This window comes from Pseudorca crassidens, chromosome 7 (genome assembly GCF_039906515.1).
Source record: "Pseudorca crassidens isolate mPseCra1 chromosome 7, mPseCra1.hap1, whole genome shotgun sequence".
Taxonomy (NCBI): Eukaryota; Metazoa; Chordata; class Mammalia; order Artiodactyla; family Delphinidae; genus Pseudorca; species Pseudorca crassidens.
Window position 1 is genome coordinate 19242286 of NC_090302.1, and position 71088 is coordinate 19313373.

A 71088-nucleotide genomic window follows, 5' to 3' on the forward strand; every position below is an offset into this window, starting at 1 on the left:
TCCAATAGGACATTTAGAGGAAAAAAACACCATAAATTTCAGTCATTTCAAAGACAGGGGATAATACGTGCCCAGTGAAAATTACTTCTGCAGGGACTCTCCACACATGTGGTCTCTTGGAGAGCATCCTCCAGTTTTGGACAGAGGTCCTACCACCCCACCACACAGAGAGCCCTCATTTCTCAAGGATTGATGGGAAGTGAGCAAAAGCAGCTGACCGCTCAAGCCTTTTATTTGCAGGCGTTAGCTTTGAAAGGTTACTAAAATAACAGAGAAAAAGAAAGAGAGAAAGGGAATTTTCCAGGTATGGTAGGAACATCACTAAACTGGATTCACATAGCTGTGGGTTCAAAAACTTCTCCAAAAAGTGTCTCTATTTTCCAGTGCAAAATGAGGCCTGGATTATCCCCAGAGGCATTTAGCTTCTCCGTGTGTATATTTCTCCACAATCAAGGTCTTCTAAGCAATTAGCATTAGAGAGAGTAGACCAGGCCCCAGGTGTGCAAATGAAATCTGGGAGAGAGGGACATAGCAGACCCAGCTCAGTAGAGGCAGAAGACCACACTCCACCTGGGCACCTTTCAGGTGAGCATCAGAGTCAGGTATGAAAAGGCATCTATCTCCACCCAAAAGCCCAGTTCAGGGTAGCAAAGAGCTTCCAACTCAGTGCAACACAGGGTTAGCTTCAGAGTGGGCTGCAAATTCCATGAGGGCATGGACTGTTCTGCTGCGTTCACATCCACAGGACATGGAGCTTGAACACAGTAGCTGCACAATTAATGTTTATTTATTAAGAAGTCAATTTATAACAGCTGCCTGGACATTACTGGGAAGGACAGTGAGGTCACAACCAGGCCCATTCGAAAAGAAGGGTGCGCTCAATTAATAGACGTTTCATTAATATATTTGTCATTCTTTGAACAGTGCATATTAGACAATCAGGATAGTGGGAAGACGACAATCCCCAGCTCTTTAGAGAGAGAAAAATGGAATAGTAAGCAGGTACATAACCTCTGTCTCAAAATCTCTGAAGGTCTGCCATGGAAAGGAAAGGGCAGACATTCTGTTAGGTGACAGAGGGAAGAACGAGGGTCCAATGGTTAAATCTACACGGCGACAAATGGCACTCAGATAAGAAGAGAAATTGCAGTGACCAAAGCCATCCAGAGAACAGGCAGTCATAGAAGCAGCGAGCCCCTGATGCTGGAGGGACCCCAGGTCTTGGTAGTGGTTAGACATTAAACAGAGCGGTATAAGGTCCCTTCCAGCCTCAAAGCAGACTTACTCTGTACCTCTGGTTCAGTCAGCTGTTTCATACAAGGCGTCCAGAATGTAGTTCTACTCCAGGCTTTCAGGCTCCATCCTGAGTCTCTAATACAACATGAGGAAGGGCTGTCAAGAAAGAGGTAAGACAGTGAAGTAAGTCAGAGAGAAAAACAAATATCGTATACTAATGCATATATGTGGAATCTAGAACAATGGTACAGATGAACTGGTTTGCAAGGCAGAAATAGAGACACAGATGTAGAGAACAAACAAATGGACGCCAAGGGGGGAAAAGCAGCGGGGGGGGGGGTGAATTGGGAGAGTGGAATTGACATATATACACTAATACATATAAAATAGATTACTAATAAGAACCTGCTGTATAAAAACTAAATAAAATTTTAAAAAAGAAAGAAAGAGTTAAGACACTACAAAACCCAGATATTGTTCTTAAGAAGAAAGTGGCCGTCTGGGAAGACAGGAGGGGTGAAGAAAAACCAGAGAGCTGCCTGTCTCTCTGCTCAGACAGAGCCCTTCCTCCGGGGAACACCCTGGGGAGGAGCCATATTTGCAACCTGGCAACACCATGAACCTCCTAAGATTTCTGGGTTTAATTAGTTTCTCCGAAGCAAGCTCCTTACAGAAAAAGAAATATGCAGCCTCAGCCATGACTTATTGCCAGAGAATCTTACTGCCTTGCCTCCCTGGGCCAGGATTTGCTCCAGGAGACTGCTCAAGGCCAAACTGCACTTTCTAAACTTCTCTTAGGAAATTATAGGAGGTTTGCTCAAAGACACAGTCTCCATAAAGGAGATCTTAAGTGTAAAACATATATAATATTATCATTCAGCTCCTTATCTCAGTCACCACTTCATCCTTTCTTCCCCACTTAAGCTAAATACCACAAGCATTCAAATGGAATTTAAATGGCTTCGTGTACAGCATATAATACATGTTTTTAATACTAAGTCTTGAGATCAATCATAACAAGACCACTGGGCAAGGAGCTAGAAGAGTGCCTCTCCAACCAGACTGCAGGTGTGGAGAGGGCAGGAATCATTCCTTGGCAAACTCTGGCAAGGAAGATAGAGATATGCTCAACCAATGAATGATGGCTTCAAGCTCTGGCTCTGCTGCAGAATTAGCCGTGTGACCTTGGTTAAATTACATAACTTCTCTGAGCCACAAATGCTTTCATCTATAAGTAAGAAATAATAATAGCTACCTCGAAGGATTACAACAAATGCAACGATGTCTTTGCAATAATGTGTATGCAATAGCAGAAGCAAGAAGAACTACAATCCTGCAGCCTGTGGAACAAAAACCACATTCACAGACAGAGAGGCAAAATGAAAAGGCAGAGGACTATGTATCAGATGAAGGAACAAAAAAAAACCCAGTAAAACAACTAAATGAAGTGGAGATAGGCAACCTTCCAGAAAAAGAATTCAGAATAATGATAGTGAAGATGATCCAGGACCTCGGAAAAAGAATGGAGGCAAAGATCGAGAAGATGCAAGAAATGTTTAACAAAGACCTAGAAGAATTAAAGAACAAACAAACAGAGATGAACAATACAATAACTGAAATGAAAACTACACTAGAAGGAATCAATAGCAGAATAACTGAGGCAGAAGAACGGATAAGTAACCTGGAAGACAGAATGGTGGAATTCACTGCTGCGGAACAGACTAAAGAAAAAAGAATGAAAAGAAATGAAGACAGCCTAAGAGATTTCTGGGACAACATTAAACGCAACAACATTCGCATTATAGGGGTCCCAGAAGGAGAAGAGAGAGAGAAAGGACCAGAGAAAATATCTGAAGAGATTATAGTCGAAAACTTCCCTAACATGGGAAAGGAAATAGCTACCCAAGTCCAGGAAATGCAGCGAGTCCCATACAGGATAAACCCAAGGAGAAACACGCTGAGACACATAGTAATCAAATGGGCAAAAATTAAAGACAAAGAAAAATTATTGAAAGCAGCAAGGGAAAAACGACAAATAACATACAAGGGAACTCCCATAAGGTTAACAGCTGATTTCTCAGCAGAAACTCTACAAGCCAGAAGGGAGTGGCATGATATACTGAAAGTGATGAAAGGGAAGAACCTACAACCAAGATTACTCTACTTGGCAAGGATTTCATTCAGATTCGATGGAGAAATCAAAAGCTTTACAGACAAGCAAAAGCTAAGAGAATTCCGCACCACTAAACCAGCTCTACAACAAATGCTAAAGGAACTTCTCTAAGTGGGAAACACAAGAGAAGAAAAGTACCTACAAAAACAAACCCAAAACAATTAAGAAGATGGTCATAGGAACATACATATTGATAATTACCTTAAACATGAATGGATTAAATGCTCCAACCAAAAGACGCAGGCTTGCTGAATGGATACAAAAATAAGACCCATATATATGCTGTCTACAAGAGACCCACTTCAGACCTAGGGACACATACAGACTGAAAGTGAGGGGATGGAAAAAGATATTCCATGCAAATGGAAATCAAAAGAAAGCTCGAGTAGCAATACTCACATCAGATAAAATAGACTTTAAAATGAAGAATGTTACAAGAGACAAGGAAGGACACTACATAATGATCACGGGATCAGTCCAAGAAGAAGATAGAACAATTATAAATATATATGCACCCGACATAGGAGCAGTTCAATACATAAGGCAACTGCTAACAGCTATAAAAGAGGAAATCGACAGTAACACAACAATAGTGGGGGACTTTAACACCTCACTTACACCAATGGACAGATCACCCAAACAGAAAATTAATAAGGAAACAGAAGCTTTAAATGACACAAAAGACCAGATAGATTTAATTGATATTTATAGGACATTCCATCCAAAAACAGCAGATTACACTTTCTTCTCAAGTGCACATGGAACATTCCCCAGGATAGATCACATCTTGGGTCACAAATCGAGCCTCAGTAAATTTAAGAAAATTGAAATCATATCAAGCATCTTTCCTGACCACAATGCTATGAGATTAGAAATGAATCACAGGGGAAAAAACCGTAAAAAACACGAACACATGGAGGCTAGACAATACATTACTAAATAACCAAGAGATCACTGAAGAAATCAAAGAGGAAATCAAAAAATAACTAGAGACAAATGACAATGAAAACACGATGATCCAAAACCTATGGGATGCAGCAACAGCAGTTCTAAGAGGGAAGGTTATAGCTATACAAGCCTACCTCAAGAAACAAGAAAAATCTCTAGTAAACAATCTAACATTACACCTAAAGCAACTAGAGAAAGAAGAACAAACAAAACCCAAGTTAGCAGAAGGAAAGAAATCATAAAGATCAGAACAGAAATAAATGAAAGAGAAACAAAGAAAACAATAGCAAAGATCAATAAAATTAAAAGCTGGTTCTTTGAGAAGATAAACAAAATTGATAAACCATCAGCCAGACTCATCAAGAAAAAGAGGGAGAGGACTCAAATCAATAAAATTAGAAATGAAAAAGGAGAAGTTACAACAGACACCACAGAAATACAAAGCATCCTAAGAGACTACTACAAGCAACTCTATGCCAGTAAAATGGACAACCTGGAAGAAATGGACAAATTCTTAGAAAGGCATAACCTTCCAAGACTGAACCAGGAAGAAAGAGAAAATATGAACAGACCAATCACAGGTAATGAAATTGAAACTGTGATTAAAAATCTTCCAAGAGGGCTTCCCTGGTGGCGCAGTGGTTGAGAGTTCGCCTGCCAATGCAGGGGACGTGGGTTTGTGCCCTGGTCCAGGAAGATGCCACATGCCGCGGAGCAGCTGGGCCCGTGAGCCATGGCCGCTGAGCCTGCATGTCCAGAGACTGTGCTCCACAACGGGAGAGGCCACAACAGTAAGAGGCCCACGTACAACAAAAAAAGAAAAAAATCTTCCCAGAAACAAAAGTCCAGGACCAGATGGCTTCACAGGTGAATTCTATCAAACATTTAGAGAAGAGCTAACACCCATCCTTCTCAAACTCTTCCAAAAAACTGCAGAGGGAGGAACACTCCCAAACTCATTCTATGAGGCCACCATCACCCTGATACCAAAACCAGACAAAGATGCTACAAAAAGAGAAAATTACAGACCAATATCACTGATGAATATAGATGCAAAAATCCTCAACAAAACACTAGCAAAGAGAATCCAACAACACATTAAAAGGATCATACACCACAATCAAGTGGGATTTATACCAGGGATGCAAGGATTCTTCAATATATGCAAATCAATCAATGTGATATACCATATTAACAAACTGAAGAATAAAAACCATATGATCATCTCAATAATTGACAAATTGAAGAATAAAAGCCATATGATAATCTCAATAGATGCAGAAAAAGCTTTTGACAAAATTGAACACCAATTTATGATAAAAACTCTCCAGAAAGTGGGCATAGAGGGAACCTACCTCAACATAATAAAGGCCATATATGACAAACCCACAGCAAACATCAGTCTCAATGGTGAAAAACTAAAAGCATTTCCTCTAAGATCAGGAACGAGACAAGGATGTCCACTCTCACCACTATTATTCAACACAGTTTTGGAAGTCATAGCCACAGCAATCAGAGAAGAAATAGAAATAAACGGAATACAAATTGGAAAAGAAGAAGTAAAACTGTCACTGTTTGCAGATGACATGACATTATACATAGAGAATCCTAAAAATGCCACCAGAAAACTACTAGAGCTAATCAATGAATTTGGCAAAGTTGCAGGATACAAAATTAATGCACAGAAATCTCTTGCATTCCTATACACTAATGATGAAAAATCTGAAAGAGAAATTATGGAAACACTCCCATTTACCATTGCAACAAAAAGAATAAAATACCTAGGAATAAACCTACCTAGGGAAACAAAAGACCCATATGCAGAAAACTATAAGACACTGATGAAAGAAATTAAAGATGATACCAACAGATGGAGAGATATACCATGTTCTTGGATTGGAAGAATCAATATTGTGAAAATGACTATACCACCCAAAGCAATCTACAGATTCAATGCAATCCCTATCAAATTAACAATGGCATTTTTTATGGAACTAGAACAAATCATCTTAAAATTTGTATGGAGACACAAAAGACCCTGAATAGCCAAAGCAATCTTGAGGGGAAAAAATGGAGCTGGCGGAATCAGACTCCCTGATTTCAGACTATACTACAAAGCTATAGTAATCAAGGCAATATGGTACTGCCACAAAACAGAAACAAAGATCAATGGAACAAGATAGAAAGCCCAGAGATAAACCCACGCACCTATGGTCAACTACTCTATGACAAAGGAGGCAAAGATATACAACGGAGAAAAGACAGTCTCTTCAGTAAGTGGTGCTGGGAAAACTGGACAGCTACATGTAAAAGAATGAAATTAGAACACTCCCTAATACCATACACAAAATTAAACTCAAAATGAATTCGAGACCTAAATGTAAGACCAGACACTACAAAACTCTTAGAGGAAAACATAGGAAGAACACTCTTTGACATAAATCACAGCAAGATCTTTTTTGACCACCTCCTAGAGTAATGGAAATAAAAACAAAAATAAACAAATGGGACCTAATGAAACTTAAAAGCTTTTGCACAGCAAAGAAAACCATAAACAAGATGAAAAGACAACCCTCAGAATGGGAGAAAATATTTGCAAATGAATCAACGGACAAAGGATTAATCTCCAAAATATATAAACAGTTCATGCAGCTCAATATTAAAGAAACAAAGAACCCAATCCAAAAATGGGCAGAAGACCTAAATAGACATTTCTCCAAAGAAGACATACAGATGGCCAAGAAGCACATGAAGAGCTGCTCAACATCACTAATTATTAGAGAAATACAAATCAAAACTACAATGAGGTATCACCTCACACCAGTTAGAATGGGCATCATCAGAAAATCTACAAACAACAAATGCTGGAGAGGGTGTGGAGAAAAGGGAACCCTCTTGCACTGTTGGTGGGAATGTAAATTGATACAGCCACTATGGAGAACAGTATGGAGGTTCCTTAAAAAACTAAAAATAGATTTACCGTATGATCCAGCATTCCCACTACTGGGCATATACCCAGAGAAAACCATAATTCAAAAAGACACATGCACCCCAATGTTCATTGCAGCACTATTTACAATAGCCAGTTCATGGAAGCAACCTAAATGCCCATCGACAGACAAATGGATAAAGAAGTTGTGGTACATATATACAATGGAATATTACTCAGCCATAAAAAGGAATGAAATTGAGTCATTTGTTGAGACGTGGATGGATCTAGAGACTCTCATACAGTCATATGTCATACAGAGTGAAGTAAGTCAAAAAGAGAAAAACAAATATTGTATATTAACGCATGTATGTGGAACCTAGAAAAATGGTACAGCTGAGCTGGTTTGCAGGGTAGAAGTTGAGACACAGATGTAGAGAACAGACATATGGACACCAAGGGGGAAAAACCACAGTGGGGTGGGGATGGTGTTGTGCTGAGTTGGGCGATTGGGATTGACATGTATACACTGATGTGTGTAAAATTGATGACTATTAAGAACCTGCAGTATAAACAAAGAAACAAAACAACTAATACTAAACTTTCATTGGCTTATTTGTATGGAAATATTTTATATAAATGTTTCAGACATTACATGAAATTTCTAAAAATCTTGTATGTTCTTGAATAATGTTATAAGTCATAATTCTAGGTATTACTTTAAAATGTATATCTCAGAAACAACTAAATTTCCTTGTCAGTTGCATTATTATGAACTTTCATCAAATCTTTAACCGTGGTCATTTTTAAGTCTTTTGTCATTTACAGACAGTTCTGGGTGTACTCTGATGCTTTTGCAAATATGTTCTTATAAGAGGGTTTCATCTTCAAGGAATTCATGGAAAAGACTCTGACAAGTACAGGTTTCTGGTAACTGACTATACTGCTGAACTGAATGAGTAAGCATTTTCAGAACTCTAATGGAAAACTGATGAATTCATAAAAGTGCTAACAGAAGATCAAGATGAAAAAAAGATTAATTACATGGGACTGAGTGAACTGATGAGGATGATTATAATTTTTGTGACTTTCTGTTTGAATTTAAAAAAAATCCCACAAGGACTCAGACGCAAATAATAATAATAATAATAATGTGTATGCCAGAAAGTGTCCCAGAAAGTGTCTCGCACAGACTTAGGGCTCAGCAAATGGTATCCTCTCCCTACTGACTGCACACACTGACTGACCGGTGAATGTCTGCCTGGCTGATGTATAGACGGAGCTGACGTGAATGCTTGCAGTTAATTTAGGAAGAGCAGACAGGTGAGTTCATGTGCCTTGGGTTCAGGTAGCTGCTCCGTGGAAGAGTCTGGGGCAGAAGGAGAGAAGGAAATCTAAAATTTAAGGATACCTCTGCTAACTGTGAGAGGCAGCTAACACTCATGATGTGTTTTTCGTCCACACTATGATTTTTTAATTTAGTGTTTCAGCTCTAAAAGGCAAAGTCCCTGGATCTGCCAGAGGATTCACGTAAGATTCACACATCTGACAGCTTTTCATTAGTAAAACTGGGTACACAGCCACAGGAAATTCCACTCAGAGTCACTTATACTTAAAGGAACCACATAATAAATTCCTATTGTGTCTGGTCCGCCCTCCCTGCCCCCGCTGAGTTTATTTCTGCAAATGAATGTGTATCTGATGCCGTTATGAGGAGGAGAAACATATGTCATCCAGCTCGACCCCTCACCGCCTTAACTGCAAGGAAATTAAGGGCCAATTCATTGGCCACTATTCCAGTCATCACAGCTCAGGTCTGGGGCATAAACTATTCCTTCTAGATCCTTCTAAGGGTTTCTGTTCTCTTTTTCATCCCAGTGATTTGATTTTGCTTCTGTTTAATCCATAAACCATCGCAAATCTTTCTGCAAAAAGGTAAGATAGATCTTTAAAATAAGAAAGTGCACACAGGTTCCCAGTGTGGGTTCCCGTAGTTTGAAAACAATATCTGATTTCTCTCCCTCCGAGTCATCATCTTTAAATGAGTGATGATACTAAAAAATAATAACTTCAAACACTTAAAACAGCACCAGATATATGCCAAGTACTGTTATAAGTGCTTCCCATGTAGAAACTCATGTAATTTTCACAAAAATCCTAGGAGGTAAAAAATGCCATTATGTCCATTATTCAAAGGAGGAAACTGAGGCACAGAAAGGTTAGATAACTTCAAAACTACACTCTTGAGGAGGTGCTTTACTTAATGCAATTAGGATTAAATGGAACACTTTAATTTAGAACCTCATGAACTGGGAACCATGAAGACAGCTGTGGATACAGCCAGGCTGCCCTCCATATCCACGGTTCCACATCTGCAACTCCAGCCAACCACAGATCCAATAGTACATATTTACTGAAAAATATCCATGTATTCATGGACCTGTACAGTTCAAACTCGTGTTGTTCAAGGGCCAACCGGACACTTAATACACTGCAAAGCCTGGCAGTGGAGGCTGCCCACACAGTACAGACACGGGTGATAAGGGTAAGGAATAAGTCTTTCCTCTCCCATTCAAGTTTCACTCTCAGGAACTGCGGAACCTGACTGTACAAACAACAAAAGCCAAGAGGTTGTTTGCTGTAGCTGAGTCAGAAGGGAAGAAGATTCATACACATAAGGGCACACAACCTAATGTTTTCTCTGCCTACAAGGCAGACACATCATTCTGCAGGCTCTTCCTGACTTGATGCTTTTCCCCCAGTGTGGAGAATTGAGATAGGGTGCTCGAGGTCATTGTGAAAGGAACACCTGCCTCCCCAGCTTCTGACCACAGTCTGTGACTCACACTGTATTCAGGCAAGCTGGTCCTGCTGAAGTGGCTGCTCTCACATGCGGCTCGGAAAACTATGGTCAGTGGAAGGCAGTCTCCTGCTGGTCTGCATTCCAGAGCCTCCAGAATTCTAGGGGTCACTTCAGGATGCTTCCCCTTTGGACCAAGACTCAAAAAGAGATTCTTTCCTGGTCTTAAAATTCCATCACCTTCAGGGCTTCAAAATGACCTACAGGATAGAAATGCATCTTCATTGAGGTATGTACACAAGTTGTCACTTCTCCCAACCTTTAGTGACATCATTGGTGTGGCCACACTGAGGGAGAGAAACCCAGTGGCAGGCAGGTGCTGTTTAAATGACAAAGCAGGACCAGGAAGTGCATCTTGTCCACTCCCAAGAGACTCCTGCTAGCCTGACATTGTCTGCAGAAATAACACTGGATCTTCCTTCTGGTCTCCTCCTAAGTCCCCACTTCCTACTGCCTGGTTAGTTTCTGCTGGGTGCTTACCTTGCCTGCTGTGCCTGACTGACATTTTCTACCCCAATATCTGATAATCAACCAAAGTTTTAGCATTCCTTTGGCACCTGCTCCCTGCACCAGCATTGGCATCTGGTCCCTAGTTTTCTGTAATGACCCCAACCCAAGCCTGGTGCAGGTCCTGTTTGAACCTGTCCCAACACCCGGACCCATGTACCGGCTGATAGGTTTTAAGCTACACTGTCCAGGCTGCCAGAGAAGTCCTGGAAAGAAAAATATTGGGATGGAGTAATCACAGGTAGGTGTCTACAGATAGGATGCCAGGCAAGCCCCTTTGGAGAAGGCGACCTCTGAACCTAGACCACTAGTGTGGGCAGGAAGAGCGAAAGGCCACGAGTGAGAAGCAGCTTGCAGCTTGCCGAGCATGGGTCCAGCAGACGCTTCCTGTATCCGACATCGTCTCTGCCATCAGTGTGGCTGCAGTGGACAGGTTGTCCTTCAAGCACGTGCCTCTAAGTCTCTCCATCCTCTGCCTCAGGGCTTTCCTTCAGAGCCTGGGAAGCCCACTCAGATCTAACTCAGGAACGTTTCCAAAGTGGGAGGTGGGACATCCCTGGGATCCCTCAACTAGAGACGGATGGGAGGCCTGGATGAACGCCCAGGCTCCTCTCCTTCCATGGGACAACTCTGAGGCACGTCCCGCAGGCCTTCTCGCAGGAGCTCCAGTGGGATGGAGCCATGGCCGCCCACGGCAAGACCTGAAACCAAAGCACACACTGGTCCTGCCCCGCTCCCTGCCTCACCCTGCCCACGCCCTCACTCCTGCGTCCTAGGACTACCTGCCAAGCTCTTGTCTCAGGCTGTGCTTTAGGCCTGATAAGCTGAGGTGGAAGCTCATCGTGGCTATAGTGAGAAACAGGAGGGCTATGTAAGACCAGGTCCGTGAGGTCAGTCCGAGCCAAACCATGAACGGGCCATGGAGAAACTTTAGATTTTAGACTGCACTGCCCAGTGGCCAAGATGGTGGAGCCCAGCCTGGGAATCCAGCCCACGGGCCTTCAGGTGGCAGTGGTGGCCGGGGATCTGGCCTGACTGGACCTGGCCTGCGTGAAGCCCGCAAAGATTCAGGGAAGTGACTGGGAGAGGCAGGGAGGGGACACTGAGGCAAAAGTCCGCTTATTGAAATGGGGCCACCTGGGAAGCCGCAAGGTAACGTTCTGACTCAACGCTTATACGAGTGCCCAGAATTCATCTCTCTAGCACATTGGACATGGCATGAAAATAACCGCAGCTTTCCTGACTGCTGTCTCTTTTCAATCTGCTCAGCAGTTTTCATAATGAGCCCTTTTGTTCTCAAAACGACCGTGTAAGGCATTCTCCCTATTGTATAGATGAGGAAAGTGAGCCCACTAAGCCCTAGAACCAAGACTCGAACCAGACGTTCTAGGTTCCAAATTCCATGCTCTGGCCAACCAACTACCCTGCCAGGCTCCAATGGTGCTGCAGCCCGGGTTCAATGTCAGCCACTGACCCTGCGGCTACAAGCTTGATAGCTGCAGGTGGCAGGGGTTGGGAGAGGTGGGAACTGTTTCCCAGCGTCAACATGTACACACAGCACGTGTTCACCACACCACCTGGGGAGAGATGCTCCCTGTGCCTTAAATCACAGCGGCAGTGACCGTGTCCTAGGCAGTCACACTGCAGCTGTCTTTCCATCCTTGAGGAATGTTCCTCAGATTTGTCATCTACTTTTAGGGCCTTAAAGAAAAGGATTCCAGGTCGGGGTGGGCAGACTGCTTAGTTCTTTGACACTTAGAAAATAAACCACCGCCATGCTTGTATCTGCAGGGCACACGCCCATTTATAAAACACATTCCAGGGAGTGAAGTCTCAGTGCTGAGCACGGGCAGAACAGGCTGCATGATTCCCACTCCTGAGAGGAGCAAACAGGATCAGAGATGTTGAGAGGCAAGACAGTGTGGTAGGAATGCCAGCCCCCGGCCACAGAGCGAGGAATGTCCACTCTAGCCCAGGCTATGCCCCTGACTGGCTCTGGCTCACAGCTCCCTACTCGCCTTGGACACTGACTTTGCAGGCTGCGGGCTGAAGAGGGAAGAGTCTGCAGACGCAAGGAGGCTGACTCCCCCAGACAACCCCGGAGAGCAGAGATCAAACCCAAGAGCACCGGGCCGTGATGTGAGCAAGAAATCAATTGGTATAGTGCTCTGCCACAGAGCGTATGGGGTTGTCTGCTGCGGCAGTTAGCCAACCCTGGCCAATACAGTCCCAAGAAGCCAGGACGGCTTTCTCCTCTGACCTGAGTCCAGCGGATTCAGCATCTCCATCTGGTATGTACCAAGCTGGACTTCACTGAACGTGCATTCCTTGGCTTCTGGGATATTCGTTCCTGCCCCCAGTCCTTGCCCCCTGCCCTTCTGCATTGCCCCTGAAATCAGTTAGACAGCAAAGCCATACCCCACCCAGCTCTCCTCCCTGTCAGAGAAGAGCCAAAAGCCAGATGAAAGGGCTCCAGGCACAGGAGACCTGGTACTGAACTTAGCTTGGCTTCCAATTCACTATGTCACTTTGAGCACGTTTCCTCGGCTCCTTGGTCTAGCTTTCCCATTATTATGAGAATTACAGGGTCAGCCTCACTGATACCAAAGAATCCTGCTCACATTTTTTTTTTTTTTTTTTTTGCGGTACGCGGGCCTCTCACCGTTGCGGCCCCTCCCATTGCGGAGCACAGGCTCCGGACACGCAGGCTCAGCAGCCATGGCTCACGGGCCCAGCCGCTCCGCGGCATGTGGGATCTTCCCGGACCAGGGCATGAACCCGCGTCCCCTGCATCGGCAGGTGGACTCTCAACCACTGCGCCACCAGGGAAGCCCCTGCTCACATTTTAAAATCCTAAGTAGATCTCTCAAGGCCCAAGAGAGAAGGATGTAGGTTAATTAGTCAAAGCTGCGGGATAATTCACAAAGGTGATTTCCCCAGACTCTGAAGGAAAAAAGATTTCATTGAAGTGGAGAGAACTGTCGAGTTGATGTCATGTTTATGAAGGCAAAAGATCAGACCAGTTCCATAGTAGCAAGTCCCAGTGTTGGAGAGGTAGCGGAAGAGAATGGAGAGGCCCCAGGCTGTGGATCTGGACAGACCTGGGTTCAAATCTTGCCTTCACTCCTAACTGACTGTGATGGCAGGAATTCACTTCACGTTTCTAAGCCTCTGTTTCCTCACCTGTAAACCAGTATATCTCAGAAAGTCGTGGTAATTAAATGAGCTAGTTTGAGTAACACATATTGTTAAGTCGTGGCAGGAACTTCCCTTTACTCTTATGCTAGGGTGAGGGAAGAAGCTAGTTTGGGAAAGCAGGGGGAGCATTTCATTCATTCATGTATCTATTCATTTATCTCAACATCATGTGTCAGGAGCTGGCAATACAGAAATGAATAAAGCACAGCCCCCAGCCTCAAGGAATTCAGCTTCTAGGTGGAAAGACAGACACACACATAGGTTATTGATCCCCTAGTGTGAACTACTGCATACAAGTACAAGAAATACAGCAGTCCACTTCTAGAAGCATGCCATAGAGAGATAAACATGTGTGTCCATGAAAAACACGGACAGCGGTTCCCCCCTTATTTTCGGGGTATACATTCCAAGACCCCCAGTGCATGCCTGAAACCGTGGGTCATACCGAACTCTCTAGACACTACGTCTTGTCCAGCATCATTACTCTTGCACTTTGGGGTCATAAGGGTGACTTGAACACAAGCACTGAGATACCACAACAGTCAATCCGATGACTGAGACAGCTACTAAGTGACTAATGGGTAAGAAGCACTGGACAAATGCCTGATTCACATCCTGGGTGGGACAGAGCAGAACGGCACGAGACTCCATCAGAACAGCAAGCAACTGAAAAAGTACAAATTGTTTATTTCTGGAATTTTTCCATTTAATAGTTTTTGGACTGTCATTGAGCACAGGTAACTGAAAGCGCAGAAAGTGAAACCATGGAGAGCAAGACCACAGATAAAGGGGGACTACCATGCAGAGCTGTCCACTGAAATCTGGCTATAAATCTAAAAATTAGGGAAAAAAACTAAATGCCTATCAACAGGAGAGTACATAAAATGTAGCAGATGAATAACTAGAATCATTAGCATGTAGTCTCATGAAGATTGAATGAAAAATGCAGTTATTGGATTATAGATACAGGTGGGTACCACCTGATTAGATTTTAAAACACACACAAAATATTTTGTATTTTTCACGGATGTGTGCATTTGTATATATAAAGGTATTTTCCAGTGGACTAGAACACATATCAAACTCATGAACCTGGTTGCTTCTGGGGAAGGTAGGAAGAAAACGGGTCTGGGGATAATGGTCAAAGGGGACTGTAATTTCATCTGTAGTGTTTCACTAAAACACGTGTCTAAAAAACTAGAAACAAATACGACAAAGCCTTAGCATTTGTTAATCTGGATAGTGGTAACGTGCATGATATTATTCTTTATACCTTTCTACATTTTTTTTATTTCTCAAAATAAAAGTAATGAAAGCATAGCAATGCATTGTACAAAGAAGAGTGTTAGAAGCGTCCGTCCTTCAGTTAGCCTAAGCTGACCTTGGAGTGAATGTCAGAAGGCCATGGCCAGAGGGCGGGATCAAGGCTGGTAGGGGTCAGTCAGCGGTAATGGAGGACCGTGGAGAGTTCTGGTGCATCATGTTAACACTTTCTAGAAGTCAGCAGAAAACTTTGAAAGATGAAGACCTAGTTTTCACTCCTTACCACTTACTAATATAACAAGGTCACAAATGCAATCCCACATCAACTTTGAAATGTATTACTTTCTCTAATGAATCTAGAGGCCTAATCTTCATGCCAGTTAGCAGATAAAGTGTGGATTTTAAATTTTATATAATTTATACTTAACTTACGCCAATAATTTAAATAAACTCTTTAGAAACTTCTCCGTTTCTCTAGGAGAATAAGGTCCAATCTCGAAAGCGATGGTTTTCACCTGCCCCTCCAGCTTATGGAACCTTAGGATGGAAGGGAAATGCTGGAGCCCTGAGGCACAAAGCCAGTTGGAGGCTGGTGTCAGAAGTAACAACCTTGATCTACCTAATTGCAGACTGACCTGCTAGTGCTTGCAACTGATGTCTGCAACAGGTGAAATTTAAGGTCTGCTGTGTTTCTCTCTCTGCTTGGGCAAAGTCTGGGTGCTCCCTGGCTAACTCAGCCCTGCCACTTCTACACCTTTCTGAGGTCTGGCTGTGAGTCCCTTTGACCTCAGACCAACTGGTTTGTTATGTCTGCAGCCTTCTCCACAGAACTACCTTGGTCTTGCTATGAAAGATCTTCTAACCAGTACCCCACCCCAGCACTCAGCTGTGCACAGCACATGGGAACCAAAGGCAGCTTGAAGGGACTAAGGCTCTTGGCCTCACAGATGCTTCCCTGCCATGTTTACTCTTAGACAGCTGCCCTTACATTTGTATGATAGCCTGTGAAGCAGTTCTGCCTGGCGGCTCCACTACCACAGAGTGGAAATAAGAACCACCTTCTGTTCTAGATGTTTCCTTCATTTATCTAAACGACTTCTCTTTTCTTGGTCAAATGCCCACACAGGATGTTTCAATCCCCTCTGCTTCCCACCCAGTCTCCTTTCCATCAAAGCCTTAGTTGATGTGATGGCCGATTTTATGTGTCAATTTGGCTAGGCCATGGTACCCAGACATTTGATCGAGCATGTCTGGATGTTGCTGTGGAGGTATTTTTTAGATGAGGTTAACATTTAAATCAACAGACTCTGAGTAAAGCAGATTGCTCTCCATAATGTGGGTGGGCCTCATCCAATCATTTGAAGGTCTTAAGGAAAAGACTCACCCCCCTTCAAGGAAGAGGGAGTTCTGCCAACAGTCTGCCTTCAGACCCAAGCTACAACACCAACTGTTCCTTGGGTCTCCAGCCCGCTGATCACCCTTTTTTTTCCTCTAGTTTTCAAGGCTATGGTCTTACTAAGGAAGACAAGTACCTGTAATCTGAGATAATGAACTTGAAGGAGGTAGGAGACTACAAGGAAACCATGGTTAAAGGAGAAACATGTGAATTTGTTCTTACAAGTTTTCATCGCTATTACACTACGTGACCTTGGACAAGTCATTTCACATCTCTGAGCTTCTATTAGTCTCACAAAGTTCCTCAACTAATCAAGATATTATCATCCTTAGGGTTAGTACTTGTTTTTGGAGGTTCTACCAAGCACCAGTCACAGTGCAATATTTAACTGGGATCCTGGGATTGTGAGTGTTGGAGTTTGAGGTTTTGCAGAGGTGGGGATCAGATGATGAAGTTGGCACTCAAGGGTCACAGTTAGGGTTGTAAAGGCCAGATGGACACAAGGTAAGTGTTAGATGACCAAGTCATGGCTGGATTATAAGATCCAGGTGGAGGGTAGAGCTGAGACCAGCACGTGGTCAGCTGTGATAGGACCAGTGATGTGGAAGCAGTGGGAGCACAGTTGAGAGACAGAGAGTAAAAATGGCTATTTCTTCCCACATCTCTTGTCCTAGAAGACGGGATCCTAGTAAGTTTGTCTTTGATCCAAAAAAACCCATCTGTGATAGAGCCAGATTTACCTTCTGCCCTGCCAGGTAAGGAGCGGATGTTCTAGCAAATTCACTCATGGAGTCTGAGGATGGGAAATTCCCCTGGAAGCCCAGAATGAACCTGGGCCAAACTCTGGGCTTTTTCTGAGCAAACATTTTGAGAGAAACCAAAGCAATGATGATGTGGAAGAGCGACCGGGGCTGTCCCCTTTCACAGAAGCAAGGCTGATGAAAACACAGGGATTAGAACAGATGAATCATTGCCAGTCCTCTCCCTGAGACCGTTTGCTAGTGGCAACCCAATAAATACCGGATCTCCGAAAGCGCTGACGAGTCACCCCCCGGGCCTGGGAGTTAGAGAGCTCGCCTCCGAACTTGGTGGGAGGAGGAAGCGGGAGTGGAGACGTGGGGGCGTATCCCCCTTCCCGAATTCATGCTCCTCCTTTTGGTAAGATAATTTCCTACTCTTTCAGAAGTGTGGGTGATTCTAGAATCTAGATGAATGGTGCCTGCAATCCCAACCTTCCGTCCCTCCGGTGTGGGTGGGAATTCATGCTCCTCTATGACTTCTGCCCTTTGATGGCGAGGAGGAGTATGCTTGGAGGCAAGGGGCATCTGCTCTGCTTTGGGTTATTAACAGTGAGGACAAATTAAAGGTCTTTAGAGCACGTCCTCAGACAGAATCTAAGGTGAGTAGAGCTTTAAAAGAGGCAATGTTCAGTTTGGTGTCTTGACTACAGTGGTGGATACACAAAGTGACATTCGTGGTAGAATGTATAGAACAACACACACAGGCACAGAGGCACAGAGACAGAGGGAATGAGAAAAAGAGAGACAGAGAGAGAAGTACAGGTAAATCTGGGGAAATCTAAATAACATAGCGGGTTGTATCAATCTCAACATCCTGGTGTCAATATTCTATCATACCATGGTTTTGCAAAATATTACCATTGGGGGAAATTGGGTAAAGGATACACAGAATCTCTCCATACTATTTCCTTAAGAAAAGACAAGTTTATAGAGGTATGATTCATGTAACATACAATTCACTCATGTAACGTGTACAGTTCAACAGCTTTTAGTATATTCACAGAGTTCTACATCCATCACCACAGTTTCAGAACATTTTAATTATCCCCCCAAAAGAAACCCTGCCTCTGTTATCTATCCATCACCACAGTTTTAGAACATTTTAATTATCTCCCAAAAAGAAACCCTGCCTCTGTTATCTATCATTCCCCAACGCCCCCATACCCCTAAGCCATAGGAAACTGCTAATCTACTTTTTGTCTCTATAGATTTGTCTGTTTTGGATATTTCATATAATATGTGACTGGCTTCTTTCCCTTAGCATTTATTGTAGCATGTATCGATATTTCATTTCTTTTTATTGATGAACAGTATCCCATTGTATGCATACACCACATTTTATCATCTATTCATTAGTTGATGGACATACGGGTGTTTCCACTTTTCGGCTAGTATGGACACTTTTGCTATAAATACTCTCTTAAACGTGTACCTAGCAATGGAATTGCTGAATTATATGTTTACATTTAACCTTCTGACAAACTTCCAGACTGTTTTTCAAACAGCTGCACCATTTTACATTCCCATCAGCAGTGTGGGAAGGTTCAAGTTTCTCCATATCCTCACCAACACTTGTCATTTTCTCTCTTTTTTTATTATGTTCATTCTGGTGGGTGTGAAATGGTATCTCACTGTAATTTTCATTTGTATTTCCCTAATGGCTAACGAGGTTGCCCGTCTTCTCATGTGCTTATTGGCCACTGTATGTTTTCTCTGGAGAAATGTCTTTTCAAATCTTTTGCCCACTTTTTGAGTTCTTCATATTATTATTATTGATCTCTGTATTATTTCTAACAATGGCACATGAAGTTACAACCTACAAAATTAAATTTTTTGAAAGACAGAATATTGGGGAGAATGGAAGGGTATTTAGGGAAAAAAAAAAAGCAGCAAAGGGCTTCCCTGGTGGCGCAGTGGTTGAGAGTCCGCCTGCCGATGCAGGGGACACGGGTTCGTGCCCCGGTCCGGGAAGATCTCACATGCCATGGAGCAGCTGGGCCCGTGAGCCATGGCCGCTGAGCCTGCGCGTCCAGAGCCTGTGCTCTGCAACGGGAGAGGCCACAACAGTGAGAGGCCCGCATAACGCAAAAAAAAAAAATTAAAAAAATAAAAAAATAAAAATAAAATGCATCTCAAGAGTGTTACTCAGACAGCAATTTAAAGACTTTCAGGAATACAGCATGCTTCAGTGGCTCTATGTTCCTATAAAAAAAAAAAAAAAAAAAAAAGCAGCAAAGTTTCAACAAAGAGGATATACAGTTGGTAATCAAGCACATAAAAGACATTCAACATCATTAGCCATTAGGGAAAAGTAAATTAAAACTACAATGAGATATAACTACACACCTGTCAAATTGGCCAAGATAAAAATTAATGACAAAACCAAATGTTAGTGAAGATGCAGAGAAACTGGGTCACATACGTTGCTGGTGAGAGATGTAAACAGCATAGGCACTCTGGAAACCAGTCTGCCAGTTTCTTGTTAAAAAAAACATGCAACTGCCCTAAAACCCAGTAATCACACTCAGGCATTTATTCCAGAGAAAGGAACGCTTATGTTCATGCAAAAACCTGTGCAAGGTTATTCACAGAAGCCTTATTTGTAATAGCTGGAAACTGAAAACAACCCATCCAAAAGCTGAATGGATAAACCGCAGAACACTACTCAGGGGTAAGAGGAACAAACTATTGATGCACTGAACAACTTGACTTGTGTGAATCTCCAGAGGATTAAACTGAGTGAAAAAACCACCTCAAAAGGTTGTACACGGTATAATGATATTTATGTAACACACTTGAAATGGCAAAATTATAGAAATGGAGAACAGATCAGTGGTTGCCAGGAGTCAGGAATGGGATGGGGTGCAGGAGAGCGAGGTGGATGTGACTATAAAAGGGCAACACCAGGGGACAGACCCGTGGAAACGCTCTACATCTTGATTATATCAATGTCTGCACCCTGGTTGTGACATGGTGCTACAATTTTGTGAGATGTTACCAATGGGGAAAAGTGATAAATCCAGTAACACACCAGATCTCTTGGACCGGTCTACCTTATCTCTAATAGTAGTGAATCTACAACTATCTCAAAATAACAGTTTAATTAAAAAAAGAGAGAAAGGCAGTTCCTTCACAGATCTACTTACAGTTCTACCAGTTATTGTGAGATTTTTGGGCAAATTAACATTGTCAGTTTTTCCACCTGTAAAATGGGGATAATATCTACTCAGGATGGTGGTAAGAATCAAATAAAAATAAAAGTGAAAAAAACTCGTAACTAATGAAGCATTACTACCACTACTACTGCTACTACAACTACCTCTGCTATTACTAGAATATTCTCTGTCCTCAATATACATCCCTTAGTGGATATCTCAATATCAGAAACGTCCACTCATCATCATCTGACTTCTCTGTTGATAATGTAGCCATTGTGAGAAAGATACCAGAACACACACTAATTCATACTCAGGCGGGAGTGATTGTGGTTGCTAACATGAAAGCATTCAGGTGCTTTGAAGGGCTCAAGATTGGGAGGACATGGCCAAGATCTAGGCACTCCTCAAGACTTCTCAAAAAGGAGGGGCAGGAGAGAGCCACCCTGGAACCAGGTCACAAGTTTGATGGACTCTTAGTACCTGGAGGCTGGGACTTTTGCCGTATGTGCCTGAATATAAGTTTACTCTTAACCTTGTGGCCTGGGGAAGACCACTTCTCCCTGCCTGCTAAGCAGGAATAACCATGCCTGCCTTACAAAGCTGGTCTGAGGACCACCCACGTGAGATAATTCAGTGTTTCCCAAGCTTCAGTCATTCCGGCACCAGCAATCTCATTTCTACCAAATTCACTTAACTCCAGAATTGTCAATTATTTACTGTTCATTTTTTTTCCATTAAATCAACATTCCTGTTTACCCAACTACCCTTCTTTGTAAAAGAAAACAAAAACAGATGCCTGTTTGTTCACATTTTAACATCTTTGAAAGCAGCATGCTTATACTCAATGGTGTATGATGGTCAATTAGTAGAATGATATTTCTTTCTTAATGGAATATACAATAATGATGTTTGTATAACCAGCAGCATTTAGATTCTATTATATATGGAATGTCACTTCTTTAAAAAACTAGGTTGCTTATTAAAAATAGAAGGAACAATTTAAATGAATAGATTTTATTAAATTACACTTTAATTGAATTTCCAACAGAATTAAATTTCAGCTAAAGCACGCTGCCTGCAAATATGTTAGCCTGAGACCTGCTCCTAATCTATTTAAAAAGAGAAATTTAGTGAGCAAAGAGGGTTAGCAATGACCTACTAGCACTAAACTGATAGGAGCTTCATGATGAAATATAGTATATAAGTCCATGTTGCTGATAGTTATGCTATGCAGCACCTAAAGCTGTCTCCGTTAGCAGCAAGTATCTGCCTTTAAAAAGCACCTGGGAAAAAGCAATGAGTACCCTAGCAGACAAGACTTGCCTCACTGCTTCTGGGAACTGGAGGCAATACACTTAGCACCCCTAGCAGGATAGAAGAGTACAGTGTAGTGGGTCCACAGAGATACTATGTAGCAGTTAGAAAAGTCAACTACAAGTACATCATGGAGGTGGATAGAGTCTTAAAATAAAATATTGAGTGAAGGGAGAAGAAACTGAATAAAATATATATCATGGCACCATATATGTATAAATTAAAAGCTTACACATTCACCGTGACTACTACACAGTTTAAAAAGTATACACATATCCTTATGATGGGGTGGGGGGAGGATAAGGGAGGGGATCAAGGGTACAAGGAAGAAACTAATATTAATAAAATAAAAATGTAACAAGAGGCTGTTGTTCCAATGATGATACTATGCTCTGAGACAGAGTATATAGCTCAACTATCCCTATAAAAATATAACTCTAAATGTAAAACTCATATCAGTATCATATGTGTATACAGTAGGCATGCAATGAATGCTAATTGCTTGACTTTAGGATAATCTACAAAGACTGTCTAGCGTGCCTTCAAGAATTCCAAGTGGTACTGAACTCTCAGTGGCTGTTTCTAGGTTGATGTCACACATCCTCTGAGTAGCCCCCTGGATTGGTCCTGGTCCCCCTACTCCTACACACACGCACACACACACACACACACACACATCCTGAACTCCTCTAGTTCAGGATGACCCACAACCAGCAATCACCCCTCCCCAGCACCATGGGGTATCTGAAGCCAAGCTGACTTCCCTGAAACAGACTTCTAGAGCTAAGAGTTGGGCCAGGTGGACACTGCTTAGGCACTGATTCCCACTATCAAATTTTACAGGTGGGAAACTGAGGCCAGAGAGGGCCAGAGACTTGAGGAAATCGCACAATGAGTAAGAGGCAGTTCCATGACTAGAACCAGGCTGTTTTCCTTCCGTACATGCACACATCCTCCCCCTTCCACACACGGCCTGCAATGCCCTTTATCTGACCTACCAATATAAACCAGTGGCAAGGCTGCTGAGATAGAATTTCCATGTTGATGGGGCAGATATTCACGTCTAGGGTGTTGCTCACCGGCCCCTGGGGAACTCAGACATCAGGAGGCCAGGAAATTGCTATGGGGGCCATGAGTACCCTTGCAGACTAGACAGAAGTGATAACCAACAAGGGTGTAATTTCTTAATGCATAATCACTAAGATGATCACTAAGAGTGATAGAAAGTCAGGCCCGTAGGTTGCCTAGCATCTTTGCCTCAGAGAAAGGGTGGGTGGTAGATGTAATAAAAGTGGTGGTCGGGGGAGAGGCAGGGGCATAAGTCATTTTATGAGAGTTGTCTCATATTCCTGAAGTGTAAACTACTATATCCTTCTTACAGATACTAAGAGACTTCAGAAGGCTAAGTAACTTGCCAAAATTATTCATAAAGCTAGTGAGAGGCTGAAAAGTGACTTCACAGAGTGTGTCTGTCTCCAAAGCCTTAGTTTCCCACTCCCCACCCACTCCTTAGACCCCAAGAAGACAATATGAGGTTCCATGGAGGTTTAGAGAAGGAGGAGCTTGACAAGGGGGGTAGATCCAGGAGAATTTCATGTGCCTCCACCACTTGACACAGGTCTTAAATGAAGAATATGATTGGTACAGGTGGACTGGGGAAGGGCGTTTCAGCTGGAGAGAACACAGGGATGGGAAAGCACAGTGCATGCTTGGTCCACCAAGCGGTGGTAGGATGAGAACCTCACGTGAGGGAAGTGGAGCAGAGACAGATGGGTATGAAGGATGGCTCCCTGCAGATGGAGGCAGACACAGCTAGTTTACCACCCAGTGTCCTCTGATTTGGTTCAATGAGGCAAAGTGCCCAGTTCAAAATCCCCCCGCCCCCTCCCAGACATTCTTGCAACTAGAAGTAGTTGTAAGATCCAGTTCTGGCCCATGAAACATGGGCAGAATCCAATGGCTGGAGCTTGTGGCTAACCTCTTTGGAAGGAAATGCCCCCTTTGGCATTTGGTCTTTCCTTTCCTGGCACCTGAAAACAGCTGTGACGCCTATAGGAGGAGCAGCCATCCTGTCACCTGAAATTGAAAGCAATATTCTAGAGCTGCAGATGCGAGGGCAGAAGGAAGGAGCCTGGGTCCTCGATGACTTTGTAAAACTACTTACTTTATAGTGGAGACAGATGGAAACTCAAGTAGTCTGACTCCAGAACCCACTTTACAGTTAATTTGACCAGTGTCTCTGGCCGGGGGTTGGGGGAGGGTGGTCTCCTTTCATTGGAGCTCAACTCTCAAATGACTCTACGTAGGAAGCCTTGCCTGAGCCCCAGAAGAAATCAAGAGGCCCCCATTTTGTAGGTTTGTGGCTCACAGGTCTTTTCCCCCAGGCAGTTACCACAATTATTGGTGCCACTGTTTGTATAATGCCTGTGTCCATTACCAGATTCTGAGCTTTGCAAGGGTCTAGTCAATATCTCTATCTCCATTTGTCTATATCCACATTCACATCCCTATCTATATCCATATCAATATCCACATATCTATCACCTATCTATCTATCTATCTAAGACTATTGTGTCCCTAGTGCCAGCACAGTGCCATGTATGGCATAAGTCCTCAAGTCTTTGCTAAGTAAGTGAATAAATGAATGAATGCATTGAACGAAAGCCATGAGTAGAAACGATATCTTCAGGCTCCTCCATTTCCTTTATTTCTACTGAGAAGACATGGATAAGCACGTTGGAGAGTCCTTGGTTCTTTATAAGAGCACCGAGAGCTCCGAGGATTCGGGGGCTGATTATTCAATGTGTCGTCTCTCCAGGGACTTCCTCTGAGCACCACCTGGCTTCTTAGGGTGCAAACCGATCCTAAGGGCATGTCTATTTCCCTCTTTAGGAGAGCTCTGGTGGAAAAAGGTTGGTCCCGCCTGAAGTCTGGGGATCTGGTGGGTGTGATTACTGAGAGTCTTGCTCTCTGCCGTTGCCCTGACTGTCCCCCACCACTGTTCGATCCCCGGGGCTGGTGGCAGAAAGCAGCAAGGCTTTCTGCAGCTCTGAATCAGGGCTGCCTTTGCATCATGCCCTGTCAAAGCCACATCAAAGGCTCGAGGTGGGTTGCCGGGTCTACACTGAAAGTCCTCGGGAGCCACAGCTCAGGGAGGCTCGGGGTTCCTGAGGCAGCCGCTGGCTACCTGGGGGACCAGGTACTTTCCTGAAGAGAACACATCATTTAGCTCTTCCTGTGATTTTACTGTAAACTCTTGGTTTATTACGCATCTAAGAGGAAGGACGGGGAAAAGAAAGAGACACAGATACAGGGGACGTTTGATCTGAAAGAAGCGCAGCAAATAACACCAGGTTCTTACATGTTCAGAGCAGTGAGACACAAGCCCCCTTCTGAGAAGTGGAGACCAAGGCCCAGAGAGGGAAAGTGACTGCCCGTGGACCAGGAGGCTGAGAGGCAGGAAGAAAAATCCAAGCCTCATGATGCTTTGCCCACTGCTCTTTCCACACATCTGGACAGCCACTTTTCCTGAGACCCCCCAAAGAAGGAGGGGAGGCAGCTTCATGCACTGAGGGCCACATAGCTCATGGCAAAGTGCACTTAGATGTCCTCCATTCTACCAGGTGCCAGTCACTGCATTGGGCATCTTGAAAACACAGAAATGAAAAAGCCAAGGGCTCTACCCTCACAGAGCTCCCAATCCAGTGGGGGAGACAGCTACACGCACAGCTCAAGCCAACGCCACGCGCACTGGGAGAAGGACTAGAAGGGCACAGAGGAAGCATGGAGGGGGAGGATGGGAGAGATATGGTAGACTGGGAATCAAAAAAGGTCTCCTGGCCTTTGGGGTGACCGTGTGTTCACTGGAGGAAGAAAAGTCCCTGCAAGCAGAGGGATACACACGGCAAAGGCCTCAAGGCGGGGAAGTACGCGGTTACATACTGGTGAGTCAGCGCTCTGATGACTCTTAGCTTGTTTGCGGGTGACAGTTGCAGAGAACTAACTAGGAAGGTAATTCCAACCAGCCCTGAAACCCCCAAAGCCAGGAACCTGGGCTTGTTCATGTCCGAGTGCCCAGTACAGGGCTGGGCACAGAAGAACCAGGCACTGAACGAACAGCATTGGGGCCTGATTGTGGAACCTTTGGGCCTTAATGAAATGTACAAGAGTGTGAACAACGTCATCTACTACTACCTTGGAGTTTGTGTAGAAAACCCCCCACAAAGACCACTTACAAAGCAGTACCTATCAAATACCTTATATTCTGAAGCATGAACATTCTATGTCAAGACTTGAGGGCAGGTGGCCAGACTGACCCCGTCACTCACCTGCAGGCTTTAAGAAAGGGCTTGCAATTCATTCTTCCAGAGGATGAAGAGATCAAAGAACTGGAGCCTTTATAGAGAAAGCATTTGCCGGGGTGCTTTGGTTTCCTTCATCCTCATCCCATCACAGGGGAAGGGAGGGGAACGCACTTCCCCCAACCTCAATCCAAATGAAGGGTCTTTCCAGAGGCTACACAGAACGTTCCACCCGAGGCCCCTGGAGTGTGATGGGTTTGAACTCTGGAAGGGAAGGGAAAACTACCTACTGGATCCTTCAAATCTCAACTTATTTTATACTTCGTATTTCTGAAATTGAACATAAATAGGACATATTTACATTCAGAACGTATTTGCAGCACGGTTTTTTCACTCGTTGGAGTGATTTGTAGATTTGCCCTTGCTGTCGTATTTAGACCTAGTTCATTCAGTTTTAATTGCTATAGGATATGCCATCATGTTTCATTTATGCATTCCTTTATTCTTTTTTTCTAAACTACAAAAGGAATGGATGATCAATACAGAGAACTTGGAATATAAAAGAGGGGATTTTTTAAAGCCTATTACACAGTGGTGATTTAGACGAATCAGTCCTAGAAGCAGTCTGCAGCATGGAGGCTGGATTGGTGAGGCAGAAACAGGAGGCAAGAGAGAGAATCCTGGTTTGAGTTAACAATAACCTCGGCACACAAGTGATGACTGGGAGCCAGGCTTCACAGCCCGATTTTGCTCAGACTGCAAACCCCAAGCTCTTTTTCAGGATGTCATGTAATATATCAGCAACAGGGTGCCTGTCAAGACACCAAACAGGGTGTCTGTTGAAGAGATGGATTTTAAAGTTATGCTAGTCATTCTTCTATTTAGATATGGAAAAAGAAATTGCTTCAAAAAACACCTTCTGGGACCCCTGAGTTACATAAATGTAGGTGACACTCAGGGGCAAGGAGAGTCAGGAACTGCATCTTGTATCATTGCGCCAGAGCTGTTACTTCCGCAGACCAATTGTATACAAGGCAGCTTGCTGAGAAAGAGGGATCAAGTTATATAAGGGGTACAGGGTGGGTCTTCTGGGAGAGAAGTGACAAGAGGACTCCACTGCTGCTCACTGAGATTTGATCAGAGGTCCAGGGAAAGGCAACAGACACCAGGAATAGAATTACCTTTAGGAAAAGGAAACACAAGCTAGCATGCAACACAGGGAAAGCTGGTTCAAGTGCAGTACTCAGGTAGAGTGAAGTGAGGTGGGCACAATTGCCTGGGCTTAAGAATGTAATTAAAAAGAACCATTACTCTGGAGACCAAGTAAGATTTTCAGCCTGGACAAGGACCTGGACCAGCAAGCACATTACTGCAGACAGGAAAACTAGCCACAGGGCTCTGCAGGACTGATCTACAACAGCTTCACTGTGTGGCAGGAAGAAGCAGGTGCTCAGAACCCAGTTTTCTCTCTGGGCTTGCAATTTATTAAAGAACTGATTCTCCTAGAACTGAGTAAGTATCTAAGGTTCCTAGAAAATCTGGAGAAGTGGCAAGAGTATTAAAATGAAAAGGAGGGCTTCCCTGGTGGCGCAGTGGTTGAGAGTCCGCCTGCCGATGCAGGGGACACGGGTTCGTGCCCCGGTCCGGGAAGATCCCACATGCCGCGGAGCGGCTGGGCCCGTGAGCCATGGCCGCTGAGCCTGTGCATCCGGAGCCTGTGCTCCGCAACGGGAGAAGCCACAGCAGTGAGAGGCCCGCGTACAGCAAAAAAAAAAAAAAAAAAAGAAAAAGAAAAGGAAATACTTCCTTTCCTTCTAGTGGGAATGTAGGCTAACAAGCAATAATGAGTGTGACCTTATTCATATCCATCACAGGTTGTAGGGATTTTAGAAAAACCTTTTCTCCAGTCTATCAAACTCTATTTTCACGTACTTTCCCCAGTTCATATTTCGAAAGTCAAAAAAAGTGGGAAGCCATTGCCTAAAGCCATCCTCACCCACCACCCAAAGATAGCCTTAAAAAAGAAAAAAAAAAGAATATCTACCTATTTTTGTGAATTTCATGCATGTCTCATTGAATTAACATTGGATTATGACATTCTTAGATTATTTGATCCTTGGAATCAAAATATGGAAGTGGCAGAGGAAAAAAAGAAGCTGAAAGCATTTAGCTCTAGGAACTGTCTGATATTAACGGAACTCACTTCTAGTACTGATGCTGTCCTACCCGACGGGGCTAATCTACAAATCCCAGAAGGCTCTCCTTGCTCAGATGGAGTAAGGCAGAATGGAATTTATGCAGGTGAATGCGAATTCTTGCTCTGCTATTGATGAGCTCTGTGACCTGGGGCAAAATACGTAAACTCTTGAAGCTTGTCATGGGTACAATCACACAGACTTTCTACTAGTAATATCAGTTCTGGGTATTTTATGAGATAACACTTACTAGAAGGTGGTGGGAACACAGTAAACAGTGGATGCAGGAGATGTGTTATCCATCTTTTCCTCCCTCATTCCTGCATTCCTCTGACTCCACCCTGGAAAATCCAATTTGTGGATTACAGGCTAGGCATGAGGGATGGTGAGTAGCTGTGGCACGCATTCCTACACGTTCCCCCAAGGGATGCTCTCAGCGAGTGTACCTATCACCCACGCAGCCCTGGGGGAACTAGGCTGCAAGTTGGGGTCTCCAGCCAGGTCCCTGGTGCTGTGCGAGGCCATGGTACTCTAAGATAAGGTGGAGATCCCCAAACGCCTATATCTCTGCCGCAGGCAATCCCATCGAGCTGAATAGCTCCAGCATTCTAATTGGGTGTGGGAGTTTATGTTAATAGATGCTAATATCAGTTTGAAAAATTGAGAGGTATTCTCATAATACCATGTATTTGAACTGTCTCCTAAACATGCATATATGCATTATCTCTTTTGGTCTTTCCAAAAACTCATGAGGCTCGCTGGGCAGGTACAGGTATCTCACCTTAGGAGGTAAAGAAACTGTAGCTAAAAAGTGAAGCATTTTGCTCACGGTTACAAAATTAGTAAGTAGTAGAAGTGAAGCCAAACCCAGAGGGTTCATCTTTATAGAGACATATTGGGTCAAGGGTATCCTCAGTTTTTATATCCATCCATGTCTCTGGGTATCAGCAGTATGACTTATTTTAGTGCCTGGTCATTGTGTCCTGTCATATGCCCCACAGGTTACCCATCCCATCTCACTGCTAAGTGCATTTATTAGTAGCCATGAGATTGTTAAAGAAATGCAAAGGGAAAAAAAAGGAGAAGTAATCACAATTCTTTTAATTCATACTTCATGTTAACACTTGCTACAAATGATACACTCCCAGCTCTGTAGTAGTTTTTGAAGCCAAGATCCTGGATATCCCAGTATATGCTAGGAGAGAATTATATTAACTTATTATTTCATCTAAAATTAAAACAGCAAGTATTCTGATGAACAGGAAGACATCTTCATTAAGAAAAACATGTTAAATATGGAAAAGTATAAAAACGAAATATTCCATAATTCCAAAGTATGTATGTGTGTTTGTGTGTATGTGTGTTTCTGTGCTTTCCTTCTTTTCTCTGCTTATGAAACTTGTGACCCTGGGCTTCCCTGGTGGCGCAGTGGTTGAGAGTCCGCCTGCCGATGCAGGGGACACGGGTTCGTGCCCCGGTCCGGGAAGATCCCACATGCCGCGGAGCGGCTGGGCCCATGAGCCATGGCCACTGAGCCTGCGCGTCCGGAGCCTGTGCTCTGCAACGGCAGAGGCCACAACAGTGAGAGGCCCGCGAACCACAAAAAACAAAACAAAACAAAACTTGTGACCCTGACTCTATTCCACTTACACTCACACTCTGTGGGCAGGAGAATCATAAATCCTACTGTTACCTCCTTTCTACTTACAGAGTGCAGTGTGGGGACACCATGACTAGGAATCTTATCTGGCCAAAGATGCCGAAAAGCTGCTGTTTCAAAATTTCCTCCTGGTCTTTTCGTAAGCATCACTGGGTCCATGCTTTATGATGGTACCCCTTTCTTTAAAAGTAGACAGGTTCTGGGGGACTGCCAGTTCCCCCAAAGAGACCTCCATTTATCAGGCAAAGTTGAGTTTTTACTCGTCACATAAGGGACAACATCACCTTGAGAGGGTTCTAGTGTATCTCAGAAAGGGGAGGTCAAGGGTGTAGTCAACAGTGTAGGATAGGAAAGTCCTGAAGGGTGTGTTCATGAGTAAACAGTTGTTTGATGAGCAAGAGTGTTTGCCCTGTTGAGTAATCTACTGTCCTGAGAAAGGTGATATTTGCCCAGGTGAGCATTCAATCATCCTGAGCAGAATAAGCTGCTGAGGTTAAATGAGGTTATTTACTGGTTTGCAGCTTTATCTTTCTGGGGAAAAATTTTCTGGAACAAATTATAAAGTCACGTTGGGCCTCAGCTTCAAGTCCTGATCACTGAGCTCTAGAAGTGCAGGTACCTCCATCCACCCTGGAAACCAGAGGATGAACCAAGAGAGGAAAGACTGCTCTCCATCCTCACCGAGCCCTGCTCCCATGATGGGAATGCTCACACAGTGGGCTGCCTTAGAGAATTAATATCTGTATTAATATGAGAGGATGAAGATGTGTTTGAGTGGTGCGTGTGTGTGTGTGTGTGTGTGTGTGTGTGTGTGTGTGTGTGTGAAAGGAGGGGGGTGGAAATCAGGAAGAATCCTCAATTTCTACTTCTCACTGGCAACAATAATTTAATAATCATCAAACTTGGATATTCACCAAACTGGAGGAGGGAGTGTATGGTTTAGCTCCCAGAGGGACATTTGGCAATGTCTGGAGACATTTTTTGCCATCTCAAGGGGGAGAACAGTGTCATTGGCATCTAATGAGGAGAGGACAAGGACGCCGCTCAGCATCTTGCAAAGCACGGGACAGCCCAGCCCCCGCCTGCAACAAAGCACTGTCCAGCCCACGATATCAAGTGTGCAGAGGTTAAGGAACCCTGAATTATAAAAAAATAAAGGTTCAGGGCTTCCCTGGTGGCGCAGTGGTTGAGAGTCCGCCTGCCGATGCAGGGGACGCGGGTTCGTGCCCCAGTCCGGGAAGATCCCACATGCCGTGGAGCGGCTGGGCCTGTGAGCCATGGCCGCTGAGCCTGCGCGTCCAGAGCCTGTGCTCCGCAAAGGGAGAGGCCGTGGCAGTGAGAGGCCCGCGTACCGCAAAAAAAATAAATAAATAAATAAATAAAGGTTCACTCAGGACATACGAAGAAGGAGGGCAGAAGCAGGGACCAGGAGACAGGAAAGCAAGGACAGGGAACATGAAGACCCTCTGGAAAGCAGTCAACTTAAAAAGTGGCTTAGAACAATATCGTACATACTGTTAGTAATCCTTTATAATGGTCAGCATTGTAGTGAAGCACCATTTCTGTTTAACATTCTAATATTATGGGACAATTATCTATCAGAGAGGACGGGGGGTACCCAAACTCACACAGCAATGTAGCAGGAGAGCTGGGTCTTGAACTTAGGACATCTAATTGTTTACTCTTCCATGCCATGCACTGTGCTCAGTGAGCTCATCCAATTACAGTCTATAAAAATACATTCCAGAAGATCTATTGCATAAATTAACTATTCTCCTTTGAATCCTGGAGATCAGTATCTCCATTTGCCCGTATAATTGGTGTTTTAAACAGCTTCCATAAAACTCCAGTGATCTGTGTAAACTACCCATGATGCAATAGCGGTTTACTTGAGCAAGAGACAGTCAGTCATAAAATAAAAGTATCAATGACATCTTGCTGGTGGCATCAAAACAATAAAATATAATCCTAATGTCACTTGCTTCCTCCAGCCCTTTAAAATCCAGATAAAGTTGACTCAAATCACTAACTTCATGCTCCATGGAAAAGCAAAGCCTGTAAGATTTCTGCAGATTTCCAGGGAGGGATTGCATTCTGACGTCTCCAAATCTGGGTTCCTCATTTTTCAAGTGCTGTTTATTCCACATTGCTACAAACCAGACAAGAAATCCAGCCCTTCCTCAATTCCTACATACACTTTCACACACACGTGTGGCATCTTGCACAAAGAGCTGATAAGTATAGTATACTTACTTGAATATTTACATAGGAGATAGGAAAGGGGTTACATACCAACAACTTCAAATTGAACATTAAAGATCTTCCTTGTGAAGCTTTCCTCTGGCCACCCTGCCACAAGGGAATTCCCATGGGATGTTTTTCCCAGGGTCACCTGGAAGCGGTAGAGGCACTCCCTCCATGTACTCATAGACCAAGGGACGTGGAGAGCAAAGCACTGGTTTCATTGCAGCCCTAACCTGGCCCCTCAGCCAGCCAACCTGAGCAATGGCGACTCTCAGAACCTGCCAGTGGCTCTGCCTTTACCCCATGTAGTCCTCAGTCACAGACCAGCTCTCTAGTCCCTCCTTCCCCCCACCCCCGGCTCCCTTATATGTCCCTGATTTCTCCTTTTCCTCACTGATACAGAGATAGAGACATATCTCTAAATTCCTCTTAGGTTCCCAAGTTGGACAGTTTAGCCCGTTTTTCTTTTGCTTGAGCTCTTACCAACCCTCTTGGAGTCTTACCTGCCACTCAGAGTGACTTGACATGTGAGCTTTCCAAATAAGAAGAATCCCTTGATAGATGAATTCTGGCACCAGCTATTAAGACAATAAAAAGTTTATTGAGTTAGAAAACAAAAATATACAATACCTCCAAGACATTTTTTTCCACAGAGGAAGATACATAAATATACCTCCCTGAAAAGCTGAGGCCAGGAGTGGAAGAGATCATAAAGTCCTGTCAAATGCCCCATTCAGTAGCTGTCACTCTTTGATCCACCTCCAAGAAGGGCCTGACCAGCCTCTGCCTAATGGAGAGTCATTCTTTGCCAAGGCAATTCTGACCCACTGCACCTGCCATCATTGGACCTGGTTCCATCATAGGATGAGGGACAGGTGATACTTTTTAATGGCTCCCACGGCACAGGTGCAAATGTTTTAGCAAAGAATTTGAGAGTCTTCACTCCTTGGAAGCCACCTAAATCTCTAGCCTTCCCTCTTCTCTCCCCTACACACTCTGGTTTTCATGCCTCTGGCCTTTGTATATGTTGTTTTTCCTGCCTGGAATTCTCTTTGTCATGTTTCTAAACCTGGAAAAGTTCTGTTCATCTCTAAAATCCACTGCAACTTCCCCAGGTAGAGTAGTTCAATTGCTCCTTTGTTTTCCTGGAGGTCTCCTACATATCTTTATTATATAGCACATAGCAGACCATACTGGAATGTTTTGTTAAATCCTCAACCTTCCCCTACTACATAAAAGAAACTTCATCATCTATTTCTCCAGCTTTTAGCACAAGGCCTAGGCCACTGTGCATAATATACATTATTACTGAATTACTGTACTGAATTACTGTACAAAAACTGTATCCCCTCTTTGACAGCCTTCAAATGCATGAAGACAATGACCTTGCCCATCCTATTCATCTCTTCGCCACCGAGACTCCTAGAATCTTTGACTAATCCTTCCTTCACATGGACCCTGGCTCCCCCTCCATCTTTGTCCCCCTCCCTTGTATACGCTCCCATTTCCCAAGGTCACTCTGACAACTGGGACACAATGTCATACTTTCAGGAGAGCCCTGCAGGTTCTCAAGAACTGGCACCTGGAGGAAGAAGTGCTCATGTAAATATTCAGGACTGCACTCCCCTACAAGAGCAGGGATAGGGGTCCTCAGATCAGGCAGGGCCAGGCTCCTAGACCTGCCTCAACATTAGACGGGGCCCTTGGGTACATTTGCCACACACCTGGCCAACTCCAGAGTCCTCACAGCTCTGAGCTCTGTCCTGTGCACTCTACTTGCACAACTGCCAACTTCCAGATTTTTTTCTGCATAGCTGGAAGGATATTTACATTTTTTAAATAAAATTTTGTCATCTCACACATGCCATTTTGTAAACTGTTTTTCCATGCAAAAATCATGCTGTACACAAGTACCTTTCCAGGTTATTAAAGACACATCTAACATAGGGATTCTTAACATAATGTTCCATGGACTGACTTTAGGAAAATTGAGATTTCTAAAATTGAAAGTTGACGTTTATGTGTATGTGCATATATGGCTTTTTATGGGGAGAAGATCTACGGTTCTTGGAGACTCAAAAGCGTCCATGAGCCAAAAATTAAGAGCAACCCATCATCACTTTTATTGGACACACAATATTCCACTATACGATTGTGCCACGCTTTATTTTAAAAATCCCCTCTTGTTGGACATCTAGGCTGTTTCCACTGCATTGACACTACAAGGAATTCTTCTCTGGCTCTTCCTGTGGACACAGGTGCTCATTCATTCATTCCTTCAGATGAATCCCAAGAAGAGAATTGTTTGCCTAAAGGACATGAACCTTCTGAAGGCAATTCTCTGGTTCTTATTTGATTCCTATTTGAAGGTTCTAGCCCTTGGTTTTTCAAGTCCAACTCTGGACCATCTCAAGCGCTGCTCTGAAGCTCCCCCCCAGTGCAGCATCATCTCAAGTCTGCCTTCATCCAGTCACCCTTCGCTCCAGTCAAGTGACTTCATGGCGAGCTCCTCTGGTTTCTCTCAGCTACAGGCAGCCTCCCTGAATGGATCTGAGACAGACCATTGGACTCAGTCTCTACAGACTTTTGCTCAAGCTACATCTCTGTCACATACTATCTGTGAAATCTTTGCCAATTCACTCAACTCCTCTGTGTGACTGGAGATGATCATTTTTGCCCTAAGAATAAGTGTCTCATTTTACAAGTGAAAAATGTGACCCTGACATGATGTGACTTATTCAAATAATGACCTTCTTTGCACTCCAGGCTCTAGAAGGACACGTGAGGATTTAGAAACCGAGGCATCCCTTGGAATTTCCTTATGAACTATCTTGGCATTTCCCTACTTTCCACCAGAGGCGTAATGAAAAGCTTCAAATTTCCAAAGAGACATTTAATGATGTGAAATTAACTATGTGAGTCACAAAGCAATTCAATTCTGGATTAACTGATTGAGAGATTATTTCAAACCTTCTCAAAAAGGGGCGGGGGAGGGGAAGACTAATCGTTTTCAAACTGAAACCTGAAACCTTTAGGGAAAAATCTCCATGTGCTCTTTTCCACCTTCTTCTCCACAGTGAGTTATGTCTGCCAAAGCACTAGCTGAAAGCTATGGGGTGAGCCCTGAGCCACAGGAACGCATCTGCAGAGACAGGTAGCTGGGGAGACAGAGGAGAAGTTCTGAGTCTCTAGGCAGAGCTTCACTCGTAATGGCAAAGCTCTAGCCTCACAGCCTGGTGTTCTCTAAACAACCCTACGTGTCCCAACATGACAACGGTATTACCTGCTTTAGGACTGCACTAGATAGAGTATAGGTTTGGCCGGTGTAACATAGACCCAAATTGGCAATGGTACAAGCAGGGTTATGTGTTAGTTCTCTTTCCAGGGCTGAGATGATGCCTCCATGATTATCAGGGCAGCAGATCACAGCATCCACTGGACTCCACTGCCTGTGCTGCTTGGACCCACTTCTTCATATTAGTTCTGGAAACATTCCTTCAGGATTCTAAAAGGTTTATAGGGAAGCTACAGCCCCGACCATCCTGCTATTTGTCTTGGGGCTTTAAGTCAGTCATCAGTCACTGCTCCACTATGCATTCTAGATTTTCCCTCACCCTCAGCTAGAAGTTAACGGCATGACCCATTCACCCATTCATCCTGGAAGAGTCTGAGGCCATGGTCACCTGCCCTCCTTAGACTGTGACTGCTGCATTTGTCCATTTACTATCAAGATGGGGTAGAAGAGGGCTTCCCTGGTGGCGCAGTGGTTGAGAGTCCGCCTGCCGATGCAGGGGATACGGGTTCGTGCCCCAGTCCGGGAGGATCCCACATGCCACGGAGTGGCTGGGCCCATGACCCTGTGTGTCCGGAGCCTGTGCTGCGCAACGGGAGAGGCCACAGCAGTGAGAGGCCCGCGTACCACAAAAAAAAAAAAAAAAAAAAAAAGATGGGGTGTAAGAACACCAGCAGAATGCCGAAGTGGATCACCTGGAGGCCAAACATTACTTCTTACCGTTACTGAGCACTTTCTCCTCCTTATCAAAAATAACTATCTTCATCAGGATGGTGACTCCTCTTCTTGCATGATGTTCCCCTGGGACAAGGAGCCCAAAGCTCCCTGGAAACAGTAATAAACTATATTTCAGTGGTCTCTCTCCATGTTCCCTTAAAAGTATTCCCTTTTGTTAACCAAGACCTCCAAACACTCAGTGTTCAGATTTTCCATAACGCATGCATAAATTCTCCAAGTGAGGATACTCTCACTGCTACCTCCCTTGGTTACCAGTCCATATATTCTGCCTTCTGAGGGCACAGTGACATACAAAGATCATTGATTTAGAATATACACTGCAGCCTGGAAGATGACACATCATTCTAACACTAATGCCTCAACTGTGTCTTCAACAAGCCATTCCATCACTCTATTAGGTTGGCAATTTCTGGATGAGTGGAATGTGATATGATAAGTGAATCTCCAAAGCCTCTTTAACTGTAAAGTGGGTCCCCCCTCCCCCAGTCTGACACACTGTTACATGGGATCCACTGGCAGTGAATGGTACAGTCTTAAAGCTCCCAGATAGTGATACCAGGTGAGGCCCGGCAGGCAAGAAAGGCAAAGCCACACCTGACCTATGTACCTATTCCTGTCAAAAGGAATCACTGCCCCTTCAAAGTGAATCTTCCTAGGGTTTATCTCCTGCCCCCTAGGAAGAGCGTGTATGTGTTGTTAACACCTCTAACGTACTTGACAGTTCTTACATATATGGTCCAATTATCACGACATCATGAATATAAGTGTGATATTCTTCCTAATGTTCAGACAGTTCAGGTTTCCTCGGAATATATTATGACGGAGGGAAAGAGAGCTAAGATAGCCCTGGGGCATGACTAATGTATACTATTGTATGTTCTAAGTGAATACAAACTGTATCTCACTCCCTTTTCTGATAGGGATGGAAAGAACACATTTGTCATACAAGTGGCCACATTCCATGTATCTAAGACCCTGTTAATGACCCTATTAAAGGTACCACATGTTGTATAACAGCTGCAAGTAGAGTTCCATCTAGGCTGAGTTTGCAGTAGACTCGATCATCCTCCAGGAACCATCTGACCTTTGTAGGGGCCACACTGATGAATTAATGGCGATAAGGACAACCAACCCTATGTCCTAGGTCTTTAAGGTGACACTGATCTCTGTCACTTCCCACAGCATGCTATATTTTGTTGACAATACAAGGGAAACTAGAAAACATTTTGAATGGAACGACCATAGTACAACATATGAAAATTTGTAAGAAACAGATGACACAGTGCTTAGAGGTGAAAGATTACACAATTAATTTTAAATCCTTTTAATTTTCTAATGTAAGTATGTAAAGGTAAAATTTCCCTCTATGTTCCAGTTCAAATGCTGTCTAGTTTACTTCGTATTATCTTTTTGGACCTATGGATTATTTAGAAGTATGTTGTTTAATTTCCAAATATTCAGGAATTACCATTTTGTTACTGATTTCTAATTTAGTTCTGCTATTGTCAAATAATATACTCTGCATGATTTCCATACTTTTAAATTTACTGAGAACTGTCTCATGGTTCAGCACACAGTCAAGTCTATCTTGGTGGATGTGCCATGAGTTCTGAACAGAATGAGTATTCTGCTCTCGTGGGTAGAGTGTTTGATAAATGTCATTCAGGTCAATTTTGTTGATGTGTTCAATTCTTCTATACCTTTAGTAATTTTCTGTCTCATTTCATAGGAAGAGCATGAAGAGCTCTTTGTAGGAAGAGCAATGTTAAAGTCTCCAAATATAATTGTGGATTTACCTAATTCTTCTTTCTGTTCTGTCCAATTTTGAATCATGTATTTTAAAGCTCTCTTAATTGGGTAGTTTAGGATTATGTCTTCCTAATGAATTACCCTCATGTTCCTATAAAACGTCCCTCGTTAGTCTTGATAATATTCTTTGTTTTGAATTCTACTTTGTCTGGTATTAATATAGCCAATTCTTCTTTCTTATGATTAGTATGTGCACATTACATCTTTTTTCAATACTTTGAATTCTAACTTATCCGTGTCTTTGTGTTTAAAGTGATTTCCTTATAAGCAGCACACAGTCGGTCTTGCATTTTTATCCAGTCTGGACTGATTTCTGCCTTTTAATGGGAAGTTTACCATTTATATTCAATATAATTAATAATATAATTAGGTAAATTTACCTTCTTGTTATTTGTTTTGGATTTGGCCCAAACGTTCTTTGTTCCCTCTTTTCTTTTTCCCTGTCTTCTTTTGGATTAATTGAATATTTTTTATCTTTCTAGTTTAATTCCACTATTGGGTTACAAGCAATACTTCTTTGTTTATTTGTTTGTTCACTAGGGTTCACAATATGCGTCTCTAACTTATCACAATCTACCTTCAATTAATATTATACTACTTCACATATAAATTAAAAACCTTGTAATAGTATACTTCCATTCACCTCCTCATGTACTTTGATAAATTTTATCATAAAATTTATTCTCACATAGATTAAAATCCACAATATATTGGTTTGATTTTGCTTTCAGTAATCAATCATTTTTACAGAAACGTAATATACTTAAATTTTAAAATTATGTTACATTTACCATTCCTGGAGCTTTTCATTTCTCCCTGTAGATCCAAATTTTCATCATTCATTTTCCTTCCATGTGAAGAACTTCTTTTTTAACATTTCTTGTAATCCAGGTCTGCTAGCCAAAAATTCTGTTTTTTTTTTTTTCTGAAAAAGTCTTTGTTCTGTTTTCAATATTGAAGAATATTTTCGTCAGATATATAAATCTAGTTTTACAGTTTCTTTTTTCTTTCAGCATCTTGAAGACGTTTTTCTATTCTTCTGGCATGCATGGTCTTTTTTTTTTTTTTAATTTATTTTTGGCTGCATTGTGTCTTCGTGGTTTGGTCTTAGTTGCTGCGTGGGCTTTCTCCAGTTGCCGCCAGCGGGGGCTACTCTTCATTGCCATGCGCAGGCTTCTCATTGCGGTGGCTTCTCTTGCTGCAGAGGTTGGGCTCTAGGCGCGCGCGCTTCAGTAGTTGTGGCATGCAGGCTCAGGAGTTGTGGCGCACGGGCTTAGCTGCTCCGCGGGATCTTCCCGGACCAGGGATCAAACCCATGTCCCCTGCATTGGCAGGCAGATTCTTAACCACTGCGCCACCAGGGAAGTCCCTGGCATGCATAGTCTTTGATGAGATATTGGATTAATACATTTATTCCTCTATACATAATTTTTTTCTGGCTGTTTTTAAGATTTTTCTCTTCATCTCTTGTTTTCAGAAATTTAATTAATTTAATTAATACGCGTTTTGTGTGTTTTTCTTTGTGTTTTTCCAGCTTGAGATTTGATGAACATCTTGGATCTGTGGATTTATATTTTTTAATCAAATTTGTAAAATTCCTTGTCATTATCCTTCAAATGTTTCTGTATACATATGAATTTAATATATGACAAATGTGTTTTTTAAGTCAGTGGCAAACATACATCCTATGAAATAAATGGTTTGGAACCTTTATTTTTTTCCTCTACTTCACTCCATTCACAAAATTAACTGCTTTTATATTAACAACCTCACGTAAAGAACAGAAATATAAAAGTTTTCCGTGAAAATAAAAGGATTAGTTTAAGAACTTAGTGTAAAATATTCAAGTTATTGCCCTAGCAAAACCTGTATGTATTTATACAAAAATTACTGGCCCTGATTACACTTAACTATTGGCCAGCTGGGCAGGCACCCCCCCAGCCATCCCCCAAATCAGATCCGCCATATGTGATTGTGTGGTTTATGACAACTGTGTTCCAAATATTTTTTTTATCAGCTGTTCTTTGAAATAAAAATGATGAAAATCATGTGTTTCTTTTAAAAAAATGTTCCCTTGTATCTGGTTCAACTGCAACATATAGTAAAACAATAACAATAATGTTTTAAACAAAATAGAAATCTATTTCTCTCTCATGTTAACATAGCAGTTCAAGGTTTATACAGAGGCTTGAATATCATCAGGTACGCAGACTCCATCCCTCTTACTGCTTTGTGACTTCCAGCTTGTGATCCAAGCTCCATATATCTTACCCATTTATCTATTTTATTTTAGCCAGCCAGGAGGAGAAACAGAGGAGAAAATCACGCCCCTCCCTTTAAAAATATTTCCTGAAAAAATGTCAACACTAATTCCATTTATACCCTACGGACAGAATTTAATAACATGGCCATGTCTAACTACAAGGAAGTCTGGGGAATGAGGTTTTGTCCCGGGCTACGGTTTCCAGGTAATTTTCAGGTGCTGCATTACTGAAGGAGGAGGACAGATATTAGGGGACAAATAGCCTTTCTGTATTGCTCATTCTTTCCTTCAACAAAACCGTCTGGCCACCAATATATAAGGTACTAGTAACAGACTCTAAGAATGAACTTACATACAGTCCCTCCCACATGTAACTAAGAACATGTACCTTTTATTCCCTGCCTACAGCCTATTTTCAACCAGTTTTGTGTGTAATTATATTTTGCTGGTTTAGTTCCTACGAATCACCATTACTAAGCTCCACATAGAACTCAGCACTACATTACGCACCATGAGAGATCCTTGAGTGTTAGAACGAAAGAAAACTTCAGAGATCATTTAATCCTTTGTGGTTAAGAAAACTGAGGTCCAGAGAGAAGGGACTTACCCAAGATGCCTGCTTCAATCTCTCTGCTGGCAGGGACTCAGATATCTATCTCCAATCACCACACAGTTGGTCAGGACTCTGCAATTCAAGAAGTAAAAGCTGAGCTTCCCTCAGGATTCCCCTGCTGTGTGAGTCACAGAGAAAAACCCCTGGGGACAGCCAGCAATTAGCAAAGCTGCTGCTCTAAGAAAGCAGCTTGCTAGGCACTTGAACTTCTCACTATTAAATGGGAATTGATCCCACCTAGACTGCTAAAATATCTTTCATACCAGCATCTGTACCTGGAAAGAAACCAGTTAGCGGAACGTGCTGGATTTAACACCATAATCCAACACCAGCTGTGTGTCCTTGAGCACAGTGCTTAACCCCACTGAGTTTCAAATTTCTTACCTCTAACTTGGAGGTGATCATCCCTATACTATTGTACTAAAAGGATCTAGTGAAATACCATAGATAATACCTTGAGCACAATACCCGGTACTTGATAAATGTAACTTTGATTCAATTACATTCATGTATCATTGCTTCCAGGAAGAACTTCCTTTACCAAAACCATTTTGGATGAGTCACTACCTCAAATCCTTCAATGGCTCCCAATCACTTACAGAAGAAAGTCCAAACCCCCAGCCTGATGTTCAAAGTCTTTTCTTAAAAAAGGGAAGCTTTGATAAATCCAAGATGGAGCTAAAACATAAGTCAACTGACTCTTGTTCTAATAATCCCTGAACAAATAACTATAGTAAGATGTAGAAGGTTCTACAAGAGAGATTAATATACAGCCCTGGGGTGGAAGGGAGGACCATTTGTCAAAATAATGCTTACATCTTCTCAGCCATTCCCGTCCAGGGATTGGAACACATCCTAAAAGAATAACTGTAGTCATTTCTAGGTGGCAGAGTTGTGGGTAGTTTTTAATAATTTTGTTATCAGTTTGAGTATTTTACATCAGCAGCAAAACATTTTTCATCGGTGTAATAAAAGTAATATGATAATGACAGTAATATATGGTGCCTATAACTGAAGGAAGTAATGAAGGGGGAAGTCTGTGAATGAAGTCCGATATTAGGACATTTAACGACAAGATAACCCCAGTAGTCCCTGGGGTCATAAGAAAGTACATGTCACACAAAGGATCACTGCCAGTTTATTCTATCTCAAGTCCCAAGGTCATTTTTCTCTTTCTGAGACTCTATGGCTACATCTTGAGGCTAGACTTGCAATTGAAGGGCACTCCTCAGCTCTAAGATAAGCGGCCAACAAGAGATTCAGATCTAAAATATAACAGAAAATCATGCAAATCAATAAGAAACAGAAAGCCGCCCCAATAGAAATATGGTAACAGGATACAAACAGTCAACTTCAGAAGAGGAAGCCTCAAAAGCTAACAAGCTTTAAAGAGATGTGCAAAATCATCAGCAATTAGAGAAATGCAAATGACGTTTTGAACCTAGGAAAAATTATAAGCATTTTGCACTAGCAAAAACAATAAAAAAAAGGAAAAATACTGTGCCATAAACTTGGTTGGTGAGGTTGTGGAGAAATTGGAACCCTATACATTGTTGGTGGGAATGCAAAATGGTGCAGCCGCTATGGAAAACATGATGGAGGTTCCTCAAAAAATTAAAAATATAGTTACCATAGGATCCAGGAATCCCACTTCTGGGTATATATCCAAAAGAACCGAAATCAGAATCTTGAAGAAATATCTGCACTCCCATGTTCAATACAACACTATTCACAATAACTAAGGTATGGAAACAACCTGAAAGTCCATTGACACATGAATAGATAAAGAAAACATGGTACATACATACAATAGAATATTATTCAGCCTTAAAAAAGAAGGAAATCCTGCCATATATGACAACATGGATGAAGCTGGAGGACATTATGCTAAATGACATAAGCCAGCCACAGAAGAACAAACACTGCATGATCCTACTTATATGAGGTACCTAAAATAGTCAAACTCAGGGAATTCCCTGGTGGCCCAGTGGTTAGGACTCCACGCTTTCACTGTCAAGGGTGTGGGTTCAATACCTGGTCGGTGAACTAAGATCTCACAAGCCACGCAGTGTGGCCAAAAAAAAAAAAAGTCAACTCACAGAAGTAGAGAATAGAATGATGGTTGCCGGAGGCTAGGGAGAGTGGAAAATGGGGAGTTGCTCAATGGGGATAAAGTTCAGTTATACAAGATGAATATGTTCTGGAGCTCTGCTGTACAGCACAGTGCCTGTAATCAACAATACAGTATTGTATATTTAAAGATTTGTTAGGAAGGTAGGACCCATGTTAACTGTTCTTACAAAACAATCAATAATAGTAATAATTACCCAAAGAGGCTCAAGGAAACTTTTGCAGAAAGTTTTGCAGAAAGTTTTGCAGAAAGTTTCTTTCTTTTTGAAAGAAAAACAAAACACAAAACCGAACTAGTAGTGATGTGGGAACTAATGGCCCAGTGGGAGGACATCCTGGAAGGCAAACTAGCAACACTTACCCCCACTCCTTACTCTATGTGTAGATTGTTGGGTATATATCCACACATACCCGACAATCTCCCTCCAGGGTATAAAGGACAAGAAATTCTCACAAAGCTTCATCAGAGGACACACCTGGAGATGTTTATTGGTGTATTTCTTTCTTGGAGCAAATGGGAAGATGGAGTGGAAAATAATTCTGATGCTCATTCCTGGGAAAATGAGTAGGTAAAAGTAGGTAGAGACACAGCATAAAATACCATGAAGGGCTTCCCTGGTGGCGCAGTGGTTGAGAATCTGCCTGCCAATGCAGGGGACACGGGTTCGAGCCCTCGTCTGGGAAGATCCCACATGCCGCAGAGCAACTAGGCCCGTGAGCCACAACTACTGAGCCTGCGCATCTGGAGCCTGTGCCCCGCAACGAGAGGCCACGACAGTGAAAGGCCCGCACGCCGTGATGAAGAGAGGCCCCCACTTGCCGCAACTAGAGAAAGCCCTCGCACAGAAACGAAGACCCAACACAGCCAAAAATAAATAAATAAATAAATAAGTTTATTAAAAAAAAAAAACAACAACCTTCCTTTCAAAAATAAAAACCATGAAATATCAGACAAGAGTTCATAGGAATGGTTTAGGTTATTGTTATAGCAACACTGATGGATCTTAAAAACATTGCCCTTGATGAGAAGAAAGGGAAAACCAGAATGGATACATTTATGAAGATTCAAAATACATGCATATAAAATAATATGCATTTTGAGAGAACTCATGCAAACAGAGAGAGAGACATAAATCCAATAGCATCTCTTTGGCCTCTCCTCCTCCCGCGCTCCCTGTGTGTCTACACTTTCCATGCCAACAATACTGAACTGCCTGTAGTTCCATGAACTCAGCATGCTGTTTCACTATTGTCTGCCTCTATACACGCTGTTCCTTCCCCCAGCCCTCCTGTCTGGTTCACTGACGGATGGGCACACTGAATCTTACTCACTACTGAATCATTGGAGCTTACAGCTTGCTATTTGGCACAGAATAGCTGCTCAGTAAATATTGTTCACTTAAACTCAGTTTAGACAGCTTCAGCAGGCCTCCCCTGCACCACAAGCCCCCTCCTCTCCTTTCCCAATCTTTTTGTATAATAGCTACCTGTTGTTGAGTACCTTCTAAATCCCAACACCATACTAATATGTGGAAGGCACACGCGTGAAGGTCAAGATTCTGGGAGCTCAGTATGGAAAGAAGACTGGGGTATAAAGTTCCATGTGTTCATTCTCATTTAATTCCCACCACCACACATTTTCTGTAAGATAATCCTTACCACTGTACCTGGCATCCACTAGTCCAGAGCCCCTCTGGTTCATTCCCATAAAGAGTAAACTTCCAGCCATATACCAGGGCATAGGAGAAGATGACACCTCATGCAGTTGCTTGGGGCGATCTAAAGGACCCTTTGCTTTTACAGATTTTCAACCAGTCCTCCTCTTGGAAGGCCCAACATTGCCCTGTTCAGAAGTTCCAGAATCCAGAACCTATCTAAGTCTCTAGGCTATAAATTTCTTTGCTCTCTTTGTTCTCCAGAACTTCTCAGGTCTGCTAATACCAATTGGACCAGTTGTCTATCTGCCTTCCAGCTTTCAGTATCTTTGTCATCCCTTCTTCCCTTCTTTTTGTCCTTGAGTTTATGCCATGCATTATGCTAAATTTCAGTTACTGTCATTTTATTGGTGTTTTGGGAGAGAACAGGGATAAATGAGTATGTTCAATTTATCATCTCTAACCGAAGGCTGCCCATTCTCAGACAATTTAAATAGTTAAAAATGTTTTACTTAGTTTGAGGCAAAACAGGCAACTTGGTAAGATCCGTCTCACATTCTTGTTTTGACACAGTAAATCTTCAGATATTAGAGAACACCTTCATTTCCCCTTTACACTTTGATTCCTCTCTTCTCCAGGATAAAGACACCCCCCCCTCCGGTATTCATTAAAATTATTTTATTTGTGTAATAGAAACTACACCCAGCAAACATACAAGAAAGGTTGAGGGGAGATGGGTGCACTGGAAGGAAGAACACCGAGCTAGCTCACAGTTGCCTATGCCATAGATCATTGGTTTTCAGCGTGCGCTCCCAGAGCAGCAGCATACTTGGGAACTTTCTGAATTGCAAATTCTCATGCCCCACCCTAGACCTACTGGACCAAAAAGTCTGGGGCTGGCACCTAGCAATCCATATGTTAACAAGGAGATTCTGATGCACACTCAAATCTGGAAGCAACTGCCTTAGGATCAGCTATGGCCAAGGACACAGGGACCTCAAGAACAAATCTGGCCACTGTGTTACCTGAGAAAGAGCAATTATAAACTGGAGAGCCACTCATTTGATACGAATTACACTCCAACCTCCCAGTAATTAATAGTACTCCTACGGAAGAGACAGTTAACTTCCAGACGGTCGGTGTTGAAAACGACTCCCAGGACTTCCCTGGTGGCGCAGTGGTTAAGAATCTGCCTGCCAATGCAGGGGACACAGGTTCGATCCCTGGTCTGGGAAGATCCCACATGCTGCAGAGTAACTAAGCCCAAGAGCCACAACTACTGAAGGCGGCGCACCTAGAGCCCGTGCTCCGCAACAAAGAGAAGCCACTGCAGTGAGAAGCCCACGCACCGCAACAAACAGTAGCCCCACTCACCATAACTAGAGAAAGCCCACGCGCAGCAACGAAGACCCAACACAGCCACAAATAAATAATTTTTTTTTTAAAAAAAGAAAATGACTCCCATCCATTCACACTTTAGTCTCATGCTTTCACTTGCTCTCGCTATTGTACGTGAGTGTCTATTCTAAGAGAGCTGACCCAGGTCTACGGTATCCTCTCCACTGGGTACTCATGGTGCTACTCATAATACAGGTTTGGAGACAGCTTTGTGCTGAAGGTGTGGCTGATAGCCTTCTGAAGAGCTTTGCTCTCAGGAGCTAATGCTTTAAGGTTTTTCACCGAGAGGTAATCTACAACAAAGACAGTGAACCTCCTATCCTTGGTCTGGTTTCATTCCAGCCTTAGAAGACACAGAGGGAGATGCACCCCAAAGAAAAAATTTGATTTTGATTGATACCTGAGTTATTATGATGCAGAAAAGTTTCTGAGAAGTTTCAAGAAGAGAGTTAAAGAATCATAAATTTAAAACATAATAATAAAAATTTTTAAAAAGAGTCATAAATAAAACAATCTATTTTTTTGTCACAGGGGCATTGTTTCTCATCCCTGACCCAACTTGCTCAGAGGGCCACTAAGATTCTAATACACCAAGGGTCCAATATATTGAAAGGAAAATAATGGTTTCGATTTGACCGTCTATTGTGTGCCCAACAAGGTGCAAAGCTTTTATATGTAGTATGTCAATTCACTTAAAGTTTAAAGCATTCATGAGTTTTATCCTCCTTTTAAGTATGATGAAGCTAGGGCTCAGAAAGGATGAACAGCTTGACCAAAGGCACACAGCTAGTAAATCAAGATTAAACTCCTATCTATCTGCCTGCAGCATCCTTGATCTTAACCACCTGCCACACTGGCTCCATGAACACACAGAGCTATGTTTCAAATAAAGCAGTTCCCAGTTTGGACAGAACTGGGTCAGTCCAAAAGGTATTCAGAGTTTTACTCTGCCCAGAACACATCTTAATCTCCACCACCACCAAACAGTCTTATCTGCCTAACAAATGATTGCATTTCCTTCAAGACCCAGTAATGGAGCACCTCCTTTACGAATCCTTCCTACCACCCCAGAACTGAGTCAGTCACTTATTCTATCCTGCTGCTATTTGTTTACCTGGATGTCTCTGCCACAAAACTGTGAGCTCTTAGAAAACAGGATTGGCTTGATCTCTTGCATCACTACCACAGGGCAGGGCTAAACACATAGGGTGTATTTAGTAGTTGCTTGTTGATTCAAAAAAATAAATTAAAGAATCATGGATAGATAGATGGATGGATGAACGGGTCTCAAAGGGAAATGATAGTAGCAAATACATGACTTTAGTATGGATAGCTCAAGTGTCAATTAGGGCAAAACCAAAGCTATTTATCTAAAAACACTGGTGCTTCCGTCCAGTGACTCTTGCCCTTGGTATTTCTTTCATGTCTCTACCAATATCCTATCTTCCCCCTTTCCCCCTTTCCTTTACTTCCCTTGTCTTCCTTCTCTCTCTCTCCCTCTTTCCCTCTCTCTGTCTCTCTCTCTTAAATGCCTATAATATAGAACTTAAGTCATTCATGTAATATTTTCATTTGTTATAATATATGTTTCAGATATAAATAACGTTCCCCATTCTTAATTTCAAAATACAATGGATGGAACATTTTTATAATGTCTAAAAATAAGACCCAAAACAAAAACACCCACAACTCTCTCCCTTGAGTTAACGGCATACAGTAAATTGATTTTTTCTTTTTTTTTGGTGAGTCAGTGACTATCAATAGGGAAAAAATTATCCAACCCTGTTCAATGGTAAGAATTAACACAGTTTCAGCATCTGCTAAGTGCCAGCAATGCATTAATCATAAATATACAATAATTAATCATATATAATATATATTAATTATTAATCATATATTAATAATTAAGCAAATATCCTCCATCTTATTATCTGCATTTATAGGGAGACAACTGAGGCTCAGAGAGGTTAAGTGACTCTTCCAGTACTACCCAGTAGGGAAGAGGAAGTGAGATTCAAATTCAAGACACATACTTTCTCATTCGATTTAACATTTTCTCACGTGAAATCAAAGAAGCCATATTGGTAGGAGGAAGGAAGAGGAAATTCCCCTAGCTAAAAACAAAAAGGATTAAGGAACACTTTCTCAAGGAGAATACCAAGGTTACTCGGCCATGGTTTTGTAATCACGGGTGTAGAGCTTGCATGCTGACACTTCCTATGATTCAGCTCTGCCGTCTTACTCGGCTCTTTACAAAATTAAACCACATTTTAGGAAAGGAAACAATATCAGACTGATAATAATTTCTGTTTTAAAATCTGATAATTTAAAACAAAGGTGAAAGCCAGTGGAATGACAGAGATTTTTATCTCACCTTCTAGTCACAGAAATGTTGACTGTGAAAAAAGTTTGAATTCCAAATTCCAGAAACAAAGCTTTCTTTGCTAATTCTGGAGGTTTGTCATATTATTTCACAACCTACACTCCCCACGCCCCCACTCTCATGAGTCTGCTTCCCCTTCCTCCCTCAGTCCATGCCATGCACCCAAAGGCAGGCTACAAGAAGGGGGCCATTAGGGAGGGGCCCAGGAGTTCTTCCCTGCATGTGACACTTCTGAGAACTACCACCTCCCCGCGATCCTCTCAAGCAGCTCGGGGCTGAGCAAGAAGGAGCGGGAAACCAGGCAGTATGTTAGCCCCGCTTGGGTTCTGAGAATTGCTACTTGGCCATAGTTTTCTCTGGCTTGAACCATAGCAGCAGGCAAGGTGGAAAGTGTAAGAAAAGGAAGTGTAACTGATGTCCTCGGGGAAGTCATCAGAGTGAAACCAGGTGGGATCTATGGGAGACCTCAGTTCTGGCCAAGGCCAAGGTGGCCTGCCAAGTGTTGTTGCCAGGCTTGCCCCCCGTCCAGACTTGGGGGAGCCTTGTAGCATCAGCGCTCTGCTCTCACACCTCATTAGGTTCCTATTGCACTTTGCACCTTCATTCTTAAGAAGTCACATGTCCCATTAAATGTGAGTCTTTCCCAAGGCCAATCTGAAGCCTCTACTCTTCTGGGCTGCATCTTGACAAGTTAGTACACTATTGTGGTTGAACATGGTCTGTGGATTTAAGCAGATCTGACTTCAAATTCTGGGCCTGTCTATTGCCATCTATGTGCCTTCATGTCATTCGGTCCTTTGACTTCTCTGTGAGAAGAACTCCCTAATCTATGTTTTCATTCCCTACCTCTAACATAGCCAACAGCCTGCTAAACATTTCCACTTAGATGTTCCTTTATTGCCTCAAATATGACAAACAAAAAGCAGTATCTACTCTTCCCCGTCCCCTCACACCCTCTGTACTGCTCTTTCTTTCTGCTAATGGAACCACCAGTCATTGGATTCCGTTTTTAACTCCCCATATTGAGTTAGAACATAAATCTTTTTGATTCTTCCTCCATATAGTTCTGTGTAGTCCAACTCTTCATTTCTCACAGGTTCTGGTCAGTTCATGACATTTTATTCCCCTATACGTGTACTCCTTTTGAAACAGGAGGGAAAGGGGACAGGGCACAACCTTTAAAAGAATGACATAGCCATAGGACATGGCAAAAACTGGTTAGAACCAGCTAGGTCCAAGATGGCAGAAGATTCGACTTCCAGTGGACCTCGAGCCTCATTATATGCTCATTGTAATAAGTTAGCATCTAAGTAACACACCCACCAGCACCATGACAGTTCTGAGGCTAACCATAAAAGGCCAAAAAGCAGGCAGTGGCCCAATTCCTGGAAATCCCCGCCCCTTCTCTGAAATAGTTGGAATAACCCGCCCACTCATTAGCCTATGCAATTACCCAGCCCATAAAAACTAACCATGCTATATGTGGGGGCCTCTCACCTTCTGAGATGGCTCACACTCTGTCTGTGGAGTCTGTTTCTCTGTAAATAAATCCACTTCTTACCTGTCTCTCACTGAATTCTTTCTGCAACGAGATATCAAGAATCTGAGCTTCATTAAGTCCTGAGACCAGGTGTGTGACCTCAATTAAAAGACCATGGGTTTAAGTCCCAATCTGGTTTTGGCCAGGTTCGAGTTCTGGCACGTGGGTTCAAGTCCCAGTCTGAGTTGCACAGTTTCACTTTCAAACTAGCCTTTATTCCACAGCCAGAAAAATTCTTTCTGAAATCATGTTGACCAAAATACCCTTCCATCACCACCTTCACTGCCATTAAAACCATCAACAAACTTCTAACTGGAAAAGTGTACACTCCTTGACCTGGTGCTCAAGGCTCTTCATATCCAGGCTCAGCTTCTTCAAGCATCATCTCCCAGACAGGGCTCCCCACCTAAGGCTTCTGCTTCCATCAAACCATTTCACTCAACATGTACTCATTCCATTCACTAAATATTAGTAGAATGTCCACATTAAGCCGAGTATTAGGGATACAGGGGGTGAATAAACAGACACAGCCTCTCTGTAGTAGAACAGTCTTTAGACACATAAACACATGTATGATGACAAATTGTGAACTCCTGGTTAAACATGACAGATTGACCATAGCATTTATATCTTCTCTTTCCTCCAATGAAATAAACAACAACAAGAAACTGTTTAACCTATAAGTGGACAACACATCATGATGAAACTTTGGAAGACAGGCTATAGATAGATGAGCAATGATCAACTAAGCACAGTGGAGAAAATTTCAACCTTAACCACCTGGAGAGGCATATTCTGACATAGTCACGGACCCTGTGGAACCATCTGCAAGGCAAGGCTCTCATGGGCCTGATCTTCCACAGAGGCATGAGGCTGCACATCCGGACACAGAGAGGATTAAACTCTTAGATTTCCCCTTGGCCCTGCAGAGCCTGACAGACACCCTAGAGGCAGAAGAGCTAGTGTCTGGAGAAATTGTTTGAGGAAGCTCCAGACCCATGAACGTCAGGCACAGAGCAGAACAGAGATGCACGGGTCTGAAAATGATCGTGCCAGGGCCCATCACTGTCACAATCCAGAACTCCATGGATAAAAAGATGATCCTAAAAGCTCCAGCTGCGGAGTGGTAGGAAGACAGGAGATGATCGTAGGCAAACAAACAGGAATCAGAAGTGCAATCAGGTTTCTACCAGAAATGCTAGAAGTTGGAAAAGAACTGGAGAAAGCCTTCAGATTTCTAAGGAAGTTTCTAACCTAGAATCCATTACTTAGCTACACTATCAACAAACATAGGGAGAAACATATAAACATTTTCAGACATATGAAGGCTCAGAAAATTTACCTCCCATACACTCCCTCTTTTTTAGGAAGTTAATTGAGAACATCCTCCCGCTAAGCAAAGGAATGAAGCAAAAAGAGGAAGATGCAGAGACCCAAGAAATAAGGGGTCCAAAACCAGAAGGCAGTGGAGGGAATTTCCAGGATGCCAGCGGGGCAAGACACAAAGAGAACTCGCTGTACGGTCAGCACAGGGTGGAGGGCTCCAGGACAAGGGCTGTAGGAAAATTAAAAATGACACACATTAATATCTGATATATTTTACCAATTAGAACAGGGCTGGGCAAACTCCAGCCCAGGGACCAAATTCTGCCCGCCACTTTTTATTGGCACACAGCCATGCCCATTCATTTACATATTGCCCATGACTGCTCCCTCTGTAACAGCTGAGTTGAACCGTTGCGACAGAGACTGTCTAGACTGAAAAGTGTAAAATTTTTACTATGTAATCCTTTACTAAGAAAGAATTTGCCAAAACCTGATTTAAAAGGGGAAAAAAATACTGATTTGATGGACTGGGTGAAGAAAGAATAAATACAAGGAAAAAAATTCACACCAACTGGAGGTAAAGAAGCAACTGTGAATTCAAGAAATACAAAGTTGTGCAAGAAAAGAAACGATCATAGGAAACTACTTAAACTCTGCAGTGGACAATATTTGCATGATCATAAAAACATAAACTGATTCTGATTTATAAAAAAATTATGATATGCATATCAAGGGAAGAAGAGAGAAGAAATGAAGAGATGTATAAAAGATCTATATTTTCATCTACTATAGCAGGAAGTCTGTCACCGATAAATCAATAGATAACAATAGAAGCATATTTGCTAGAAATACAGAGGCATATGCCATAAGAAATAACAAAAAGAGCTAAAAAGTGATTTGTCTGGTGAGCAGGACCAAATGAGGTAGGGATTAGTAAACAGGCACTACTATCTTCATTATAAATCTTTTGACATTGTTTGTTTTTGTTTTGTTTTTGCGGTACGAGGGCCTCTCACTGTTGTGGCCTCTCCCGTTGTGGAACACAGGCTCCAGACGCGCAGGCTCAGCGGCCATGGCTCACAGGCCCAGCCGCTCCGCGGCATGTGGGATCTTCCCGGACCGGGGCACGAACCCGCGTCCCCTGCATCGGCAGGCAGACTCTCAACCACTGCGCCACCAGGGAAGCCCCTTGACATTGTTTTTTTTTGTTTTTAACTGTGTATACATATTATTTAATAAAGTGGCAGTTAATTTTCAAAAACACACAATCTCAAAAATTACACAATAGGTGTCATGAAGCCCCAAAACAAGATGCCATGATAAAGAATAATGAAAGTGGATAAACTATAAATTTACTTTTGTCTTCAGAGAAGTGGGTTCTACGCAGATAAAATTTAAACTGATAACTTGCAAGTTAGCCAGCCAGCCAGTTTAGGCAAAGGGGACTCCCAGGCAAAGGACTAGCACGTGCAAAGGCCTGGGGTGAGAGCAAGCATGATGATTTAAACGACTTGAAGTGGACAGGATTGGCTGAGGGTGAGAAGTGTTCAGGAACAAACTAGCAAAGACAGCAAGAAAGAGACCATGATGCCACCGTGAAGCACGGCAAAGGGACTGCTGACTCACATAACAACGCGCTGCAACACTGTGACCAACATTTGCAGCACATTTCTTCTTTTCATGATTTTTGCATTAGAAACTGACTCAAATCCACAACCCAACAGAAGGAGTTCCTGTGTAGTCAGAAAGTTGAGCCAGACTGTAGCTGTTTCTTTCAAGATGACATGTCAGACTCATCCATAAGCAGTGAGGTGACCTCCCAGTGCCCCTGAGGGCTTTGCAAGTGACATGCTTTTCTCCAATAAACTCCTGCTCCCATACCTTCCTACTCCACCCCCTCAGTTCCTCCAGGAATTTTGGATGCAGGATTCCCTGCGATCTCTTCTCAGGCTCCTACTTGCCCCTCTTAAATCAAATTCCAAAGTCTTGTTTTTTGCCATCACTTGACTGCCTTCCTAAGTGCCCTATTATCCACCCTCTCATAATTCTGTCCCAAATGTCTCAAAACAGATTTGGATCTTCCAAGGAAGGACCCGAGAGATGATTTCTCCATACTTTTATGAGGAAAATGGAGCCCAGGGTCCATTTCCCCAACATCAGGCAGCAAGCTGATGACAGAACCAGGGTCACAATGCAAATTGCACCACTTTCGGTTTGTGAGGTCCTCCCTTCAAGACTCTGCAGGAAGAAAACCCAAAACACAGCTACTACACATCTATGGGCAGGAGCCTGAGACTCTGAATTTCCAAGAGGTGAAATTTCCTTTTCGTACCCTCTATTAATAGAGTTTTTTCACCTATTAAAGAAATTATGATTAATATTAGGGAAATATGTTCTAGTTACATTTTACAATTCATGCCCTTCGGTTAATGTGTACCCAGATTTAAATATTTCCATGAAATAGCACTTATTCTCTGTATATTAACTCTTGCTTCCTCAGAAGCATCAGGAAGCCTTACATTATTGCTGCTCGCATTTTCTTGAAGGCATTACTAAAGATTAATTACAAATTATTTTTATTGTACTGGGACAAGACAGTACTGAATTAATAATGTGTCCTAAACATTAATTTAGTCAGTGGCTCTCAGTCACTTGGTCTCAAAACTCCTTAGCTTTTTAAAAATCAAGGACCCCAAAGTTTGAGTTGGTATAGGTTTATTTATAGATATTCTTAGAAATAAAAACTGAGAAAGTTTAAGAATCTTTACTTATTAATTTATTTTAAAATGCCAACAATAAATCCACTACATGTTAATATAAATGACATTTTTTATATTTTTTTAAAAAATATGTAAAAAAAAGTACTGAGAAGAGTGGCATTGGTTTTGCATTTTTGTAAATCTCTTCCATGTCTGAATTAATAGATGACAGCTGGATTCTCACATCTGCTTCTTCATTCAGATGTAGATAAAACACATCATGAAGCCTCTGGAAAACTCCATTTACACTGATGAGAGAATGAGCTGGGAAAAGGCCAAAATCATCTTGGTATTGTCATGAGAATAGCTTTGACCTCATGGCCACCCTAAAAGGGTTCCAGGGATCCTCAGTTGTCCCCGGACCACATTTTGAGAACCACTAGCTTAATTAAAATAAAAAAGCAGAATATATTTATTTATTCGAACATTAGTGTTTTCACATGAGAGGTTTCACTTGATCTTCCCAATCAAGCAAGCAGAAGATATGTTTACATCCTATTTCTTATAAGAAAGTGTTTGTTAGGATATTGGTAAATTTGTTTTTAAACATTTCGACCCACAAGCCATGACTCGGGGTCTGTGGGACTCTTTGGGTGGACACCCAATGGCCAAAGTGATGACACTCAAAGGTGCTGGACTTACCTTAAGAAGCAGTTCACCCCGTTCTTGAATAGTCATTTGTGGGCAATTCATTTGGATCCATCATTCATTCAATAGCTTATCTCAATACTATTTCGCTGTCTAGGGTATAGATTCCTATTTAAGGAAGCAGAGTGTCTTATTTGGGTGCCCCTTTGGGGGGAAAGCACTGCCCTAAACCTGGCATCTGCTGAGCAAAACGATAATCATAGTAATAATCAGCTGAGCAAACAGGGATTTGCACTTTGCTGAGTGCTGGAGTCGAGGGGGAAGAGAGGACCGTGGCAAGAAACAATGCATTCAGTATAAGGACTGAGGTTGTGCATTAAGATGGTATTGGTTTCTAATCCCTTTCCGCCACTTACTAACTGTATGACCTGGGCAAGTCATAGGATTCTGTGAACCTCAGTATCTTCACTGGTGAAATGGGGAGAACAATGCCAGTCTCCTGGGGTTTGAGGGAAGTTCATATAGGATAATGTATGGAAAGTACCTACCACTGGGCCTGACATAGTAAGAGCCCCCCAAATGGCAGTTGTGATGATGTGGACCATAGTAATGATGAGGCAGCAACACCCTGATGTTGGCACAACCAGCTGATTCCAGGACCCACAGAGGGGCTTCCATGCAGAAGCTACAGCTTCCCTCCCCTCACTCTATTCCAGCCACAAGAGCTGTCTTTCAGATTCTCAATTATGCCAGGTTTCTCCCAGCCTTAGGGCTTTCCTAAATGCTACTCCCTCTGCTCAGAAGCACTCTGAACCACTCCAAATTCACAGTCACCCAGTCTGTCATGTATGTTCCATAGCTAAACTCTCCAGATCTTCCGGAGAATCCATAAGTAACAGCAATGGTTTTCTTTGTCACCCCTACCCAGTCTCTTCAAGGATACACTCCACACTGAACTATTTGCTTGATGCTCGCTTATCAGTTTACCCAGAAAATGTGCCCCTGAGTTCACTTTTCCTAGACTACCTGCAGTTTTTTGTCTGCCCTCTCTTCTTCTCTTCTATAAATCCTATTTGAGACCTTTGTTAATTAAAATGATTGATCTCTTTTATCTACAAATAAACAGTGTGCTGGTAATTCACCAAGTTGCTCTGCATAATTCTTTGACATTGCCCAGGAAATGATGGGTCCTAGGACAAATCTGCAGTGTGCCTAAGTTCACACAGGTTACAGAATAGAGAGCTATACCCTCCTCTTCTCCACCAAATCAACAAGACAAAAATTAGCAGACTGCAATTCACTTTTGCCCTCAAAACTCTTGTTTTATTTCAGTGAGGACACCTCACTTTGTTCCAGAATATCAAAAATTAGCATGGAAAGGGACGAAGTAAATAACACTATATTTTAGACCACGGCCAACATTTCAAAGATAAAACAACTATTATTAAGTTAATAAAACCTGATAAATGAATTCAGCAAGGCAGCAGTATAGATTAACATACAGATATTGGTTGCATTTCTTTACACTAACAATGAAATATCAGAAAGAGAATGTAAAAAAGAAATTCCTTTGAAAATCGCACCAAAAAAATAAAATAAAATAGGAATAAACCTGACCAAGGAGGTGAAAGACAGATATGCTGAGAACTATAAAACATTAATAAAGGAAATTAAAGATGATCCAAAGAAATGGAAAGATATCCCATGCTCTTGGATTGGAAGAATTAATATTGTTAAAATGGCCATACTACCCAAAACGATATACAGATTTAATGTGATCCCTATTAAATTACCCATGACATTTTTCACAGAGCTGGAACAAATAATCCTAAACTTTATATGAAACCATAAAAGACCCAGAATTGCCAAAGCAATCCTGAGAAAAAAGAATAAAGCAGGAGGCATAACCCTCCCAGACTTCAGATAATACTACAAAGCTACAATAATCAAAACAGCTTGGTATTGGCACAAAAACAGACATATGGATCAATGGAAAAGAAGAGAGGACCCAGAAATAAATCCACACACCTATGGTCAATTAATCTTTGACAAAGGAGGCAAGAATATAAAATGGAAAAACGTCTCTTCAGCAAGTGGTGCTGGGGAAGTTGGACAGCTGCATGTAAATCAAGGAAGTTAGAACACACCCTCACATCATGCACAAAAATAAACTGAAAATGGCTTAAAGACTTAAATATAAGACATGGCACCATAAAACTCCTAGAAGAAAACATAGGCAAAACATTCTCTGACAAATATCACACCAATGTTTTCTTAGGTCAGTCTCCCAAGGCAATAGAAATAAAAACAAAAATAAACAAATGGGACCTAATCAAACTTACAAGCTTTTGAACAGCAAAGGAAGCCATAAACAAAACTCAAAGACAACCTATGGAATGGGATAAAATATTTGCAAATGATGCAACTGACAATGTGTTAATTTCCAAAATATACGAACAGCTCATACAACTTAACAACAACAACAAAAACAACCCAATCAAAAAATGGGCAGAAGACCCAAACAGACATTTCTCCAGAGAAGACATACAGATGGCCAATAGGCACATGAACAGATGCTCAACATTGCTATTTATTAGAGAAATGTAAATCAAAACTACAATGAGGTATCATATCACACCAGTCAGAATGGCCACCGTTAAAAACTCTACAAATAACAAATGCTAGAGAAGGTGTGGAGAAAAGGGAACCCTTCTACACTGTTGGTGGGAATGTAAGTTGGTGCAGCCACAGTGGAAAACAGTGTGGAGGTTCCTCTGAAGACAAAAAATAGAATTACCATATGATCCAGCAATCCCACTCCCGGGCATATATCCAGACAAAACTATAATTCAAAAAGATACACGCGCCCCTCTGTTCATAGCAGCACTATTCACAATAGCCAAGACATGGAAGCAACCTAAATGTCCACTGACGGATGAATGGATAAAGAAGATGTGGCACATATATACAATGGAATATTACTCAACCATAAAAAAGAACGAAATAATGCCATTTGCAGCAACATGGATGCAACTAGAGATTATCATACTAAGTGAAGTAAGTCAGAGAAAGACAAATACCATATGGTATCACTTAAATGTGGAATCTAAAATATGACAAAAATGAACCTATCTAAAAAGCAGAAACAGACTCATGGACGTAGGGAATAGACTTGTGGTTGCGAAGCAGGGAGCGGGGTGGGGAAGGGATGGACTGGGAGTTTGGGGTTAGTAGGTGCAAACTATTATATATAGGATGGATAAACAACAAGGTCTTACTATATAGCACAGGGAACCATATTCGATGTCCTGAGATAAACCGTAATGAAAAAGAATATAAAAAGAATGTATAACTGAGTCACTCTGTTGTACAGCAGAAATTAACACAACATTATAAATCAACTATACTTCAATTAAAAGAAAAAAATAAATTAACAAAACCACACGAGAGAGAACTGAATCTCCACAGTGATTTTCTAATCACTGCCTCACACTTTCCCCCTTGGAGCTATCCAGCCTTGTCCTGCTGGATTATGTTTCTAAACACAGCTCTAAACTTACCCTTCTTCTCAAAAATGTCCAGTGTCTGTCCTACCACTGCCCACAGCCTGAAATCCCAACCCTTTACCCTGCTATTTGCATCCTTCTGTGATCTGGCTACAGCCCACTTTACCAAACTCTTCTTTCTCTCTCTGCCCCTCCACCTCTACCTGTAAATGCCAGATGGCCCACTTGCAAAACTCTCTTGATGAAGGAAGCAATATATTGCTTTACATGCGGACGCAAGTTTCTTATGTCATTGGTACACAGACTAGCTACTTTGAATAGTGCTGCCAATACAGTTCTCTTTCCCTGGAATGCCTTTCCATCATCAATATCTAACACCTGTCTATCCTTTAAATCCCCACTCAAATGCTACCACCTCCAGGAAGTCTTCTCTATTCATCTCCACTGAAAACAATCTGTCATTGGTGCTCCCTCTTATATTACTTAACTCACGTCTTGTATTAGCATTCTGTATACCCACATCCTGACTCTTCCAGTAGGCTGCTATTTGATGGAAGGGCTATGTCTTCATGCCTCTACATCTGCCTCCCTCTCCCCCATACTCTGCACAGCTCCTGGCATAGAGTAAGTGTCAACTAACTGCCTTAAGCAAACTGATAGATAAATAAATCAAATCTGATATTTACACCCTCCTGCCTAAACTGCTTCGATGGCTTCCACTGCACTCAAATTACACCCCAACTCCCTAATAGCAGCTATAAAGCCATGTTTGATTGTCCCTGTTCACTTCTCCAGCCTCATTTGGGGCTACGTCTCCTTTTCCTTACATGTGTGTCTCTCCCCTATATGTCCCTTGAACACATAAAATTCTGTCTGGCCTCAGGGCTTTCACACATGCTCTTCCGTCTTTGTAAAACCCACTTCCTCCCATTAATTTTCTGGTCCACAATTTCTGACATTCCAGTTTTCAACTTAAAAGCCACATCCTCAAAAAGACCCTCTAGGTTATCTATCAGTCAGGGCCCTGGCAGGAAACAGGTGTCATATGTCAAGTGGGCTAAAATGATGATAAAGGGGCTCTATACAAAGGTATGGACAGGGTTTAGGGACACCAACAGGAGATAACACAGCACCCCATGGCTAGCAACAGTAGGGCTCCATTACCTCCCTCAGGCCTGAAGCAGGAGGGGAGGGAACATGTACCAGAACCTGGAGAGAGTAGTGTAAAAGAAGGCTACCTTAAAGTATTGGTGGCCACCAGTAGAGGGTCACAACTAAGCAGCGGGATCTGTAGAGAAAGGAACAAAGGAAGTAAATACCCCAGCTTCATTCTTCTCCCACCATCCAAACGGCCAATCCCCAACTGGGAGCAGAGGAGCCTTTTAAGGCAGTCCCTGCAGGCCAGCCTCCCAGGAAAGATGGAGAAGGGTAGAAAAAAGGATGACAGGGGTGAGCAGAAGCTACCCAGCCCACCATCCATTCTCAGGTAGACCCTCCTGTTATTCTGTCTCATAGCAATCTGTTTTCTTCTTAGTATTCAATAAAATATTTACTTTCATATCTTTTTGCTGAATGTCTATAAGCACTTTCAGATGGTCAATTCCGTGGACATGTAAACCCCACGTGTTCACTGCAGCACTCTGGATCTAACATATGGTAGGTGCTGAATAAATACTTGCTAGTTAATGTGTGAACACATGCATCAGTCAGAGACATAATAGCACATATAATTATGCACGTACACATTTCAATTTCAAAGGGAGATACCTCCTCTACAGAATTAAGAAATGCCAGGAAATTTCACATCAAAGTCAATTCGATGAAAACAAAATGCTGCCTAGCATAGAAAATCACTCTAACTTCAAAAAGAGCTGATCATTTTCTAAGAAGAGAAGAAAAAATGTCCTTCCTATTAACTTGCTGTGAAAACAGGCTGAGCCAGACTAGATAAGTTACCACCGTGTAACACAAAATTGTTATCGTCCCCAATCCACAAACAGATTGAAATAAGGTCAAGTGGAAGAATTCCTCCCCGAACTCTTTCTTCTTGATAAAACCTTGGTAGCTCCCACCACTAACTTTACAGCTTCAAAAGAAGAAAAGTGCTAGCAAGCCCTAAATTCCCTCCTCCTGGTCTTGGGGTTTTCTGCATCTTCCAAAAGCCCCGATTTCTCTGAGCTCTTGTGGTCCCATTATAAAGAATACAGACAACACTTTTAAGTCTAGTTCTACATATTACCTGGTAAGTGCACTTTATTGATAGCTGAATCTGATACCCAAACACAGACTTTCACAGTTGCTTCTCTCCTCTGTCCCCCAACACATTTGCGCTTTGATGAGAAGAGGCGAAATCTTTTTCCTGATAGCATGTAACACAATATGATTCCAAACACTTCATCTTTCTTTCAGCTCCTCAGATGACTCATTTGCCTTGTTCTCTCCAACCACAGGACTCTTGTATTTGGGGCTCCCTTCTACTGGAAGATGCACCCCTCTTTTCTACAATTTGTTCTGTGAAAATGGGCTAATATTAATGCCTAGATCATAAAGTTGTTGTGAGGAAGAATCAAGGTAGTAAGATAATTGAGATCATACATATAAGGCATGTAAAACAGCACCTGACACACAGTAAGAGCTCAATAAGTGTTTTCATCATTATTAATGATTACTTCCAAATTACCCTTCAGATCTGTAATCAATATCGCTTGCTCCAGGAAGATTCTATGTTCCCCCAAATGAGACTGAGTACCCCAATCATGGTATTCATGTGTCTGGGTAACTTTCCTTCACAGCACTATCTACAACCCCTATGATTCAAATACCATTAACCCTTGAACAGTGCGGGGGGTTAGAGGTGCCAATCCTCTGTGCAGTTGAAAATCCAAGTACAGCTTGTAGTCCACACTCCAGTATCCACAGTTCCTCCACATTTGCACTTCTGAATCCTCGGATTCAACCAGCCGCAGACCATGTAGTACTGTAGTATCTTTAAAAATCTGCATGTAAGTGGACCATGCAGTTCAAAGCTGGTTGTTCAAGGGTCAACTGTCATCATAAAATAATGTATGTGTCCTTAAATAGGCAAAAGAAAAAAAAAAGTAAGGATTTGAGCAGCAAGTGAATTTGTTGTTGATCACCATTGTATTCCTAGTTTCTTGGAAACTGTTTCACACTTAGTGCTCAAAATACATGTTAAATGAAAAGATGAACAGACCACCTCACCTCCTCTGTGGCACAGTAAGCACCACCTCTTTCCACACCTTTTTTTTTTCATGTTCACTACTTCAAGAACTCTGAAGGTAAATATTTGAGGAAACTGATGCATCGAGAAGCCACATGACCAGAGACTCCAGTTCCCAGAGTCACAAGTGGGCCAGAACAAGTATCCCTATTTCCAACCATACAGTATCCTGGGTCTCGGCAGAAAATGGCAGAAGGTCTTGTTATGGACTGAATGTTTGTGTCCTCCCAAAATTCATAGTTTGAAGTCCTAACCCTCTGTGTGATGCTATTTGGAGATGGGGACTTTGGAGGTAATGAGATTTAGATGAGATCCTGAGGGTGGGGTCCTTATGATGGGATTAGTGCTCTTCTAAGAAGAGAACAGAGAGCTTGCTCTCTTTAGCTCTGCCATGTGAGGCACATCGAGAAGGCAGTCATCTGCAATACAGGAAGGGAACTCTCATCAGAACCCAACCTTGGTGGAACCCTGATCTTGGACTTCCCAGCCTCCATAGATGTAAGAAATAAATGTCTGTTGTTTAAGCCACCTAGTCTATGGTGTTTTGTTACAGCAGCTGGAGCAGACTAATACAGTCTCCTATGGCGGGCAGGAGTGGAGGTGGGGGATACTCTGCTATACCCATGAGGCCTTTAGTCTTATTTATATCGTTTTGTATGCAATTGTTAACACCAACTGTTAAAGCATAGTTCTGAGACAGTGTGTGGAGAAAATGCTTTATGTTCACCACACTATTTCCTGGACACACGGAAAGGCTACATCTCTCAGCCTCCCCTGGGGTCCTACTTAGACTGGGGTCCTATGACTGCATTCTGGCCAGTAGAATTGCAGGCAGCAATGACATAAGTCATTCCCAGGCCTGACCCATAGGTATCCTATGTGCAGTCCTCCAACACTTGGAGGCCACAAGGGCTATCTGTCGCTCACAAGACTTCATAAGTGAGAAACTTTGATTTTATTAAGTTCCTGATTGTTCAGGACTAACTCGTTACTGCTGCATATCCTAGTAGTAACCTGACTAATACAAAGAGGCAGAGTGGAACACTGGGAAATGAAATGAAGAAAACAAGAGTTTGAAGCCCAACTCTGTCATCAGCTTATGAGGTGACATTGGAAATTCACCTGTCTGGCTCTGAATTTTCTCATCCGTGTTACTCAAACATGAACAGATCACCGTGGATGGCTCTTGATTTTGCATATTACCTGGAAGCTGAACTCATACTTCATTACATTCCTCTCCCCCACACATATTACACAGCTCCAAAAGCAATGGTAAACCACATTGTTTTACTGAAGAATTTGTTGGGTGATAACAAAATGGATTATATCTAGAGTGACCATATGTGTTAGGGTTTGGCTAGGACAGTGTCCATTTAGACCTACTGTCCCAGTGTAATTCAGTGTCATTACTAATAGAAGAGCCCCCTTTGCCTCTTAGGCATCCTGGTTTAAACAATACATTACAGAATAAGCTGGTTATATCACACACGACATATAGCAACTCTTACCAGACATCTTTCAGTTCATACTTCTATTCTCCGTTCACCTTGAGACTCCACCATCCCCCCCAACATGTTCCCTGGAGTCCTTTACTGGATCCTCTGTCCCCAGCTCAGTAGCTAAGAAGGAGCTCAGGGAAATATGCCAACTTGTACCTCCTTAGCTCAGTAGCTAAGAGGGAGCTCAGGGAAATATGCCAACTCGTACCTTCTCATCATTGCTTCAAACTAGCCAAGCTTCAAACTCCACCCTTACTGCAAGGGAAACAGATAGTTGTAGACTTCATGGTGATCTTGAGAAACAAAAGCAATTTGGGGAGTACGAATAGAGGTTTAACAAAATGCCTTTGCTTTCTCCACAGGAAAGTGACCATGCATTAACCTCAAAGCACTATTCCCTGACAACGGTGGAATGACACTGTGAATGGGGAAAATGATCTTTAATTGATAAACTGCCTTTAGACTGGGAAACCATGAATGAGCTATGAATACCTGGTAGAAAGCCATAGATTTGGGCTTCTCACCATGTGGGACCTAGAAGCTATGAAAAGAGATATTGGTTCCAGTGGAGCTTGGGGCTTTTAAACCAGAGTGGCCCCTGTGCCCAAGTGCGTAGTCTCATTACAAGGATAACACCTGTGTTGCCGGGGGCAGGGAGGAAACAGCTCTCGGACTGCCACGAAGAGACACACTTGGTGCCGCCTCTGGGTCTGCTGTATTTTCTCTGCTGTGCTCCAGGTGAGGCAGATCTCTGTGGCTGTGTAGGTTTGGTTATGCATCCTTGCTATCAAAGTATGGCCCTTGGAGAGACAGTACCAGCATTATCCAGAACTTTTTAGAAATGCAGTCAGCACCAGCCCAGACCTACTGAATTAGAATTGACATTTTAACAAGATCTTCAGGCAATTCCTATGCATAATTAAAGTTCGATGAACCCAGGACCAGAACCGGTCATCACATAGAATGGTCATAACTGTGGAAACCAGCCAACTTCTGCCACTCTAAAGAAGCTCTCATTTCCAGATCAAATCAATATCCGTGCATATTTTCCCCTTGTTTCTACTTTTTACTTGTAATTCTTTAACCACAACAATATGATGTTCTCCAGAGAACTCTACAAGAGCGATGAGGTCCTCTTATGTTAACCTACAATTAATCAATTAGCTCTTAATCTCAATGCAGCAGGGGCTACAACTTCTACAGTGTTTTTAATGTATTAACATTTGAGCTTTATTTCCTCTCCCAAAAATGCTTATCAAGGTCTATCACATCAAAGCAAGAAAAAGCGCAAAGAAAGGCAAAGCCATATGGTTTCAGGGGTGGCGTTTCCCCTGGTCCCATGAAGTCCAGGAGAGCTGGGCAAGTTTTTCAACCTGGATGCTCCAAGGGGCATTCACAGGGAAACCAAAGGCAGGACCTCACGAGAGGAGCTCGCCACCAAGAGCATCTTGCAAGCCACGCCTGGGTTCCAGTCCTCTAAGGTGGGGGAGCGGGGTGGGAATCATCTTCTCAGGTTTTGCCAAACTGGCAGATGAGCCCTTTATACTGATACCTTATGCTTTCTCAGTTCCCGTAGAAAATTTTCAGGCTGTCCGGCTATATGTCAGCTACGCCTATATTTTCCGACCTGAGGACAGAATGGGATAGCCCAGAAAGAAACTTTAAGACCAAGGAAAAAGGGCACACAGCCTGTGTCAACCACTCTGTGTGCTGGTTTCAGAGGGAGAAACTTAATTTTATTTCTTATATATTCCACATTCCCTGGAAAGAGGCAGTGAAAGATAGTACATGATATACAGACAAGGAAATAACAGATTTCCTATGACCTATAGGAAACTACATATATTTAGAAAGAAAACAACTGTATAATATATGTTCAGCATGATCCCAAGTACTACTTGCCGTCTCCCCTATGGATACGGATTATGGGCTGCTTCTAGTATCTTCTATACAAAAAGCAATATATACTCATTATAAACAATTTGAGACAAACAAAAAAACATACAACATGAAAATAAAAGAGAAAAATATACTTGGTAAAATTGCGGCTCAGAAGTTAAACCAAGGAGGGCACAAGGACAAAGGAGGAAAGAAAGGGAAAGAGCTTGGGAGGAGAGAAAGAGGAAGAAAGGGAGAACAGACATCGTTTGTGATTTGGCCAGGGACAATGGAGGGAGAGCTCCGTTGCCTGGCTGCGCACCCAGTGGTGTATTTAGCTACACTGGTGTCTAACACTTCAAGTCAGCAGAAGAATAGTGCACATCTTTTCAACAAATGTAAACCAATTGCCCGCTACGTACCAGGAGGTGTTCTAAGGTGTTTTATTTTATTTTATTTTTTCTTTAATTTAGTTTTGGCCGTGTTGGGTCTTCGTTGCTGCACGCAGGCTTTCTCTAGTTGTGGCGAGCGGGGGCTTCTCTTGTGGCAGAAGCGCAGGCTCAGTAGTTGTAGTGCACAGGCTTAGTTGCTCCGCGGCATGTGGGATCTTCCCAGACGAGGGATCGAACCCGTGTCCCCTGCACTGACAGGCGGCTTCTTAACCTCTGTGCCACGAGGGAAGTCCCTCTAAGGTGCTTTAAACACAATATCAATCTTTTAACCACCCTAAAAGTGACAATGATTGTTGTCACATTATCAATAAAAACAACTGAGACTTGGGGTGACTAAGTAGACCCGCCTCTCAAAGGTTACAAGCATTTTACTGCAAGTGCTCAACAAATGTTTGTTTTGAGTAGAAGGAAGGGAAAGGGGATTTGAAGTTGGGTCTGTGTTTCCAGGACACTTCTCTGAACCTCCTCCAAACACCTACACTCCATAACTTCACTGGGGATGCATTTCCCAGAAAAGTGCTCCACTACCTGTTTTTCCACTTTTCACAGCGTTAGTGTCTCCCTCTGTTGATTATGTCCTGTGCAAGCACTCACATTTTGGCATTTTTCCATCTGCCAATACCCCCTTTCTTTGCACAGCTGAAAATCTGATGTTAAGAAGGCAAGTTTAGGTTGGGACTCCTTTGTTCTTCCCAGTAAAAATAACAGCCATGAAAAATGAACTGGTGCATTCTGTTGTGGTTCACATGTTTCTTCCTTTGCTTGGCCCTTTGCAACTGAAAATATGCAGCATCGCACAGCTAAAGCACCTGTTCAATTGGAATTGTTTACTCCAGGGATAAATAGATTTTTACTTCAAAACCAAGACCCATCAAGCTTCAGATTTCGTAGAAATAGAGAAAAAGAAAAGTTAGCCCACTTTCAAGAGAAAAGAAAAGGTCACTTCCTGATTTTGCTAACATCAGGAAACAACACTTTAGGACATGTTTCAGTGTCAACCTCACCTCCAGTGAAATCCGAAAATCTAACACAATCAGAGAATAGAGGCTGGACTTTACATGAAAAAAGTTTGAGTATCTCAGAAATGAGCCGTTCTTCCTTTCGAAAGAACAGATCCTGAACTCTGAGAAGTTTCCAGATTTCTGCCTCTCCCTCTCCACATTTTCTCTTTCTCCTTTTCTCCAAATAACATCTGTTCTTCCAATTCTTCGTTCACCAAGTATGTTCCAAGAAGACCCTAATGTCCTTACACATCTCTACATGTCAGAGTTTCTCTCTGCTTCTATTTATAGACACGTGTGTACACATATACTTAGAGGCAAGGACTGGCGTAGGGAGAGAGACAGGAATTTGGAGGATGGAAGGCAGCAAGAGGGAAGGGGTCGGGGAAGGGACCAGGCCTGGGATCTCTTTTCTGGGACAGGCTCATGTTTAGACCTCATTTAAGAAAAAATTTTTAAATGGTGTTTTCCCCAATATGATGTATTTTAAATGGATTTGTTAGGTAGATTATAGTTTAAACATTAAACTATAATGCCTTCTAGGTGTGGTACTTCTAGGTGCCTTCTAGGTGTGGACACTTGTAAGTCATTTCCTCCAGGGACATACTCTGTTCTCAAGGTGATTACAGTATATCTGGGGGGACAGAGCCCAGGTAGATACCTAGAGTACAGGTAATATAATCCCTTAGTGGTTACAGCAACTTGCTCTGCCATTAGGCAGACCTGTGCCAGAATGCCAGATCCAAGCCTAAGTTTCCTTATCTGCCAAATGGGAATAACAGCATTTATGGGATAACAGTAAAAATTAAGTGAGATTATTAATGTAATGTGAATGGTGTACAATATGTGCTCATTAAATGTAGGTGGCGGTTGTAATCACAAAATAATTATTATTACTCTCATCACTACTGACTGGGGGTATAAGTATGCTATGAAATGCTGCAGAGAAAAGAGGGATATATTTCTTACTGGACGCTGAGGGTGGAAGCTCAGAGAAGAGACAACATTTGAACAGCAGCTTAAAAAAAAAACAAAAAAACCTGCCGGAGCAGGAGAACTGCTGGAGCAAGGTAGGGCATTTGATGTTGCAGTGAGGATGCTGCCTGCACAGAAACGGATTCAGGGGAAGGGTTAGCAGGTCAGAGGATCGAGATAAACTGCCCCTGGAGTGGGGGGAAGGGTTAAGTGGGATCAGAGGCTGAAAACGAAGGCTGAGGAAAGGTCAGGGAAGTCTTGCAAGGAAACGCAACCAGGGTTCCACAGGCAAGGAGAGACGCTGAAAGATTTGACAGTGGAAAAGAAAGAGAGTCAAATGACCTAGTAGAGTCTGGGTGGATGTTTACTCATTAAACTAATGTAGACGTCAAAGAGGTCACCTCAAAGAAGTCCCCTAGAGAGTGATAGGAGACCTCGAATCTTCCCACTGTGCACATATAACACCCTGAATCATCTGTTGTTAATAGCAATCATGTTATAATAACTTATTTAATTGCCCATCTCACTCACCCGATTACAAGCTTCATGAAGGCAGGGATGACGTCTGCCGTGTTCATTGTTATATTGACAGGGCCTGGCACATAGTAAGCTCCCGAACACCCAATGGGTGACGTAGAACACATCATCCTGTATGTTCCCATATCTTTTTTTATTGATATGGAAGGACCTCTCCTCAGCTTTGCAAAAAGTGCAAACTCACCTCTCTCTTTTGAATGACAACTGAGTTCTTAAGGACCATCTAACTTAAGAATTTTCTAGTCTGGGGCTTCCCTGGTGGCGCAGTGGTTGAGCGTCCGCCTGCTGATGCAGGGGACGCGGGTTCGTGCCCCGGTCCAGGAAGATCCCCCATGCTGCGGAGCGGCTGGGCCCGTGAGCCATGGCCGCTGAGCCTGCGCGTCTGGAGCCTGTGCTCCGCAACGGGAGAGGCCACAACAGTGAGAGGCCCGTGTACCGCAAAAAAAAAAAAAAATTTTTTTTCTAGTCCTTCAACTCTACTGTAAGACCCTAGAGACTAGGAAAGTGATACTTTTTTTTTTTTTTCTTGAATCTCTCACTTCCTTAGTATTTATTTATCATTAGTTCTGCTTCATTGAAAATCATAAAACATTTCTTTTTAAATATTCCAGTATTCTCATTTGTTAAAATGGTTTTTATCCTAAGTCACTGCAATGTCATAATTTAAATTCATAGATTACATTCATTTGTCATTTGAGAACATGTTATACAGATCTTCCTCAACCTAGGATGGAATTATGTTCTGATAAACCCATTGTAAATTAAAAGTACTTTTTATAATTTAAAAGTTGAAAAGGTATTTAAAATACCTAACCTCCAGAACATCACAGATTAGCCTAGCTTACCTTAAATGTGCTCAGAACTCTTACATTAGCCTAAATCTGGGCTAAATCATCTAACACAAAGCCTATTTTATAATAAATGCTGAACATCTCATGTATTTATTGAAAACTACACTGTAAGTGAAAAACAGACTGTTGTACGGGTACAGAATGGTTATTTCCCCTCGTGATCTCGTGGCTGACTGGGAGCTGCGGCTGCTGCTGCCCAGTATCAGGAGAAAGTATCATACCCATATTGCCAGCCAAGGAAAAGATCAAAATTCAAAACTCGATATAAGCTTTCTCCTAAATTCATATTACTTTCACAGCATCGTCAAGTCGAAAAATTGTAAGTTAAGCTATCCTAAGTCAGAGACTGTATATTTCAAAGCACCTATACAAGCAACAAAGGGTCCGTTTCTCTGTTTGAACTCATCTTCTTTTTACCATCAAAGAGTTATGCAACCCAGTGTGTTTTCTTTCTTCCTTGCCCTCGTTACCAGGAAACTCAGGGGTATTGTGCTCATCAGCCAGGGCTCCTAAGCCATTCACTTGACACTCTACCTTTATAACTTGGCTCCTACCTTTTGCCTTGTTTTAATGGCTTCAGTTATTATACATCTGTGCATTTATTTTAAGTTGCCTCAAAACCTTTTTAAAGTAGGCAGGAGTAACGTGTGTATTCATGTATATATTCATATATATATATGTTTACTACATATTATTTATAAACACACACATATATCCAATACTAAAAGTATACCTAGCTACACGGGTCCCAGATGTTTTCTGCCATACCTCACTCTCAGGTCTCATGAAAGCATGACTTAATAATGTAAACATAAAGTGAAGATTTTATAGAAGAGTCTTAGGAAACCCATTTCTGTTCCTTTCTCCAGATCCCTTCTTTGGTTATTCTGTTTTGAGTTTAATACACTAAACCAGGGATCAGCAAACTTTCCAGTAAAGGAGTAGAGAGTAATTTTTAGACTATGGGTCATGAGGTGTCTGTTGCAACTACTTAACTCTGCCATTAGAATGCAAACAGAGTCACAGACGTGCATAAGCAAATGTGCATGACTGTGTTTTGATAAAACTGTATTTATTAAAATAGGTGGTGGGTTGGATTTGGCCGGTGACCACAGTTTGCTGACCCTGCCCTAACCTTTCCCCTACTGTATCTGTCATCACTGGACGCTCTCAGGAAGTGTCACTCTGGCCAACTCCAGTGTCCAGTCTCTCCAAGTTCTTTAGCCTCAGCAAAGCAAAGCCCTCCCCAGTTAATGGGACAGGGCCCTCCCTCCTCAGTAAGCAGTTTCATTGCAAGGTTTATTGCTTGAAGATACCCTGGGGGAGTCTGTCCTCTCACATACACCAATAGTTTTATAAAAGATTTCTTGCTACTACATACAGTGATCACCACAAGAGAACTTTAGGTAAATACGACAAATATATCTCCATCTGCATAAGCAGTAACATTTTTGCAGCCTATAGCCATATTTGAGGCTAGAAAGAGGTCTCGATCAAGGGATTAAAAAAAAAAGTCTTCATGCCAACACTCACCTCTTCATGAGCCTTAGTATTCTCATCTGCACAACAGGGGGCAGAATTTCACCTGCACAAAGGCCAGAGTCTGGACCAAATGATCCCTTATAGGTTCTTTCTGGAAGCTGGACAGGTTATTTTCCTAAACCAATGATTTCCAAATGGTTTCAGGAATCAGAATTCCCTTGGGTGCTGGTTAAAACACAGATTACTAAACCCCAGCCTGAGTTTCAGATTCAGTAGGTCTAGGGTGGAGCCCAAGAATTTGCAGTGCCGCCAAGTTCTGCTATCGCTGGTTCAGGGACCATGCTTTGGGAACAACTAGTCTGTCTACATGATAGAGATCTCACAGTCCCTCTTATGGGGAAGCAATGGCAGGGGAGGAGGGTCCTACAGCTGGTTCCCCTTCAGTTTTTCAGAATGGGGTTCCTTCTTGAAGGGATGAGAGATTAGTTCTGTTTGCCCGCTGAGTCTCTGGTGCCACAGCCACACCTCAGCAACTAATTACAGGCTGAAAGGAGGCTGGTGGTGACTCTCATGGAGCCATGGTGGAATGTCAAAGCCAATGGGTGAGCCATCCGGAGAAGGACAGGGAAAGGGGGGACCATTGAGAAGTGACAGATATGCAATCACACAATTCCTTTGTATAAGCCAACCTTCTAGAACTTTCTCTTTCCATAAACACAAAATCAACACAATCATTGACTGCAGATTGACCATATGTAGGCCCAGCACCGAGTAATGCAGGGTGGGCTGCAAGGACTCAAAAGACTGGAGAAGTGCAGACTGCCCTCAGGAACTCTCAATCTTACGCGGAAGGCAAAATTCACGACAGTGTCGAGACAAGTAGATGTTGAGATGCAATGTTATGTGGTGTGAAGATAGAGGGCTCTGGAGAGAGGATGCTGGTGGACTTGAGAGGTCTAGGCAGCCTTTCCTAGAGCATTGAGCCAGGCT

At 42.5% G+C, this 71088-nt stretch overlaps 1 long non-coding RNA gene across 1 annotated transcript; it reads right to left on the reverse strand.

Moving 5' to 3' along the window:
* Nucleotides 1–920: 920 nt before the first annotated feature.
* Nucleotides 921–40979, reverse strand: LOC137226980 (uncharacterized). The gene is made up of 5 exons (XR_010944638.1): nucleotides 40892–40979; nucleotides 36195–36299; nucleotides 32686–32760; nucleotides 28529–28619; nucleotides 921–1392 (listed from the first exon to the last, which is right to left on the reverse strand). It is a non-coding gene; the product is annotated as an uncharacterized lncRNA (long non-coding RNA).
* Between the last annotated feature and the right edge of the window lie 30109 nt (nucleotides 40980–71088).